This window comes from Clarias gariepinus, chromosome 8 (assembly GCF_024256425.1).
Source record: "Clarias gariepinus isolate MV-2021 ecotype Netherlands chromosome 8, CGAR_prim_01v2, whole genome shotgun sequence".
In the NCBI taxonomy this organism is placed as follows: domain Eukaryota; kingdom Metazoa; phylum Chordata; class Actinopteri; order Siluriformes; family Clariidae; genus Clarias; species Clarias gariepinus.
Window position 1 is genome coordinate 36536593 of NC_071107.1, and position 58643 is coordinate 36595235.

The window sequence follows — 58643 nt, forward strand, 5'->3', positions numbered from 1 at the left end:
CTGCATGCTCTTTGTTTACGAGCCGGACCTGTATAAACACTCTGTGTGTGTGTGTGTGTGTGTGTTAATTACACTCTGTCATAATCCTGCAGTGATGTTTTTGTGTGACTTACTAACACATTCCTGCAGACTACGTCATTTCTCTAAACCCTTCACTGATCTGCAAAGAAAGAAGAAAGAAACGTACAATCTGTATTCTTAAAAAAAAAAAAAACTCTGGTCATGTGACAAGGTTTGAGGGGTCTGGGATTTGAACCCACAACCTTTTGATCACAAAACCTTAAAACAAACACCCTCACATGCTTATAGGGAGTAATGGGATCTGAACCTACACCATTAGTGAAAGAATGTAAAGTCCTTCAGAAAAAAAAAAATCAGTTTTTATTAAAGACCTGATATTTCAGTTTGGGTTACTTTTGAAGTAATGCAGCTAACAAATATAGGTTGTCCTGTTTATTCGAAATCTTTTCTGTAAATTCCAGACCAAGTCTTTATGCATGAAAACAACATGTTTGAGCTCCTAAGTCTTGCTTAAAAGCCATGATAAACTGTATTTTCAGTTTTAGGTATAAACTGCGACCCTATTAACATACACACGCCTTCTGTTTTCTAAACATAACTATAAACGGAATTAAAACTTATCAAACGTATCAGTTCTCGTTTTTGTTTATAAGTTATAGCAACTATAAAGCCTCCGTTTCCTTCCTCTTGAAGTTAGTAAGTCAAAAGAATTCACACTTTTTCATGTTACTGAGATAAACTGCAGCTAAAGACAAAAAAACTCATGTCCTGGAGCCTTTCTGTTGTCAGAAATCAACCATTAGACACTGTTAATGTGGAAACAGTCTTCTCCATGTGAATGAGCTGTTATTTAAGAAACAGAAAGGTTTTCGACAAGCATGTTAATGTTCTTTAGAGCTTTTGTCATAGAAAACTAATCAACACCTACTGTTGGGTCACAAGCATGCATGTGTGTGAGAGAGAGATTTAAACTGTTGTGTCTTTGCAGAAGTCACCCTGCCACCTGCTAGGACAAAGATCTCAGCATGTACGAGTATAAGATGCCAGAGAGCGCGTTGACAGGTGAGCTTTAGTACAGGACATCCTCTGGTCTGATTAATCACACGGTCCTGTTTCATTTCAGCCTGTATTCTTATCGTGCAGATGCGAAGTGGGTCAGCAGCATGCCGAAGCCTGTCCAGCGCTTGCTTCCTTCAGATCTGCTAAACATTACGCCTGGGTAGCATTTAATGCACCGCCCATTCATCCGGAACGATGACATCATCGGTGGAATCGAGGCCGCTTTTATTTCCTCTTTCTTCATCCACGCTAATGTTTTTTTCAGTTATTTATTTTTTGTTAATTCTAGGAGAATGCTAAAATGATAACTTTACCCAAATTTTATCCAGTTATTTGTATATACATAGTCAGGGTCTTAAATACATCATGATGCTCGGTGACCTCATAAGGAAATCATTTTGTTCTATACACATATTACATCACACGGTTATGTAAAAACTTGCACAGGATCTGGAAAACGCACTAATCGCAAAAGCTTTAAGTCGTTGTTTAATACAGAGGCACATCGTCAGGCCCTGTCAGTCTTAGATCACTGGCTTTATTAACGTGAATATTTTCACTGGTTCTGAATGCGTTCACTTCGATTATTCCATTTATGTTCCTTAAAAAAAAAAACAGGCGTGTACTTGGCTTTTTAATCCTGCTGCCCGTGTTGTTAACAAGGTTTATTTGATTTCTGTCTCATCGAAACGTCATCAGAGTCTCAAGGAGTGAGAAGAGTGTGTGTGAAACTAAACAGATTAAACTAAACGTCGCTCAGAATTTCATATTCACTCGAGATTCAGGAGCTCCACTTGTTTTGAAAAGTAAAATAACATAAAATTCTTGAATTATTCATATGTGGAATACTTTCAGACCTCTTTTCATGTAACCATTTACCAAAAGTGATGGCTTTCAGGAATAAATTCAGAAGAAATTATAGGATTTGTTAAAAGTTGCATATAAATTTATTTGAAACTGATCGCGGTTCATTCTGTTCTAAATGAGCTCTCGGTCGGATCATTAACAGGTTATTAGGCTACAAAAGTTCAATTATGTACATTCATTTGCAATGATTACATTAACGTTTTTCAAAGTAGTTGGGAGGTATGTGTGTGCATGCATGTGTGGTGAGGGGGTGGTTCTTCCCGTGTTTGACCTTTTAGCGCTAAAAAAAAAGGTTGAATTATGTAAAAAAAAAAAATCCAGAAGCATTGTAAAACAATGATGGTAGAGCGAGCATCCATTGAATACACTCTTTTTCTCTCTCTCTCTCTCTCTCTCTTTATCTCTCTAGCTGTTTTTCTGTCATGATCTTAACATTTCAGTGCTTTTAGGAAAGCGAATCTGTGCAGTTCGAATGGCCGTGGGATATGTGCATTACAGTTGCCCGTCTTTTATTTTTGTGTGAATGTGTGTGCGCGTGTGTGTGTACACCGTTTTGAGATAAACGTGTATATTGTACAAACAAGTGACGAGTTGTTCGTGCGACAAACAACAAAATCACCAATGTCTTCCATTAAATGATGTATAGTTTCATCCGCTTGTTTCGGTAGCGGGACCTGTCGTGCCAATGTTTTGTGTGGCCGTGCATGAGCGGGCTCGGTGCTTGCAGAGTAGATGTAGTGAAATACAGTAGATTAGCTTTAATGCATAATAGCTAATAGTCGCGCAAGTGACAGTTAGGTGAATTAGCACTGTGTCGCTTTAAAAAAAAAAAGAAAGTCCTTTCTTTCTTTCTATTCTTTGTTTTTGTTGTCTTTTGATTAGTCTAATCTTATAATTTTCTTTAGATCACTTTCCTTCTTTCCAAAAGAAAAAAAAATAGGAAATTGTTACCTACTGTATTTGGTGTCCTAAAAAAGATTATAGTTCGCTTTTGTTCTTATAGTTTTTTTTCTTCAATGTTATATTTTTGATCTTTAAATTAATACACTGGCTTTCAGATGAAATCAGAGCCTAAATCACACCTCGGTGGTTTTTATGATTATTTAATCTTTTTTTTTTTTTTTTTTTTTTTTTTTTTGCTAGCTAGCGTAGAAGGACCTGACTAGCTAACTAGGCTGTCATAGTGCTTATAGTTGCAAGTTGAGAATAAAAAAAAAAGAGAGTCTAGAGATTCTAGAGACCGTAGTCTAGTCTAGAGGTAGACTCTAGACTAGACCTTTAAGGTAGCAATGTGTCTCCTACACGGTTATGGATGCATTAGAGAGTTAGCTTTAACTAGCTTTATCGTAGCACACATTAAAGGTTTGAGTTAACGTTTAGTTTAGTCAGCTAGCGTCTGTAACAGACGATCAAAACACGGTGATGTAGATAGTTATATACCTCAGTGACTGGAATGCAAAGTCTATTTTTTGGATTATGTTGACAGATATGCAAGCCATACTGCGCATTATGTTAAAAATATTTAAACCGCGTGAAGGTCGATCCGTGCCAGTCTCCTCCATGTCATTTAGTTGGCGTGTTTACTCAGCCAGCTTTACAGTGTTGGTCTTGTACGTGTCACCCAGAGCAGAAGCAAGAGGATACGTGAACCCTGTCACCTTAAGTGTCTCTGTGTAATAATCTCGATGAGCTTTGCTTGAATGATTCCTCGGACCGTTAATATTGCATGTGAGGTCTGAAGTTTGTTCACATCAAAGCTAGCACTTCTAAGCACGTTGCAACTAACTGAATATATCGAGCTGAAATTTTCAACAACGCAGACTTAAAACACTTTTGTGTAACGGTTAAATAATTTAGAATTCATTGTTACTATGTTATGGTATTACCAGGGTGATTAGGCAGAACTAGCTTAATTAACCATTGAACTGATTTGTAGCGGACCCTCTGACATTCCCAGTAAAAAAAAGGTTGTGGGCTTTGTTGCATTATTGTTCCACTTGTTATAGCTTACGACATTGAGTCAAATCATGTTATATTTGCATGATAGTCAGTGCATTATGGACAACTGAAATAATGATGAAAAGCAACACCAACCTTAAAATGCTTTTCTTACTTTCGCCCTTAGTACTCGCATGACACCAGGTCGTTCTTACCTGGAGAGAGATGAAGAAAAAAACAGAAGAACAAAAGACTTATTATAGCCTATCTTACCTGCAGGCGGGGGTGGAGTAAAGGTGTGACGAAGCAACACTGATTTCAAGGGTCCTAGGTGACCATGGGCCCTTTAAACTCTATGAGAATTAAGAAGCGCTGGCCCAGTATAGTAGGCTTCCAAGAGGCCCAATCTCTGTCTTTAGCAGCGCCTTGCCTCCTTGTCTGATTTGCACTCCTTCAGCATAGCTAAGCATCGAGTGCTCCTGGAGCATCACCACTGGCACGGATCAACCATCATTATTTAGAAGCAATAATCTTATTATGCATGAACAGAATAGTGCCAGAATGGTGTTTTTTTTTCTTTCTTTCTTTTGTTGAATGACCTGTAGCATATTTCTAGTCGTAGTGTGGGTGTATGTATGTGTGTGTGGGTGGGTGGGTGTTCGTTACTGTTAATGTTTCTTACTCGAGCAAACTGGAAGCTGATTTTCAGCAGAGCTCATGCGTTCATGACAAAACAAATAAACAAAAACTAAGTAAATAAAATCGTCGTACAGGAACGAGAGAGCTAAAAACCTGGCGGAGTTGTTCTTTATGCACACTGCATGATTTGTATCAGTACATCAGCAGAACATGCACAGATCTCCATTATGCAGTCAGAAAGCAGCAATAGAAGCGACAAGTCACAGTGGCGCAAATGCTTTTAAAACACGTGCCAGATGTTCTGCAAATGAGCCTGTCGGTGTTCGTGTATGGGAATGCGGGGGGAGGGGGGATAAATTAGCTACTGCATGGTAAAAGTGGGTATCACGTGTTGTGCTGCATGCAATAATTAAGCTTTTGCTTGGAGAAAATATAATGCAAAAGGAATGTGAAGTCAAGCAAGTGGACTGATTGATGTTTGATTTCTCCCTTAGTTATATATCTATAGTTATATATCTACAGTATACAGTATATAAAGACAGTCATCTTCACTTGCATTATTATAACCCATTCTGTATGAAACTTTACTCATTTTTATTTTTTAAATACATCTTTGTCAAAATTTTCAGTTTTTTTTTTTTTTTTCTGATTGGTTGCCCAGTATATCTTAGCAACTGATCAGTACAAGTTGTTTAAGTGTTTTAGACAGATCACATCAAAAATTGACAGAGGTCGTTGAAGAGGTTAATACATCACTTTTATCTGTATTTTAATCCACTTAATGCCATATCATGGTTTTTAAAGTTTAAAAACCTTATTGTTTTCTATTCCACACTATTTGTGATTTATTTATTTTTATTGTATTTATGTTTGTCACAGGATGGGAACGCTGTACAGTCTGTTTGGTTAAATCTATGCACTACAGATGCGCTAAGCATGCTAAAATAAACCTCTTGATTTTTTTGTACAATTAAAAAAAAATCCTGTATAACAAAATTTAGCAATAAAAACAGCATGGTGCCAATCTTACAGCTGCCCGTTTTATTTTTCTGAACATCAGACGGCGAAAGAGAAAAATCTTCACGTCGTAGTGAAACAACTGTGATGATATAATTCCTCTATGTCCCGGCTTCCAGAAGGACATCACCCCTGACCCCATGCTTGTTCTCTCTTACAGATATCACCTCTTTTAAATTCTAAGTTGTCAATGCTAATTACCAATGGAAGGTTTATGAAGTCTGGTCTCAGTTCTTGGTGTAGTTAAGGAAGGAGACACAATGAAAACGTATCACTCCCTGTTGAACATACAGTATGCTACTTATACAAGTATACAAAAAGTTGACATGTATACAGTCACTCTTTGTTTTTATCTGTCTTCTGCATCTCTTTTTCTGTCACCTTTTTTTTTAGCCTGTATGACCAGATTAATGGGTTGTGCCATGTTTGACATTTTTATCGTTTGTTTAGGTTTGTTATACAGTGGAACACTGACTCAAACTTGTATTACAAGAAACTAGAAAAAGTAAAATGTAATCGTGCATTTAGAGCTACCAAGGCTCACTGATGTGTATGGGGAGCGAAGGTTGGCCTAAAGTTTAGCCTGATCCTATAGAAAAGCCTCAAGGTACTGACAGAGTGAATGCTGGCTCTGATAGAAAGGAGTCAGAACACTTAATGGGTTAGTGGGCTGCATATGGGGCTTGGTAGCTGCAGACCTGCTTCAGGGCCGTGCCCAGGCTGACCGGTGCCCTCAGAAATAAACACGATGTGCCCACATGATGCAATATGTATGTCAACAGCAACGGCAGTGTAAGGTCAACAGACACGTCAAAAACGATGGATATTTGTGCAAAAACGAAGATTTAACTGAAAAAATATGAACTTTATTTAATCCGACAAATGTACAACACAAGCATCTTATTTCCTAAAAACAAGCAGAAAAGCATAGCTACGGGAACTAGATTACGAAGAGCAATAAGAGATGCTAATCAGAGACGGTGGAGGACAGAGGAAGATGGCCGTGTCCCAGTCTGCTCTCGTTCAACATGTCCTTCAGAAGGTTCACCTGCTTCAGCTGAGCTTTCAGGTCCTGCTTCATCTGTGCAGATAATCCGGATTACATGTTTACACGGAGCATAAAGTGTCATGTACATTAGTGCTAAAGCTCATGTTCCTCACCTCATTGATGCTTCTTCCCAGCAGTCTGTGTTCGAAGCTGACTTTAGAAGCATTTACAACGGAGCAGTTATTAAGCATGTAGCTGAAGATGAACAAAAACAATCATTACAGGTTAAAATACCGTTTTCCCTTACAGATTTCAAATTTTAAAACTAATTTTAAAAAATAGGCATGGTTTGTCCTTTATTTAAAGATGACGAGCTATAAAAAAAAAAGTCTATACAGATTTTTAGTTTTTACAGTTTTTCCATCATATTCAGTTAGCACAAAACAAAACTTGTAATCACTTTTTGTAAGTCGCTTTGGATAAGAGCGTCTGCCAAATGCCTAAATGTTAATGTAAATGTACAAAAAGTTAATATTAATGTCAGCTAGATCATGACATTTAAGTTAACAAGCTAGCTAAGATTTAAAAATTTTAAATTGTGATACTCCCACCAATTCACGGCTTCTTTCAGCAAGAGAAAGAGGCCTCTCAGAGAGGACAAGTGCTGCGGCGTGGAGTGGAGCACCAAACCGACGAACCGGCGACATCCGGAACATTCCAGGGCTTTGTAAGTGCTGCGTGACAAGTGAAAATGACAACACGATTAAGTAATTTTCTGAATCTGAATTATCTGAGATTGTGCTATAGTAACAAATATATAGTTTACAATAAACGTATACACAAACGAATGTAAAAGGAGATCCCTAGCTAATGCTAATCATCCTGACTGAGCTACCTGGATCACAAAACAAAGCTGCAACAAATTTACTGTTGTCTGCTTGAGTGTATTTAGGTATTTTAATACTTGATGTTGTGTGTTAGCACCCTGTCCAGGGTGGGTATACGAGAATATGAATATACTATATTTTAAGTATAATCACTATAAAAATATAATTGTGCTATGTTCCATTTAATACGTATAATTCTGATGTTTGATTCTGACTTTGATAACGATGCAAACTAGCTTGCTGTAATGTGACTGTTGCTTAGCAACAGCAGCTTTGTTCAGTCATACAAATTTTAGTTCAGATGACTCTCTCTTGTACACACTCACTTATCGTGTATCTGGAGCAGGTTACACACGCAGATGCTCCATCACATACTTCCAACAATTTGAAAATAGTCTAATCTGCACGGCTTTGGACTGTGGGAGGAAACCCACCAAGCATGGGATGAACATGGATGGATCCTGGAGGTGCGAGGCGACTTTTGCTAACCGTTTATAATTTCTTTTTCATTTCCTTCATTGTTTTTGAAACAATGTTGTTGAATCGATCGGATGGTTAGTGATTTTGTAGTACTGTGTTACTTTACCAGAATTTTAGAGGACCCTCCTTGCTCATCTCAAGCTTTTCTCTCACTCTGACATCTTTACTGATTTCTGCAACAAAAAAAAAAACAAACACATTCATGTTATGATTTACTTTAATTAAGGCACAAACCTAAAACAAAGCGTTTTTAATTCTGCCCTTACTGAGACAAATGATCGCCTTGATCCACTTGATCTCCCCGCAGGCTCCCAGGGAATCCCCCAGCACCAGGTTGCACTTGGAATTGGCACAGTGAAATACAGAGCACGTCTCATACTGCACACACTGCGCCTGCGCGGCCTGCATGTCCCTCAGCTGAGTGGAGATCATGCTGTTCTGGCTGCTGCTGTCACACGGGTCGCATTCACTCAGAAATCCCGACATCTTTCTCTGCGTTCACTCTTCCTCCACACTGAAACTCTTCCTCCACACTGACACACTCCTTCTACAGGCTTCCCGCTCGGAAACACGTAGCGTGCGCTATAGTAAGTGTGCGCGCGCCATCACCTCACAGCCTCCGTAGGTACCCTAGTAGAACGTTTGAGATTCGGGCGACTCTGAAGGATCTCTTAAACACCGCCCATATTTCCACCACGCACCAATCACAGCGCGAGAAACAAAGGTCGGTGTGTGACGCCGAGAGCACGCCAGCCAATCAAATAAGCGCGTGGCGGTTTTTGAAAATATGCAACAATCGGGCGCGTGGAAGGGAATCAGTTAGTTGAGGCGCGCGTGAACAGCTTAAAAAAAGAAAACACGGTTAATATCTGGTTGTGTTTGTTTGTGCTCGGTACAAACCTCTTCAGGATCGGCTGTGAAAATGGATTTAGACTCAATGAAGTATGCGGACTTGCGGCAGCTCGCTAAAAGCGTTGGATTAAAAGGCAACATGAAGGTGAGACGGTTAATAATGAAGTTGTTTAACGGCAAGGAACGTTAACGGATCCTGTTAGCAATTGGTGCTAACGCTAGTTTCAGCTTTGCATTAAAATAATAATCGAGACGTGTGGACGTTTAAATTATGCCGGATATTTCCTATACTGCAAGGGATACGTGTATTGTCTACGTGTATGTGCTATTTTTGCAACAGGTTTTATGATCCAAACATCTCAAATGTTAATCAGAACCAGAATAAGTTGCCTAAACTAACGTTAACTAGCTTCACAACACTGTCACAAAAAATCCAGTGCAATAAATATCACTTGATATTTTAAAATAAAAGGCATTTAATAAAATAAACAACTTGAATATAGATCTTGCCTTTGTGAATTAACGGATTAATTGTTGTGCGCTATAAGAAAACAGTAAGTGCAAGCTTCAATAACTTTAATATTAATCTAATTGCAAAATAATGTTTACTTAGATAGACATTGAGCACTGGTTTGTGCTTCAGTGCTTGGTTTCCATGGAAACGTATGATCTTGGCAGAGGGTGTGGCAAAGCAGGTGACCTCCGCCACCCTTAAAATCATCCTTGCCACCCTAAAAAAAGCGTGGGTTTTTATATTACAGTTTATTATGCATACTCACTGTGATGAAAAAACCTTTTTTTTGCTAGAAAGATGAGTTTTGTGTTTTAAGAAAGTCCAAAATTAAGAAAAAATAATATGCCAATAATTATTCAATATAACAATATTCCATAAACTTTGGAATGCTTTATGTGCTCGAAATTATCAGGATAGCCATTGGAAATAGATTTTACATATGAATAAATACTTTTGTCTTAACATGCACTTCATGTTTTGTTTTGTGTTTGCAACAGCAAATCGTTCTTGTTCAGTGTTTAAACTGAATATTTTGATTCATAATGGTGATAATTAAACATTCACACAGCATATGCTTATCGTGGAAATAATCTGTAATAATCCTGTACTGTGTTTTTTTTTTTTGGTTTGTTTTTCAGGCTGATAAGCTGCTAAAGGCGCTAAAGCAGCATTTCCAGCAGCAAGAAAGCTCAGAGAATGTAAGTAAGGATGCGTGGGATTAAATTATTAAAAGTGTCCGGGAATTATTCAATGTTAACAAGACGATGCTTAGCTTTAAATACTCATTATTTGAATTTAAAAATCACCCCTCTAGGAAAACAGCATCACCTCAGATGAAGTGCAGATCCCACAGGGCGTGGCAGCTGAGCCCAAACCCGCGAACGATGCGCTGGTCACCACACGCCGCGGGAAAAAACAGCAAACCAAGAGAAAGCACTCTGGACATGGAAACAACAATGATCCAAATCCTGAACCTGAGAAGAGCCCAGTTCAGGTGAGGGTGAGAAGATGTGGAGCGTCATTCGTTGCTTGATTTGTGAAGAAGAACGTATAATAACTTTAAAAGTGTATATTTCCAGGATGATGCCAAGGCACCTGCAGAGGAGGAAGTAGAGGACAGCGGTAAAAGGAGCTCTAAGAGGAGGAAGGTGTCCTCGGGTAAGGACACGGGGACTCCAGCTCCAGAATCTGTTGAGATCACAGTCACTAAGGGAAGCAATAAAGGTGTGTTTTAGGTGGACCGATATCTGTGTACATCTGTGTGATTTAAATTGTCAATATTGATTTACAAGTTGAGGGTAAGGTTTTGTTAAGTTTCTCCTTGTTGGAGGATGGGAATTACGAGTTTTTTAGCTATAGTTACAAGCAGCGTGAGCAGATTTTAAAACTCTGTGAGAGAGAAAAATATCACTGGGTCTCCGTCCAATTCGGATCGATAATGAGAGAATTTCTGAAATTATCAATCTTCTTTTAACCTCAATTTAAACAAAGCCTTTCCTTTTCTAACAGATGTGGTGAAGAAGACTGCTGGAAAAATCCCCCGTCACGAGGGTCTGATGAAGAAGAAAGCAGCTCTGAGGCCAACCACGCCAAGTAAAGTCACATAATTTACATTCTTATGTTTTTTTTATGCTGTAAGAGTGCAGTTGCTTGCTGACATCGCACACACATCTGCTGGGAAAAAGTGCTACAGGTAGTGATATTGTTCCTTATTCCGAAATCTGTAGACTTCAAGAAACTCCACGAGGCGCATTTCAGCAAGATGGAGTCCATCGATTCCTACGTGCAGAGAAAGAACAAGCAGATGGAGGTGCTCAGGAACTCAGTGAAGGATCTGAAGGTTTTATTCTTATTCATTTGTGCATACTTCATCACTGATTATTATTCTCTGACAGCACAACATGGAGTCTTTGTGTTACTAAGCGTGCTGCTGTTTTTTCTCAGGCTCAGACAGAAAACAGTACTAAGAAGTCGGCAGACGCTAAGCCTCATGGCGTAAGTTAATTCCTTGCCCTCAGCACACACCCTTTAAATACAAACATTTGGGCCGCAGATCAACACCATCTTAATGTTTGCAGAAGCTGGCGGTTAGCCGAAACTCGCTGTTCAGCCCGGGTGCGTCGGAGAAGAGGGCGGTGACACGCAGGGCCACTCAGGTTCCTACCAGCAAGCCGGTGAAGGACAGCGCCCCCTTTAGACCATCCATTCTTTCAGCCAACAAAATAAACGTCAGGTCAGGAGCATGCCATGAGCTCTGGTGTTACGTGTTAATAATGTGTGCTGACGAGATGAGGCGAGTTAAAGTAACAGTGCCACGGCGTTATTATTTTTATTTAAAGGTTTTCCGAAACGACGCAGGACAACGAGCACAAGCGCTCTCTGTTAAAGACTCCAGCCCGCATGTCTCCCATGTTTCCGCTCACTCCTACTCCGGGCAGGAAGTCTGAAGTGCAGGCGAACAAGAACGCCGTTCCCGTCAACAAAACCCCAGGTCAGAGAGCACACACACACACATACACACACACAATCGCAGTGTAGTGAAACAGCATTTTAGTAAAACATCCGTGCTTTTATCAATTTCTTTCTCAGCATTGACTCCGTTCATGTTCGGAGGCGCCGCTGGTACTCCAGGGACCAACAAGAAGAACGCGTTCGATCTGAAAGCAAGCCTCTCTCGGCCGCTCGGCTACAAGCCGCATAAGGGTGCGTGAGGAATTTATTTTAGGAATTCATTGGCCTCTTTGTAGATCTCTTTGAGATTTGTATTTATTTTGTTTGTCTTTCATCTGTTTAGGGAAGCTGAAGCCTTTCGGAGTGCCGCAGACGCAGGAAAACGCCGCACTGAACAAATCTCAAACGCTTCCATCTCACCAGAAAAACTACAAACAGCACCAAGTGCAGACGCGGTCAGTGAGACTCTGCTACTGAGCAGAATAAAGTCATTAAACACAGAACTAAGTTGTTCATTTACTATTTATTAGGGATGGAAATCAGTACTAAATAAATATTTTGAACAAAAATATGAAGATTGACAATTTGAAAGACAGTTCAATAATTATTTTTTACAATAATTGTAAAAAATACAATTACAGCTAAATGCGAAAGTTTACACACCCGTACAAAGAATGATTTGTCCTGACGAACCTTTTTTACTGGTTTATGTTAAGATAATGGTTTGCCTTTCTCTTCATAAAAGTGATAGAAATGTTCTCTACATTCATTTTCAAACCCAAGGCTGTTTGATTTCATGTTGCTGGAGATTGTTGCCTTGTTGTGCAGAATGGTTGTGTGTTGTGTAGAGATTAACACTCTGATTTCATCCCTCTAACAGAGACGAGCGGCGTGTTAAGCACAACGAGGACAGGAAGCAGAAGAAAGAGAAGATGCTCGGTGCCAGACGTGGACTAGTCATGGCTTAATATTCCTGCTTTTTTTTTTTCTCTCTTTCTCTAAAATAAGATTTTCAAACTGTAGCTACTTGCACCTTTTTTTAGCTTGTGTCTGTTTTTTGTCAATGTTTGATGCTTTTCCCCCTTTTTATGAGAAAAAAAATCTTAACACCCCAATAATTTGTACATATGCCAGAATTTTGTTGCTGAGTGACGTAGACACTTAAGCTCTGTTTTCTTTAACTGTTAAACAAGCATTGTGTTTTATAATTCCTGGGTCCCCGTGTGTTTCTTTCAAAAGTTTGTGCACCCAACACATTCCTATCCAGTCCAGGGTCACAGTTCAACTCCATCTTTGTTAAACTTCCGGGTTCCTCTTGTAGAGTTCATACGCGAACTCCTCTATGTGAGCGCGGTCGTTACACACAGCGATGAAGTCGATCTCTAACTGAAACGGTCCGTCCGCTTTGTCTCCCAGCGTGAAGCCGATAGTGTTCACCTGAAATCCAAAAAACATTAAAGTGAGGAGGACTTACTTTCATTTGTGTGAATTAAAAATTCATAAAAATAAATTATGAGAATTTTCCTGAAACTGAGAATTATCAGACCTTGTCGAGCCAGAGGGCGTGCTGGTCGTCCTGTACTCTCCCACGGCTTGAGAGAAAAAATTTAGAAAAGGGGATCTGTGAAAGTAAGAGAATAAAAAAGGTAAAACCTAACAAACAAATCTCTTATTAGACTTTATGATAAATAACTATTAAATAGGACTGCTACTCTGTTTAGCTGGCATGACCTTTAATTTTTTTATTTTTTTGTGGCACCCGCACCTTGACGTCCTGCCAGTACGGACCCCCTCGAGTGTACATGAAGTAGCTGTACATGTCATCTCTCTGGTGAGAGAAGTAAGTCTCTGCTGAGATGTTCACCATCCACGGCCTCCCGTCTCCACGGATACGCAAATACAGCGTGTTAAAGTTTGACCAATCAAAGTGCTTCTTTCTGTCGAATGAAGACTGCAAAAACACAGTCACGTTAACCAGCCAGAGCAGCATCACATTTTACTCAGTTGATTATATTAGTTTAAGGTCTTATTTAAAAACAAAACCAAAGGCAATCGAAAAACGAAACTCAGGATTGAGAAGCACTAACCCGAGGCTGTTTGGAGCGCAGAGTGCAGTATCCGCTGTAGCGTGTCTCTCCATCCCGTGGTGGAGCCGAGCACAAAGAGCCATACAGCATGCAAGTGGAATTATTCCTTCCCAGTTTTATATAGGCCTCACTGCGGCCACCGATCTCCCTGTCCGAGGTGACCACCCACTGACTGATTGACTCTGGGCCACGGAACTCCCACAGCACACGCGTCTGCTCCAACATATGCACCTCCAGCGGCCGTCCCTCGGGTCCTGACCAGCGCTCCATGAGCTCGTCCTTCAGGAGCCCAAAGTGCTTCTTTACCCCCTCCACACCCTTTGAAAAGTCAAAATTTATCTTCTGCCAGGGCCATCGTGTGTCCGGAGCCTGGCCTGGTCTGCGGTAGTCCCGTTCATACACAGTTCGGATGTTCACTGTGACAGGACAGGTGATGTGCAGTTGAAAGAGATGCCTCCAGGATATCCCAGAGGGTTTCAGTAGCCTCCCTGACAGGGCCATTACCTTTGAGCTCAAAGCACTCTGGATCTTTTCTGGAAAGCAAGAAAGAGAAAGACAACCTGACCATGTTACTGACTCAATTCTTCAAAAAGAAACTTGACAATAGACAAATAGAGTGCAACCAATAATACATCCCCGTGTCTTAATTACGCCAGATTCTTCATGACACACTGCTTTTTATACTGTAGTCTGGCTGTTCTGTAACCACCTAGGAACATGACTTGGTCACCAATCCTAAGCAGTACATGATGGGATTTAATACATTTACTAGTTAATCTAAATTAGGGGTCTTCATCCCTATTTAATCACTTCTTTAACCAGTTGGTCTTAATAAATCTCTAATCAATTATAAAGTGTGGCTGCAACCACACCAGCCCTTCGTAAAAAAGACTGAAAACCGCTGTAATGATAGAACAGGCAAAAATAACAAAACATCACTTACCTACACCCTGAAATAACAGCAACCAAAGAGCAAAAGGCGACACTGTTTCGTAAAATCAATTTACAAGCAGTGACAGAGTGCGAATAATAAAAATAAAAAACTTTAATATAATGCGATATAATATTTCAAATTACAATTAAAGAAGAAATGCTTTTAAGAAATAGACTGACATTCACGTTTCTGTAAGCCGCCATTGTGGTCCGTCGCGTAAAGTGTCCGGAGAGAAAAAAAGCGATGCTGCACACTGGTTCCGGGATCCGCGCGACAAGATTATCGGGGGAAAATGTTTAATATAAGAAAATAAATGGAGATGTACAGTATCTGTTGGACGTGTCAAGTGTTTGTTTATAAAGTGTAACGTTCGTACTGACCTAAAGTTTAATGACTACATGTAATAATGCAGTAAATTTAACTATTAAAACATTACTTATAATTCAACTAATAATAAAAAAAAAACCATCTAAACTTATACGAATACATAATAGCCTCCAAACATTTTATCTTATTATACAGCAACAAATCAGCGAGGAATATACTTTTTTTTCTGATCATTGCAATAAGGTGATCATTGCAATAACTTGAATCAAAACAAAATAGAATACAATGTACATTCATTACAGTAAAGGGAAAACAAATGGCAATAAAATAATAAGTGTCAGAGAATTCTAAAAGTAAATTGTTATTTTATAAAAATCTAATTAGTTTAAGAGAATTAAAAAGTGAGTTAATTTATATTATAAACAGAGAGAACAATAAAATATTTTTATGATGAAGAATTTTGTATTTAAAACAAAACAATGAACTACATGTTCGAGAGGTTTATTTTCAGGATTTTCACACTAAAAATTATGTATTTCATACTAAAGGAGTGAGATACATTGAGGTGTTCGAATTGATTACATTTTAGAAGAGTTAATCTTTTTTGTCTTCTCACGCTCACAAAACACATGCATCAAAGTTTCATGTAGTGTAGGAGCATTTATTTTTTATCCCAAAATATCACAAATAAATCTGACAAAAAAACAGTTTACAGGCTAATATTTTGGAAGATCCTAAAATAAACTTCTTTATTTTTGTTGGAAATGCAGCAGTTATTAGACATTAGCCAGGGTATTAGATCTGACTCAGGAATAATTATTCCTTAAGTTTAAAAATGATATTATTAATATTATTGTTATTGTTATTATTATTATTATATTTCCTATTTGTTATGTCAATACTATCCAAAAGTAATTTAGATCGGATAATCCCGCATGAACTAAAGGCTAGGTGACTCTTTTAAGCTTTTACTGACGTCTAGATGACGTCATTGGCCCCTTGATGGTTGGAAAAAAAACATAAACACGTAACGCGCATGCGCGTTCTAGCGCCGCCGTCTGTGTTCGTGTCCAAAATAAGCACGAGCGCATCCACCGCGGGTAGCTTAGCCTCCAAAGCTAACCATGGTGAACGTAAAGAAGCGGAAAGGTCGGGTCGTCATCGATTCCGACTCGGAAGACAGCGCCAGCGATGACAATTTAGATCAGGTAAAAACGAGATATAATTATTTTTGCTTAAGAATTGGAAGAAGTTGTGTGCTGGTTTTAAAGGGTCTCTTTTGGGTAACATTAGCACCGACGTCCATGCTAGTAGGTAACTGCGCTGCAATTTTTTTAAACATACCTGCATTGCGTCCAGTGTTCTTTGGTGAACCTTTACGTCACAGCACAAGCTTTTCGATGATTGGTCGAGTTACGCAGTTTAATCCAATTGTAGTTTGGAAGGCGGGAAACTGTCAGCCAATAGTAATAAAGGGGGCGGGTTTTGCCTAAAAACAAGTGGGAAATATTTAGAACGCAGGTGCAAAGAGCGCTAGCAAGCTAGTTGCTTAAAGAGCCTGCTTAACAGCAAATAATTATAATCTGGTATATAAAAATAGTCTGCAAACACAATGTTTTTATTTCACAATTAAGCACAATCCATTTCAAAGCATTAAACTCAGTAGTTGTTGTGTATATTAGGTGCTGGCCTGTTAGCTAGCATCCTTGCTAGTTAGCGTGCTAGCGGGTTAGCTAGTCCTGTACGCTTGTAAACATTCGAGTCCAGAGCCAATCCACGAAGTGTTTCTGCAATTCATTTTAGATTTATTTCAAGCTTAATAAGTATTAAAAGGTTAAAGTGTTAAAGAGCGCTAACGTTTTGTGTTTTCAAAAGTAAGTGCACCCTAAGGCTGGAAATCTCTGAAAGTCACTGAGATTTCATCTAATGGTTGATTTTCACGCTTTCTCTTAAATTGTAGAGACAGAGGAACGGATAATTACACTTTTAAAAGGCAAATTTCTGCATTTCTCCATCTTTTGTGCTCAGCTGTATTAGCTTTGCACACACTGGGGCTTATTTCTGCACTGAAACTGAGACATGAAGCTGAGAACTAAAGCCAGAGCAAATCCCCAGGCTGGCCGAGCTAAGTTTATCCTGCATGATGATGATGATGGAGATATAAATGTGTCTTTGGCAGAATTATCCTCCTGGCTATAAACACATCACAAACACACACGACTCGCACTGTAACCATAAATCCTGACACTAACGCCAAAGTCCATAAAGTAAATCAAATCTGACACGCACAGTGTTGTTAGTTTCTCAGCAGTGTGACCTCTCATTTGTTGCTGAATGAAAGTAATGCGTTTTATCATCTGGTTTTAAAGTATAAATCAAAGAGAAACCGGATTAGACAAGCTATATTTATTTATTTATTCCCAGGAAAAACTATTCCCACTTTATAAAGTTAAAGCTCCGGAAGTTTTCTATATGCCCTTTAAACAACATCTTGTCCCAAGCTGTAAATTTCCCCAGCATTCCGTGACCTCGGGATAGTCAGTGGTGAAGTGATGCGGCATGCAAAACAACGGCTTTGAGTGCAGGCATGTTTGCATGCAAGATACAAGCGCTCCGAGTTAAGAGCTCTGAGTCAAGTTTGAAAATTCGGTAATTTTCTTACAGTTTTGTATCTAAGCTTCCCCTAATGAACTGGACTCTATATTAACTTGAGGACATCATCTGTTATATTGAACTTCTAGCAGCCTAACACACAGTATGACTGCAGCTCAATCCCTGCTATCTGATATCACCAAGTGATTCATACACATTTTCTTACATTTCATACACATTTCTGTAATTTTCTTTTGATTCTGTAAAGCTGCTTTGCGACAGTGATGATTGTTAAAATTGATGTACAAATGAAATTGAACTGAATTTAGGCTAGGTGTCACAGTGGCTTAGTGGTGAGCACTGTTGCCTTGCACAACCAGTTCGATTCTCAGCCAGGTTAGGTTAGCCCCCCTAAACACCCCATGTGTGTGCATGGAGTTTAAAAGTGCTCTCTGTGCTTGTTGGGGTTCCTCTGGTTACCCTGGTTTCCTCCACCAGTCCAAAGACATGCAGATTAAGCTAATTAGCGTTCCCAAATTGCCCATAGTATGTGAATGAGTGTGTGTATGTGCATGCCCTGTCTAGGGTGTACCTTGTGCCCAAAGTCTCCTGGAACAGGCTTCTGGCCCCCCCTGACCCTGTATACAGGATTAAGCGATATAGACAATAAGTGAGTAAATGAAAGCTAGACATACAAGGTTATCTGGGCTATAAAAGAGATTTGTCTCTCCCTCTTGTTTCTAGAAATACCTTTTATATATCAAATTATCTGGTACCATTTATATCTAACCCTTACCTGAAACCGATCAGTTTTCAGCTTATGTCTCTGTTATGATTTTACTTTTACTGAAAAGTTATTGTGACTTTACCTCAACTTGGTGATGGAGCCTGTTTTCTTAGCTTTCATATACGGCAGTTGTACAGCAAAGTGACGTGATAAAACGCACACTGACGTATGAATGTCTAATTTACTTTCTTTTTCTTTTTTTTTTTTTCCAGGAGCTGCTGAGTTTGGCCAAGAGGAAGCGCGTGGACTCTGAGGAACCGGAGGAACCCGTCAGCAAACCTGCGGCTTCTACGGACTCCGAGACGTCCGACAGCGATGACGAGGTACTTCACCGCATCCTTATTCCACTGATCCTCCTTTGCAGGTTATGTCCCGAGATGGTTTTGGTGCCGGTTTGCTTTCTCAATTCCATCTGGTTACATTTTCAAGCTGGCTTTGTATTTCTATGCAGTTTAAAATGTGTGTGTATGTAGTGGACTGTCGGAGGCACCAAGGCCAAGAAAAAGGCGAAGCCCGGTAAAGGACCGGATAAAAAGAACCCCACCAAGAAGAAAGTGAGCAAAGCGGCTTCCTCAGGGAGCTCAGATGGAGACAGTTCTGCTGAGAGCTCTGCCCCAGAGGAGGGTGAGTTTAGGAATTGTTGACTTATTTGTTGCTTCTCTGATTGTTAATCCCATGTTGCTGTTTATGTAAGCATGTTCGTTAAAATGACATAAAATATCGCTGATAATCGCGCAGGCGAGGTGTCCGACTCGGAGAGCAACAGCTCCTCCTCTAGCTCGGATTCAGACTCGTCCTCAGAGGACGAAGTGTTCCGGGACGGATACGGAGATGATCTGATGGGAGACGAGGAGGACCGGGCACGGCTGGAGCAGATGACTGAGAAAGAGAGAGAGCAGGAGCTTTTCAACCGTATTGAGAAGAGAGAGGTGCTCAAACGCAGGTGAGGAGAACACACACACACACGAGTAAATGTTTTCTGACTCGAATCTAATTACTGTTTTTGTCAGTAGAAAGTCAAGTACCTCTCAATGCAGAACAGAATGCTCAAGGTTTAGAGTCAGATCTGATTCGAAGATTTAAACGCGGCTGCCTTCAAACCCTCCGCTGTTGAAATTTGACTGCAAGTGTTTGCATCAGTAACGTTTTTTTTAAAAATAACTTAAAAAGTGTAAAAAAAACAAAACATGAGGCTTAGTTTGTTTGCATATTTATTTATTTGTACCAGTTAGTACACCAGCGTGCAGATTTGGACCCAATTGTCTGCTGTAAATGTCTGGCATGCCTTACCTCCGGATAATTTGTCACCCCAAACCTCTCCTGTGTTCCACTTAGGTTCGAAATCAAACAAAAACTAAAGACTGAAAAGAAGAAGGTTAAAGAAGAGAAGAAGAAAAAGAAGCAAGAGGAGGAACAGGAGAAGAAAAAGCAGTCTCAGGTTACAGACACTCAGGTGGTGAGTAGATCAGTGTCTCAGCTTCTCACAGAAATCCAACCACCTGGTCTTTTAAAGAGAGGTTTATTTTTAATAAGTAAAAGTCTGGAGAAGTTGAATAATGAAATAACATCGCTCTACTTGTTTGTCGATCTGCTTTTAGGTGATGTCCCATAATAAAGAGAGGAGGTCAAAGAGAGACGAGAAGCTGGACAAGAAGTCACAGGCCATGGAGGAGCTGAAAGCCGAGCGAGAGAAGAAGAAGAACAGAACAGGTTTGTTTTCTCGTATATTTTTGTCTGAGTTTTATTTAATTTCTCCCACCTCTTATTCAATGCACCAGCCTGTGGTTGGTACACAACATAGATTTTTCACAGTTACTGACCACCACTTTAATATTTAAACTTTTAACCTCGCAGCTGAGCTCCTCACCAAGCGACAGCCTCTAAAGGCCAGCGACGTGTATTCTGACGACGAGGAGGAGGAAGAGGAAGACGACGACAAGTCCTCAGTAAAGAGCGACCGCAGCTCGAGGTTATCGTCCTCTGATGAAGAAGAGGAGTGAGTGTGGCCTTTGATTTCTTTTTATAACCAAAAAGAAAGAATTGGCTTTAAATTGTTTTTCGTTTATACGTAAAGTCGTACTCGTGACACATGTTATGCACAACCTGTGATTGGCTCCTTTTTACCCCCCCCCCCCCACCCCCCCACCCCCCCCACACACACTCAGGAGAGAGGCCACGCCCCCAAAGTCTCAGCCGGTGTCGTTGCCGGAGGAGCTGAACCGCATCCGTCTTTCACGGCACAAACTGGAGCGCTGGTGTCACATGCCCTTTTTCGCTAAAACGGTCACCGGGTGCTTCGTCCGAATTGGCATCGGCAACTGCAGCAGCAAACCTGTCTACAGGGTACGAGCTACTTCCTGTTTAATATCCCGTGATCCTTTGCGTCAGCCAGGCTAGAGGGAAATAGCACTGAGGCAATTTTTAAAGAGATCAGATATTTAATTAAATTTATAAAATTATTTCTTATGCCTTCTCAATCATAAAACATGCAAACTCATCTGTCTCAAGTGAGTTTTAAATTAAAGATAAAATAGCTAGTTGATTAAATTATGATTCTAGCTAGTTTTTCTGAATTTTATAAAATAAACATTTTGATCAAAATAAAATATTATATAAAAATAAAATAAGGTATTTCATAAATATGCAAGATCTATAATGTACATTAGATAACTATAAATTATAAATATAATACAGGTAATTGCATCATACATCTTTTTTTATTAGCTATACTTAGCTATATTATAAGCTATACTTAGCGGTACTTCATTTCAAGAATAGTCACTAATAGTCACTTTTTAATCAGAATTTTATGGTTTTTAAATAATACAGTAGGGGCAGTATTATCCTTTAGTGTTTTTTTTTTTTTTAGGTAGATATTTAAAATTATTGTTAAATTGCTAGCTTTATTTAGTTATTAGTTAATATAATTGTTGAAAATTAATTTAAAACAGCCTTGTTCAATTTGTATATTAAAATTGACTATAAAGTATTTAGTAAATCCCCCTGTCATAACCCCTATTTAGACTGTCCGCATGTTTTTCTTGTCGCACATCCCCAGGTGGCTGAGATCGTAGATGTGGTGGAAACGGGCAAAGTCTACCAGCTCGGCTCGACGCGAACTAACAAGGGTCTGCAGTTACGGTAAGCTGTCCGTCAGACCCGTCTCAATAACACGTTACACTACATGACAATATCTGCAGATGTCTACTGTCATTATAGCTGAATTAATATAATTTATATTTGTGTGCATGTGAAGACACGGCAACGATACCCGGGTGTTTCGGCTCGAGTTTGTGTCCAATCAGGAGTTCACAGAGAGCGAGTTCATGAAGTGGAAAGAAGCGGTAAGTGTGCTAAAAAAAACATACAAATGTGTAGTTTATTAGGGGTGCTCGGATCAGGGTTTTTGGGTCGATCTTCCATCCCATACATCAGAAGCAGCCGATCTCCGATCACTCTTGATTTAAAAATTATTTTTTTTTTTATTGTGAAGTATTGATTATTTGTGTACTGTTTGTAGCTGTAATAATGACTATTCTAAACAGCAGTGCACAAATTTTGTTAATATCTGGAAAAGTATCATGAATGTAAAACTTTTATTTGTTGCAGGGCAAACTGTGAGTTGTATTCCATTCTCTTATTATTTAATGTAGAAACTAAAACCAATAGAACAACCTACGCATGACTATAGAGTGAAATTTTCCTTTTCTAAACTAGCATAAATGGACTCTCTCGCACTGAAATGCGACTGTCTGGTTATACTCACTCATTATAACGTGCAGCGCATGGAACAAGGCATCGAAACTCTGCGCCAAACGTTTCGAAATAAACGCAGACCTGAGTCACTTTGTACTGGTCGAGCAAATAGTTAGGCAGCGAGGGCAGGCATTTCTTTGTAAATAGCAAAATTTCCAGACTTTTAAGACACAAGTCTATTCTTCTTATTCAGAATGTGTGCCTCTGTGCTGAATAGTCACTCAGAGTCAGCTCGCATGCATGAAGCAGTAAGGTAACCCCGGGCTGCCTCGGACACAGTTGGGAACCGCTCTTTATTTCTCTTTGCGGTATTATTCCTGTGATAATGGTTTTAGGCTTTATTTTCTGCAGTGTAGGGCTCAAGCTTTTTGAGCACTGCTGCTACAGGTGGCTAAGTGAGGGTCGATTTACAAGATTTAGCTTCTGGCTTTGCAGATAACTCTTCATACTCAAATTTGTTGTTCTTAAGTGACGAATAAGGTTAGCTGTATTTAAGCCTTTGGCAGACGTTCCCTCATGTGGAAAATTTTTGGATATTGCAAATTTACCATCTTTTAAAGAGACCTGGTGATATTCCCAGACTGGTGACGGCATGGTGCTGTGACTGTCGACTCGATTTTCCTTCATCACAATAATATCGGTGTGTGTGCAAAACTGTCAGATTCTGCAGCCGATCGATTGGAGCCCTGTTGTTTATAAATTAGTAATCCGTTTAAGAAAACCTCCATGTGCTTATCATGAGGTGATTGTTGTACTTATTTCTTTAAACTGCACTTTGGTGCCCTCACTTCTGTCTGCCTGGTCTAGTTTTGGTCCTGTTTGTGTTGCTGTAGTCACACTGTCTGATACTAACTGTGTACTTATCTGACATTAACCAGGCAATCTGATTTGCCTGTATCTGTATTTATACTAAGTGCTGACACTATGAGATGAAGTTAATTATATCACAATCAACAAATCTAATTGTACTAATGTTGGTAAATAAACATGATTGCAGTCCAGGTTAGATAAACCCCAACTTATTTCAGAACGCACTTCTTCATGGCCGTACTTTGGTAAATGATTAAGAAGCCTCGCTGTCATTAATTCCTGATTTATTACTCATAACTATCTCATAACTCGGAGCAGCAGACAGAATATCTGTAAAATGTGGTGTATGTGACGGCTCTAGCGAAAGCTTTTATAACGGTAATGTGTTAGCCGAATGTCTGTTAATCTCGGTGTGAACTGTTTCAGATGCACGGTGCAGGAATGCAGATTCCCACCCTGGACGAAATCACTAAAAAGGAGCAGTCTATCAAAGAAGCCGTCAACTATAAATTCAACGACAAAGACATTGAGGATGTGAGTCCCCTTCTCCCCCTTCTTGTCTTACAGTTACCCTTCCTCCACTCTTTTCACACACGCGTGCACACAACATAAACATGGTTTTAAGAAATCTCTCTAATGGCACTCGATTGAACGACAGACTAACGGAATCACTGCTGTGAAGTAGAAAAACAAAACAAATGAACCTGCACTTTACCTTTGAAAAGAATTGCGCCAGAGCAGTGTTTCTGTGTAGAGCAGAGAAAGTGTGTGTCTGTGAAGCCGAAAAATAGTGTGTGTGTGTGTGTGTGTGGCGGGGCACGGTGTCCAATGACTCACATACACACAGATACTATGATACAGAGCAACCTTGAGCAGAGAGAAAGTGGATTTTTAACCTCTCTAATGACACTGGCTTTTGCTTTATTCATCATGCGCGCTGTACACACACGCATACAGACACAAAATAGAAGATGTTTTACGGATGTTGATTCTCTTAATATTTAATGTAGAAACTAAAACCAATACAACAACCTACGCATGACTATAGAGTAAAATTTTCCTTTTCTAAACTAGCATGAACGGACTCTCTCACACTGAAATGCGATTGTCCGGCTATACTCACACACCTTCGAACAAGGCATCGAACTTGTAAGAGAAATTCACTAAGACCCAGCGGGGGAAACGATTACTCACAATTCTGCAGCGCAAGAGAAAAAAAAACCTTTGGCTCAGTTGTAATCATGTGAAAACAAGAAGCGCATGCATGATACTCAGTACTCGTAAACCAAGACTTGTTCGTTTTTCAAGTCAAAATTGATTAAAAATCTAACGTTACTTGCAATTCAAGGTTCCACTGTAGTCTTTTTTTGTCTGTAATAAACAGTTAAATTATCCATTAAGCTATTTTTTCAATAATAAAGCATGCAGAGCAAAACGTGCACACTCTTTCTTGAGAATGTATTTAAGTAAAACTTTGTATACACGATATAATAATATATATATTTTTTGCACAACAGATCGTAAAGGAGAAGGACAGATTCCGGAAAGCACCTCCGAACTACGCCATGAAGAAGACGCAGCTTTTCAAAGAAAAGGTAACACTCCATAATAATCAACACTTTATAACGCGTTAAACGTGTTCTAAGTTATGTTCTTTATAGCGCATTAGACGGTGTAGTATAAACTTGTGTGTGTGATAGGCAATGGCGGAGGAGAGTGGTGATGGTGATAAGGTGAAGATGTTGCAGGATCAGCTGAATGAGCTGGAAGAGAGAGCTGAAGCATTAGACAGACAGAGAACTAAAAACATTTCTGCCATCAGGTAAACAAACACACACATACACACACACTTTTGTGTGTTTGACCACCTGTGAGTCTGGGTGTGCTTCTGTAACATCCCTTTTCACGCTTCTCAGCTACATCAACCAGAGGAACCGGAGCTGGAACATCGTGGAGTCTGAGAAAGCCTTAGTGGTATGTAGAGGTGCCACAGTGACGCGCTGCGTGCTGTCTGTGTGTGTTCTTACTGAACTTCTGGAAACCTCACTGTCTCTCTCTTTTTTTTTTTTTTTTTTTTTTTTACATTTCCTCAGGCTGAAGGTCAGAACTCCAAAAACCAGCAAATGGACCCGTTCACCAGGCGGCAGTGCAAACCTACCATGGTGTCCAATGTAAGCCCTGAGCTCTACTTTTTAACGCAATCTACCGTTTTTAGGATGTTACCAGAGACCTAGGCGTGCCCTGTGCCTTCTGTTAGAGAAAAGAAATCAACAGTAGGATTGAATACATAAAGCAGATAATTAAGCAGAGTTACTTGTGGTTTTCTTGTAACAGGACATCCTTGAGTGTTCTATTCCTTTTATACAAACAAACACGACTTCAGTGACGTATTTTGTTAAAGAACAAGTCATACTTTCTGTTTGTAGTTACGTTTCCTGTTGAGGATTGTTCATGGAAGCACTTACTTCCTGTCCTCACTTAAATTATAGCAGCTATAATCACACTTTTCCAGCCTGTCTCTGTTTGCGCTAGACTCCTTCCATAAATATACATTAAACCAAACATTTTATTTACATCATCAATGACTTCAGGCTTCAGATACGAGGCCCTGTGAATGAGTTATTGCCCTAGAAACGATAATGTATAAATTAATATAAACTTGTGTTTAATTTAACATCTCCTGACCAATCAGAGTCCAAAATAGAACTACTTAAGTTGATCAGTGTGTTGTGAGCGTGTCTTCTCTGCTGATTACTAAATCGATATAATATATATAATTCCTCTCTCCTATTTCCAGGCCAGAGACCCATCAGTCCACGCTGCTATTCTTGCCCATCTTAATCAGAAATACGGTTCAGGTTCCGGCCAAGACAACTCGCAGCAGGTCAACAAACAGGTGAGCCGAGAAGGAGGTCCATCTGAGCACCACTTCATGTTTAGTTTAATTACTTAATGGTGGTGTTAATTGTCTTCTTATAGCACGTCAGTGTGCTTCTGATTCCCGAGAGCATGATCTACACCATTACCTGACTTGTGTGTGTTTTAAGCAGGGTCCGGCAAATCTGAGGGATAAAGATGTCACAAAAACCACCAGCGACCTCTCAGAGGACCTGTTCAAAGTACATGACTTCGATGTCAAAATCGACTTGCAGGTCCCCAGTGCTGGTGAGTGTGTGTGTCCTTGTTTGTGTCATGTTCCTTACTTTTTCGATTCATGCACTGACACTGTGCCTTCACTTTGTTGCACAAAATTGACTCTCTTGAGGTATGTTCATCTTATTGAGTTGTAATTTTATCTAACGTTGAAGTAAAGATGCACAAATATAATTGTTAATATTGAAAAACATGTATGTATGTGTATATATAGATGGATAGATGGGTATATATCTGGGTTGTTGCAATTTATTGCTAGTAGGTCAGATCAGTAACATTCTCACCTGGCCTCGATTATGATTTTATCGTCTTGTAGATTTTATAAAGTATAAATCCTTATACTTTCTAAGTAGTTTAATGTGTGCGTGTTGCAGAGACAAAGTCCCTGTCTGTGAGCTCCAACTCCCTGCCGGTGAAGGACGGGGCTCCTCGCCGCTCACTCAACCTGGAGGACTACAAGAAGAGACGAGGCCTCATCTGACGCTCCCGTCTTCCTGCCTTCCCTCCATTTAACCCCTGCATGTGTTAGTGAACTGCACCAGGGAGCCCAAGGCTGTCTGTCTCTCTCTTTCTCTCTTACTTAAATGTCCCTTCTGAGTGTATGTCAAAGAGAGAGAGAGATTGTACACATGTAAACCTTTGTAAGTTTGTGTGAGTGTGTGTGTGTGTGTGTGTGTGTGTGTGTGCGTGTGAGAGAGGAAGAGAGAGAATGAGCGAGTATCCAAGACTGTAGTGCGAGACATCCATTCGATGAAACTTCTTGTGCAGTTTGTGTGCACAAGTCATCTGAAAATAAAACAAAATACGAAAATCCCATGACATGTGGCAGCTTTTTGTTTCACCCCCCCCACCCCTTTTTTCCTTTTTTTCTTCCCTCATAGCCATACTTATTGGAGAGAAATCGTCCACTGGTTAATTTATACACGAGCACCTGACATTCTGCGTGCTGTGTGTACTGTCATGTTCTTTTTTTTTTTTTTTTTTTGATGTTCATCCAAATCCTGACCGTGATATTTAAATTTAAAAAATAAATACTTGGGGGATTTTTATGAAACATTTTTCTTTCTCCTGAAGCTTTTTAATGTGTGTGTGTGTGTGTGTGGGTGTTTTGAAAGAAGTTTCAATCTTGGTGTCTTATTAAGAACACCGTAAGAGACTATTAAATGACGTCACTCCTGTAATGGGCAGAATCTCTTTATTGTATGAAAACTTTTACTTGGTGGAATTTCTTTTCTTTGTTTTTTTTCCCCCCCTTGTACTTTGGCGGTCATCGTTCCATCCAGAGCTGATTGCTATGTGATTCTTATTAGTTATTAATGATGTCTTCTGCTCAGTTCTCTCTCGTATTCATGTGGCATGCTTTGTAAATAAGATTTGGCCATTTGGGATGAGTGCGACACCAATAAAGAAGCACTGTTTCGTACCAGTTGTGGACGTGTGTTCATTTTTGTTTAAAAATAAAATATACCTGAATAAAAACTCATTCTCTAGTGTATGATTTAGGAGTTTTATTAATGATTGTCTTCTTGGTGTTTACTGGCGGGTGGCATCCACTGTCTTGCACTACCGCCCCCTGCTGGTCACAATCTACCTCATCTTTCTTTCTGTTTTCCTATTGCTCTATATTTATATTCTAAAATACTTTTTCGCGGTGTATTTGATCTTAGCAAATTCACATCGGGTGTACTTTCAATGAGTGTGTATATCTTATTTTATTTTATTTCATTTGTAATTAATAAAAATGATTCTGCGTATTTCAACAGCGACTATTTCCATTCAGGCATCTCCAAGAACACCCCCCTCCTGGTCCTTGCTCTGTTTTTTTTTTTTTTTTTCCCCTTACATTTATTTATTACTCAGGCATATCAAAGGGAGGTCTGTTGTGGGGTCCTTTAAGTTCCTGGTCCACGTCAAGCAGTATTTGCGATTATGCTGATAGCAAGGGAAAAAAACTAGTTTTATCACTGGAATTATTTTCCCTTTAGACCATGTCTGCGGAGATTTCGCTGTCTGCACTTTGATACAGGGGTGATAACCCGGGTAAGGTAGCTGAAAATTGTTATATTTTTTACGTCCAAACATTGGTGCTAAGCTCGGGGTATTTTTCCCCCAGCCGTATTCGGGTAAATCCCGCCCCCGCGGTTATGATTCGATAGTGATGTTCTTAAGACTCGCTATGATTGGCTAGTTTTGTTGTCTAGTCACTGTAGTGGGCGTTAATACGAAATATGATTCAATAACAGAGCAGGGGGTGTGGTTTCTCAATACGGATGGGGAAAAAAGTGACACAGGCTAAACGTTGTTATCCGAATTCTTACTGTCTTGTTGTAGAAGTTTATTTTTATTTCTCTTCACTAATTTGAGACGTAAACCTTCCTTGTATAAAGTGTAGGACGTTGTCAAAAGGAAATTGGACATCAAAAGTCACCAGCTCGCTCCTTTTAGCTTACCTTGTATAGGCAACTCATAACAGGAGTGTTGTCACTGTTAAGGTGTATAGAATAAATATTACACACAGCAGTAGTTTTTGCTTTAAACTTTGCATTAGCTAAAAAGAAATAGGACTGTTGAGCATTCTGACACGTTTTATGCTAAAATTATTACTAATTTCATGTTGTGAATTTGGACTGTAAAAGGGTGCCAATATTTTTGTACATGTAAAAAATTTTCTTTCAGATCCCAAGATGTCTTGGTTGGTCGATTTAGCCGGCCGGGCCGAGGATTTCCTGAACAAAGTGGACCAGGGTGCTGCCACCGCTCTGACCAAACACTCGAGTCACAGTTCCTCCTCGGGAGCGTTCGATCCTCCGGAGCCGGATGTAACTCGGTACAGCGGTACAGAATCCCATCACAGCTACACTGGCCCCGAGACACGCGGCTTCATCTCTGCTGCTGCAGAGAATGTTAAGAAATCCAAAGCCACAGTGTTAGCAGGCACAGCCAGTGTGTCCAGCACAACGCCTCTGGGTTCAGCTGTTAGCAGCAGCAGTGCGGTCAAAGCTTCGTCCAACTTCGTGAGGCCTAGACGATCTGAAGTGGACGATGATCTGCTGTTCGATTTCCTGAACAGCTCGGATCCAAAGCCGAAGAGCGACAGGAATGAGGTGAGGAGAGAGACAGTGGGCCGGACGATGGGCGTGACCGAAGGAGCGGTTCAGGGGCAAGTGATGGTTCCTTCCGCCCCAGCTACTCCCCCTTCTGCACGGGATCTGTCCCGAACCTCCAGCCTCGCCTCCCTCACTGCAAGTACACACAGCGCCAAGACTGAGAATGACTCGACTCGAGACGGAAGCCAAGGTACCTACTAGTAAATTAAGGCACAGGGATGCCTTATGTTTAATCAAAATTGTCCTTATGGTGAATGAATGTTTTAAATGAATGTTTCAAAGCTTCTATAGTTCTATAGTTCTATAGTTTGATTTGATAGTTCGTCTCTAATATTTTCAGTCATAATATTTTATGTTGACATTACTGTTCTGCTCGCAGTTCCTTCAACATTATTTCTCTCTGTCTCTCTCTCTCTAGGTGACGCCCAGGAGAGCTTAGATTTGGGCCTGGCAGCAGCAGCACCGGATGTTCAGGTCATGGTGGAGTCCAGCTCGGCTCAGGAGGAGCAGCTCAGTCAGGTGGTGTCTGGTCTGCGTTTGGAGAACCAGCTTCTACGCAACGAAGTGTCGTCACTCAACCAGGAGATGGCGTCGCTAGTTCAGAGAGCCAAGGACACACAGGAAGGTGCGAGGCCTTACACTTATCCCCAATACGATTATAAAAATGCCACAAAAAAAAACAAAAAACAATAGTGACAATTAAAGGAAGGATGGCCTCCGTCACTGTCTTCATAAAGGAGGGGTGACCATCTGATTCAGACCTCATAAAAGAGGCGTGGCCTAAGTCCATCCCTAGAAGGTGGTGTGGTCTTTAGAAGGTGGTATGTTTGTTCAATGTGTTTGCTGAGTGAAAGAGGCGTGGCCTGTGTATTTGTACAGTAGTGTGTGTGTGTGTAATACTGTATATAGATAGATAGGGTGTTTAATAATCGGGTCATAGGTTACACGATAAAATCTCTCCTTTTGAGGTTATTAATATGTATTAAAAAAAATAAAAGCAGAAGCTTGCTTTGCGAGATCAGCTAGAAAATGAATTGTTTATTGTAACACCTTTTTTTTTATGTGTTTTTGTGGTATGCTCATGTTTAGTGTGTTTTATTGTTTTACCTTCGCTGCCTCTCTCCAGAGCTGAACCAGTCCCGATCTCGTGCTGAGAAGTGGAATACAGACCAGAGTCGCTCAGACCGCACAGTCCGAGAGCTGAGGGCTCAGGTTGATGACCTCACACAGGCTTTGACAGCCAAGGACGCTCAGCTGGCCGTGCTCAGGGTACGACTGGAGGAGGCGGATCAGTTGGTGAAGGCCAGAGGCTCGGCTCTGGAGGAGGCTCAAAGCGAGAAAAGCAGGTATCTCACAGTCAGATAGAATAACTACTCCCCGTTGTTGATATTTTTGTAGAATTGATTCAGGTTGTCATTTGATGTCCCTGACATATTTCTGTGACCTTTGTGCATGTGAATAAGGATACTGTTGTGCTGTTTGTGACGACAGGATCCTGCAGGACCACAGTGAGGGGAACAGTCTGCACTCTCAGGCTGTACAGACGCTGCAGGAGCGACTCCGGGAGGCCGATGCGACCCTAAACAGAGAGCAGGATAGTTACAGACAGATGCAGGTGAGTAACACAGGCTTTATACATGTTAAATTTCATCATAGTGTTCTAGTAATTCTGTTTTTGTCAAGTATAATGTGGACAAGCACTCATTTCAGTGATTTACTTTAAGTAAAGTAAAGAGCTTTAGTCTCAGTTTGCTGTCTTCGCATTAGAACGAGTTTGCAGTACGGCTGGCGAGGATAGAGGCGGAGCGACAGACGTTGGCCGAGTCGTTGACGGGAGCCGAGCGCAGAGCGACAGAGGAGAGACAGAGAGCCGATGAGCTCCAGCAGCAGGCTAAAACCGCTCGAGCTGCAGCCGATTACGCCAAACAGGAGCTAAATGACTACAAAAACAAAGCCTCGCGCATCCTCCAGGTCTCACGTCTCCACCACTGATCTGGCACCACATGGCATTTTAGGGTTATAGTGAATTATATTAATCACCACATCGCAGGACTGTCAAACTCTGAAGTAAATCTGAAACTTTACAAAAAATTTTTTTCACACTACTGGTCCCTCGCTTTAACCTGTCATACACTCTGTCAGTTAATGGGAAACAGCTTGTTCTTGTCCTTGTGTACTTCATTTAAAAAAAAATCTGACCTTTTTCCTTTTATTTTGTTCCCAGTCCAAAGAGAAGCTGATCAGCAGCCTGAAGGAGGGTTCGGCTTTGGAGGCGCTGGACGCCGGAGGAACAGCCGAAGTGGAGCTGGAGGAGTTACGGCACGAGAAGGAGCTCCAGAAGGAGGAGATGCAGAAACTCCAGGCTCACATACAGACCCTCCGTTCAGAAATCCAGGTCCATAAAGTGCTAAAAAGTCGGCACGGATACTTTTTGCACATTTCTGAGTTATTCAGGAAACAAGTTGATGAACATTTTTGTATTCTATATTATGAATTGCCAGAAGTCAGTCAAATGTAGGTATTTAACTTGGACAGCATTTCAACAGACAAGCCTGCTGTGTCAGATTCGCTTGTTTAAAAATGCTACTAACAAGAAGAAAAGTTGTTTTTATACTTTATCCTTCACACTTCCTGTTTAAGGAACACCACCAGATGTTACCATGGTTACATTAACTATCTAACCCAAGCATTTTTAGTATTACATTCAGCTACCTAAAAACACATACACACAGGTTTATACGTTGACCTTCGTTTGGTAGGAAAAGAAGCTTGTTTGCCACAAGAGAGTATAAAATGCTAGTTAGGTGTAATAGCTTAATGAAATAGTATATTGAATATACAGTAAGTATTAGTGTTGGTTTTGATAAATAAGTGATCATGGAAATACGTATTAGAACATGAGGCATTTGATACGATCAACTCCCAATACACACATTTAGGAATGCATAGTTCTCCTAAATCTATCATGCTTTCTGAATATGTAGAAGTTAAACAGAAAATTAATTCCATTTCATTACACATGCCTGTCAGACACTGATTTTATCATTATATCATCATGTTTTTTGTTTGTTTTGTGTTTTTTCACACACAGGAGCTGGAGAACCAGGCAGTAGTGGAGGCCGAGAGCTGGAGAGAGCAGCAGCTGGAGCTACAGGAGCAAAACACACAGCAGGGCCGACAGAAACAAGAGGTGGAGGCTGAACTGGAGCGCTGCAAACAGGTATGCAGAGTGTGTGTGTGTGAGGAAGAGAAAGACCATGTGCCACATCTGCTCTGAGTTTGTACTCATTTCGTTTCCAGCCATGTTATTGGAACGGTACATTTTTGTTTTCATGATTATGCAATGAAACACGAGAGGGTGTGACACCATGAAATCATCACGACTCAGGGTTTGTTTATGTACATCTACACGGTTGTGATGTCTGCTCTTCATAACACAATTTACAACTTTTATAAGAAAAAGGTCAAACCCCAGTTTGTTTCAAATATAAATGTATAAAATATTTAACATCTATGCAACAATATCATAAAATAATCTTCATCATCTTCAGCATAAACAGATTGTAAACTGTAATTATCACATCTATTACTAAACGGCAGACTAAGAAGACATCCTTCGATAAGTCCACCTTAATGTGATGCAGATTTCCTCACTCTATCGAGCACAGTGATGAGTTGTCGTTCTAAATACATGTATTAAATTAATACCACACAAGGGTCAAACATCTGCTGCAAATCATTACTTGTCACAATAACACAATTCTGGTGACCGAAATGTGTTGCAGTCATTGCTGTGATCTTTGCTGTTGCTAAGCAAGCCAATGAAGAGGAAAGTGATGGAGGTTAAAGTAAGCAGGATGTGATGTCATTGGAGAAACAACACAAGATTGTGTTTCAACCAATGAGTTTGTGTAATTAGAACTAACTCATGTGTTGATTATTTTAAAGATCTGTCTTTGTGTGTGTAACAGGAGCTACATTATGTGGAGGAGGAACACCATCGCACTAAAAGCACCCTGCAGAGTCGCATCAAAGACAGAGAGGATGAGATTCAGAAACTTAGGAACCAGGTGGGATGTGACACACACCATTACATCACATACATAACCTACACAAGGATGTTTTGATCAAGTCCGGAGTGTGAAACTTTATTACATTAATTTGTCATCATTTGGGACATAATTATTTATTAAAAACTCCATTTTGTTACTCATTGTTGGAGTTTGGAGATGTCAGCACAATCCTCTCTCTCTTTCCAGCTAACCAACAAGGCTCTGAGCAGCAGCCAGGCAGAGCTCGAAGGCCGTCTGCATCAGCTCACCGAGACTCTGATCCAAAAACAGACCATGTTGGAGGCTCTGGGCACGGAGAAGAGTTCCCTCGTCTTCCAGCTGGAGCGGCTCGAGCAGCAGCTGAAGAGCGTGCAGGGAGGCCAGAGCGGCGGCTCTCACATCAACATGGCCGCCGTGGACGGGGCAGGTCCGTGCATCCCTGGCATGGGTTAAATATCTTTCAGATCTGTTCATGTCATTTTTATTAGTTCGTATCAATCCATTCTGACCAAACACAACAGACAAGACCTGGGTTTTCTTTTAAACGTCAAGACGCGTCAGAAAAGGTTTTATTTATGTACAGTAATACCTGATATTGTGTTTATTTATGTTATTCACTGTATGAAGGTGCGAGGCAGAGAAACACACCGGTGCTGTTCGGCGATCAGGATGGCTCCGAGACGGGCATGTACGGGAAAGTGCGCAAAGCAGCCACCACCATAGATCGCTTTAGGTAACGGCACATACACTGCCGCTCATTAGTTTCTTATAATTAAAGGTGCACAAATTAATATTCATACAGCAGCTTGTGTGATCCAACATGCACAAATCAACCTGTGCATGATCATTATTACACGGGTGAATCAATTAGTGAAGCAGTTTGTGTGAATCGAGTGGTGTGAATCAGTTTGTGAGACATGACTTTATTATTTTAAGAAATTTCCCAGCTGCGGGACGAATAAAGGTATTATCTTATCTTATCTTACTTCTGTCAGTGCACTTGTGTTAGTCCTGGTGTGTGAATCGAATTTACTTAATTTAAATGAATAAATTTGCATGACCCAGTGTGAATCAGTTTGACTTGCATGAACCAAATTGCATTAATCTGTCATGACTCAGTCTGTGTTGCTTACGTTTTGTGATCCTTGTCTGCAGTATCCGGTTAGGGATCTTCCTCAGACGTTACCCTATGGCCAGAGTCTTTGTAATCATTTATATGGTGAGAAAAGCTAAAAAAACTTTCTGCATCTTTGTCCATTTCAGATCTGTGTGATGTTAACTCGTCTCTGTGTGTTTGTAGGCCCTGCTGCACCTCTGGGTGATGATCGTCCTGTTGACGTACACCCCTGAGATGCATCCACAGTCTCATCCTGATGGCAGATAGAAGACTATTATGTACATGAAATCTTTATCAGATGCTCTACATGTATAGAAATGAAGCTATATTATGTGTCAAGAGCTGAGCGACAGTACACATGCGTTTTCTTTCCCATTCCTTCACTTTCCCTCCATTTTTCTCCATCTCTTTCCCATCATTTTTTTTCCCTTTTATTTTGAAATGAATCATCTGCAGTGAGGAACGGAAATTGAATGATATATTTAAAGACAGGCTTCTATTTAATTTCCTTCATGGAAAATTTGCATACGGTTTTTATTCATGGATACTTTTGGTAAAACTTGATTGTAATTCTTCACTTTGATTTCTTTTAACAGAAATTAAAACACTAAAACGGTCAAAGCTATCAATTTCATTTTAAGTGTATTAAGATTTTATTGAAAAGAAGTATGATTTTTTTTAATAGATATATCAAAGACTTGTATCATTAATTTTTTCCAAATTAGTTAGAAATACAGTCAGGTAAGTAGTTGGACAGTGTCAAAATTTTAGTATTTTGTCACATCTGTATATCACAGCATGAGGCAATTAGAATGGGAATCAAGTGCAGACTTTCAGCTTTAATTCAGATGGTTTAAATAAAAAAATATTGTACTAACCATTTAGGAATTGCACACATTTTTTTACACAGTCTCCATATCCATTTGCTTAAAAGTAATGGAACAATGGCTAGATAACAGACAAGACCAGTTGTGGCCTGTTTCAAATTATAACACTAAAAGGTCTGGAACTGATTAAAAGTGTTGAATTAGCATTTGGTAGCTGCTCATGGGATTTCTCAATATGTACTCAAAGAGGTGCTGATGTAAGTGACGATGGCCACCATTAGGCTGAACAATCAGAGAGCAGAAACTTTTGGGCCAAGTCAAGAACACTAGAGAAGGTAAGTGTATTATTGTCAAAGTCTACAATCAAGATATGCCTTCATAAATGTGAATAGAAGAGAGGGTACCTTAAGATGCAACCACTAAGAAGACTCAAGAACAGAAGGGCCAGATAAGACTATTCCAAATAAATAAAATAAGAAAAATTAAAGACTATTTAAGACGATATTACATTGTACCAGAATTATCGGAAGAAAAAAATATGGAGAAGCTAAATAAGGTCTTATGTTCCAAACCATTCCAAATTATCATTAAACAAGGTGGAGGCAGTGTTATATATTGGGCATTTATGGTTGCCAGCGAAACTGTCTCACTAATGTTTATTAATGTTGTGATTGTTGTAAAATGTGTAGAGCTATATTTCTGCTCAGATTTAGTCAAATGCTGATACTGTAATGCTTCACAGTACAGATTGACAATGACCTCTGTGGATGGAGGTTGGCAGCCAGTAAGTTGCATCAACACCACCACCTTGTCATGATCTCCCTCATCTTCCTTTTAGTTTAAATCCCCATTCATGCAACACTTTCAACCTGGTTCTCTTTTTCGTGAGAATGTAAAGAAGTGGAATGTTCTTCAAGGTCTGAGTCAGTCACCTGACCACAACTCAGCTGAGCTGCTTTACACTTAATGAAGACAAAAATTAAGGTATATACAGTTGTGTTCAAAATAATGACAGTGTGTTTAAAAAAGTGAGTAAAGCTCCATATCCATATAATAACTTTTCATTTAAATCATACAAATGCATTGGACACCCTGCACGTTCTATTCTGAATCACAACATGAAGAAAAATGTGCTAAATGTATTATTAGTTTACAGAAAGTAAAGAAAAACAAATATTAGACTGTTCAAAAAAAGAGCAGTGTCATCATTCATCTTTGCAAAGTGATGAATTAACCGTTTAAACAAAAATGCTTGAAGTTTGATCTTTCTTGTGAAGAATCTTACTTATTTCTGAACTAATATTTAGTTGTATGCTCTCTGAGAACTGCTTCACATCTGTGCTGCATGGAGTCAACCAACTTCTGGCACCTTTGAACAGGTATTCCAGCCCAAAAACACTGCATTTTTTTTGGTCTCAGAAACAGCATTTTTAATGTCAGGCCACAAGTTTTCTATTGGATTAGGGTCTGGGGATTGGGCTGGCCACTCCATTAGTTAATCTTGTTGGTCTGGAACCAAGATGCTGCTTGCTTACTGGTGTGTTCGGGGTCGTTGTCTTGTTGAAACACCCATTTCAAGGGCATTTCCTCTTCAGCATAACGCAGCGTGACCTCTTTAGGTATTCTGATGTACTCAAATTGATCCGTGATCCCCGAAATGTGATAAATAGGCCCAACACCATAGTACGAGAAGCCATATCTTTTTTTTTGTCCATATCATGATGCTTCTGCCTCCATGCTTCATTGTCTTTACAGTGTACTGTAGCTTGAATTCAGTGTTTGAGTGTCGCCTGACAAACTGTCTGCGGCCTCTAGACCCAAAAAGGACAATCTTGCTTTTATCAGTCCACAAAACATTGCGCCAATTCTCTTTAGGCCAGTCGATGTGTTCTTTGGCGAACTGTAACCTCTGCGGCACATGTCTTTTTTTAACAATAGGACTTTGCAAGGGCTTCTTGCTAATAGCTTTCTGGTTTTTATCTCCATTTTAAAGCATTTGATAACATTTTAGCAGAGCAGCCTATCATTTTCTGCACTTCTTTGTATGTTTTCCCATCTCTAATCAACTTTTGAATTGAAGTAAGCTGTTCTCCTGAACAATGTCTGGAATGACCCATTTTTTTAGAGAAAAATGCACAAGACAACCTTTTCTGCATTTATCCTTGAATTCTGTTTATCCTTGAATTAGTTTACCTCTCTAATTGAACCTCACACTGCTAATATTTTGAACACGACCCTTTTCAATTAATGGTTCAGTTACACAGAATCAGGTGCATGCAAGTCATGACTGTTGGGTCTGTTGTTTTCTATTACTCCACCACACCTACTGTACAAGTAAAATATTTACCATGAAGAAATATAATTTCTCCCAAAAACAACGATCTGCTTACTGATGTTGGACTGCTATTATTTTGAACACTACTGTAAAGGAAGACCTATGAACAAACAGCAACTGAATGTGGCTGCAGTACAGGCCTGACAAAGCAGCTTAAGGAAGGAAACGTAGCATTTTGGTGATGATGTCTTCCACAGTATTGCATCCAAGTACTGAAAAATATGAGGTCTTACATCTCCATGCTCTGGGTTCGAGTTCTGTGTGTGTATGTATATATATATATATATATATATATATATATGTGTGTGTGTGTGTATATATATATATATATACAGTATATATAAATATATACTGTATATATATATTCACACACAGTATATAAGGTCACTGTCCAAATACTTATGGCCAGGATAGCAGTTATTTACTGTAAGAATTTTAATTTTGTTTCAAATTCAAATTTTATTTGTCACATACACAGTCATACACAGTACGATATGCAGTGAAATGCTTATACGACCACCGGTGACCTTAAAAAGAAAATAAAAAAACTATATATAAGTAATAAATATTAATAAAAGAAATAACATAAAATACAATACAAATACAAATATAAAAAATACTTCTAATTGGGAAACAACCACATATTAATGTAGTGATTTCACAGGGGTGCACAAACTAGTGGTACGGTTTTATATCTAAAAAATAAAAAGAAAATGATGCATGTGTTTGTTTTTTTGATGTATCTGTACATTATCTCAGTATCTGAGATCTTTTTGTTGACGTTGTGAGGGGAAAAAAAAGTAAGAATATTTACTTCCGGCATCGGCCTTGACGTCACGCCCCCCGAGCCGTTCTATTGGTCGGGGATTTTCCCATGATGCTGTGCGCGTGTCCACGTCCCCTCTGACGAGCGTGTCCGGTGATGGCTGCAGTCGAGCTGGCAGTTCTCGGCACAGCGAACCAAAACAAAGCGGAATTCTCTCTCTCTGGAGGCCGGGACAGGGTGCTCACTGAGCCGCGGGGATTTCTGCGGACTTCCTGTGGATTAATGCCTCTTAGTCCGGCACTCTGAGTGGATGGTTTGAGATAAATACAGCGTTTTTGTAAGAGCCTCCGTTCTCCACAAGGCTGATAAGAACGAGCTCTGAACACACGCGCGCGCGCACACACACTGAGGGTGGCTCGGATTCCTCCTGTCCATGTCAACCGTCACACAGAGGCAGTGAGATAGAGAGAGAGAGAGAGAGTGTGTGTGTGTGTGTGAGAGTGTGCCATGGCGTCCTGGTTGGGGGGTCTGGGTTCGGGCCTCGGTCAGTCCCTCGGTCAGGTCGGAGGAAGTTTATCATCTTTCACCGGACAAATCTCCAATTTCACTAAAGACATTCTGCTGGAAGGCGCGGAGGAAGTCGGAGGTGAGTCCAGCACCTGAGCCGCCATGTTGGAAAGATGTTTTATTCAGCTTACTAGCCCCAATAGCTCGTGCTTCTGACGTGTGGTTTAGCCACGCCCCCTGATCAGGGCTGGGCGGTATCACCGCATCCTGCTGTCAGTATCGTAAAACAGTCATATCGCGGTATTGTATTCATACATAAAATTGATTTATTTTCCCATAACGTTACTCATTTTAGTCCTCCTATTAACAATCATTTGTTTGTTTTTATATAATGAACGTTAGTCTGTTTGTTTATAAATATATCTGAACATCTGTCTTTATCTGTCATTCATATTGCAAACATTAAAACCTGTGATGAACAATGAAAACTTTTCAGTAACCTTAAAGCTACAGCATTATAAAGCCCCGACACTGGAGGCTCCTTCCATAAACCAGTTAAGCAGTTGTCTCTTTACAGAAGACAATCGAAGTTATACTGCTAACTTGAGTTCTTAGTCAGCTGCGCCCAGATCAGTGATAAAGATTAAATTAATACACCTATTGTTGTAGGCTGCAATAATATCGTAACCTGTGATAAAATATTAATTAAGCAGAGAATTTGAAAATATCAGAACTTTCCTGCTGTACTTTAGTGCTGATATTTATTTGTGTCATGTAGTGGTCTGAGCTGTGATTTTGAGCAACATGTTAAAAAAAATGTGTGTGATGGTTGAAGCCTTGTGTCCAGCACTGAGTGAGACCTTTGATCTAGAGCTTCCAGCAGAGCAAAAACACACACACACACACGCACACACACGGATATTGTGATTTCATGTTCTGCTTTGTTGATTAATACACACACACACACACACACACTTCAGGTTCATATAATTGTGCTATGGCTCAGTTAATGAATTTCTTCTAAGTAGTCAGGGTTCAGGAAGCAGTGTGTGATCACAACATATGAAGGTCATCACAGGGAGATAAAGATTCTGTTCTGGAGCTGAACTGTTTTTTTTTCCCGTTGTAAACCATATAAATAGAAGAAGGTTTTTGTCTGTAAATTTGGTCAGAACTCACTTATCAGTGATATTTTTACATCTCATACATTGGACGACCAGAAACCAGTCTTAGAAAATATTTTGTTTCTCTGTAGGAAACTTTAATGAAACTTTGCCCACCCTGAGGTATTTGCCGGCACCATTAGTGAATTAAAAATGTTGAGTAAAAGTGTTGATATTATGAACATGTGTAGATATTAATAATTTACTTAAATATAAGATACTAATGCGCTACTTGATTAACGTAAACAAACACCTGCACCAAATAGATTTTAATTAGAAAAGATAAACTGAATATTTTAACTAGGATTAGTTCATATTTTCACTTTGGCTAAAATAACATTGCTGAAGTGCTATAAGTGATTTTTAACACGCTGGAGTGGTTTAAAGACAAAACTTCATCTTTATCCTTTTATCTACTTTTTCCATTTCTCATCTGTGATTCACTCTCCGATTACCGAACAGGGAGTGTATTTGTCTGACCACTAAAGAAGGACAACTTAGTTGTAAACAAGGCGTAAGATACTCAACCATACAGAATGTGATTTCTTTCTATTAATTAATTAAGACACACAGACATGTAAATAGGCTTCAACCTCAAATAATAATAATAATATCACTGATTACATTAAAGATCAGCAAATTATTTTCAGATTAAACATTTGAACTATTTCTACAAACTCTTTAACCGTCAATAAGTACTTCCGCTAGTAATAATAACATAATCGTTAGTAGCAGCAGCAGCAGCAGCAGTAGTAGTAGTATTTAATGTTATTAATAATTATTAAGTTTAATTAACTATTAAGTGAAAATTTGTTCTGTAATAAATCATCTATCTATCTATCTATCTATCTATCTATCTATCTATCTATCTATCTATCTCTGTCTGTCTGTCTATGTATCTATTTAACTTACTCATATAACTGGTGCAATACCTTTTCTCTTTTCACTCACATGCAATATCTGTATATAGAATTATGTTTGTTGTGCAACTAAAGATTTCGTTTTTTTTTTTGTTTTGTTTTTTTTGTCTATTATATCACTCTTTCCCTTTCCTCCTGGAAAATGACTGTCAGCAACTGTAACCAAGCAGTTTCCCTCTGGGATTAATAAAGTTACATTTACATTTAGGCATTTGGCAGACGCTCTTATCCAGGGCGACTTACAAAAAGTGCTTTAATGTTTACAACATTGGATACATACTTACACTGGGTTAACTAGGTTAATAACTAAGTACCATTAGTCCAACACATCTGAGTTTTTTTTTTTTTTTTTTTTTTTTTTATTCAAAAGTTATTTGAATATTGAATCTATCACCTATCTATCCATCACTCTTTTATTCTGCCATAAATGTTGCTGGTTAAAAGACTATTATTCTGACATTAGACATGTTCTTGTAAACATGCGAGATCTTCAGTTGGATTAAACCGTGTATATGTGTAAAATCAGTTTGGTAAAGTGGAAATGATGTTGTTGACACTGTGTTGAACTTAAACTTCAGCCGTCTGTGTGATTTATGAGTCTGAATTTTAGTGTTTGAGAATATCTTTATCACTGAGGTTGCGGTCAGATCCTGGCCATTTTCATTGTGCAGTGTTTCAGATGAGTGTGTGTGTGTGTGTGTGTGTGTGTGTGTGTGTGTGTTTTGTGTGAAAGTCACGTGCATGAGAAGCAATTCTTTCTCTAACAGGGTCAAACGTTTAACCTGATAATAGAAATTCCATACATAAAAAAAAAAAAAATGATTTCAAAATGTGACTCTGGATAAAGAAGAGTTTGAGGATTTTTCACCAGGAATTTTAGAGAGCACTTCATCTCACGTCTGTGATATTTTCAGAATGCTTTTCTACTTGCTTTTCAAATCACATATGAAAGCCAATCTTACTTGCACAAGCGCAGAGATGACGACAGAATTTTTATTTTGCAAACAGGAAGCACATATGTGTAAGAAACAACTTCCAGCCAGAAAATTTTTGCTTTTCTGCAGGTTTGCTGACTCAGACCAGGATCATTACTTCTTGTTTGTTCTCAGGACTAGACCAATCAGCAGCTCGGCCTCTCTCAGTCAGGGGATTAAATTTACATGCTGTTAGTTTTAAATTTAAAGTTGTTTAGTGGGCAAATAGGATTAACGAGAAGAAAAGAAACCTACTTGATCAGTTTTTATTTGAGATGCAGCGATGATGCGGAGACGAAGGTTCACAGCCCATGTTGAGAACGCAAACAGTACAAAACATTGTTGGAGGTGAAAAACAAACTTGTAGTCAATTGTTTTGCTTGATATTCACACGTATGGGGCTGCTCCTGAAAAGTAGAAGTCTGTGAGCGTGCTAAGGGCGTTTTCAATTTAAGGCTCCAGAATCGTTTCCGAGAACACTTGACCTTAAAGCCTGGATCATTTTAATCAGTGAGAACACAAGCATTACATGCTTAGATACCATACCTGAGTCCTCTGGAAAAGGTGGTCTCCAGAACGATCCAGTGTACTTGGGCACGGATCAAACCTGACAATTTTTTCCTGAAATATTAACAACACTAGGCATGACGAGAAGGTTAACTTAACTTATCTTAACTTGTTCTCTTCTTCTTATGTTTAATTGCAGCGCGCAAACCAAGTAGGTGCATACTGACACCTGCTGTATCGGAGAGTGTATACAGCATATGCAAGTGTACTCGAGGAGAGAGTACAAAAACAATGTGAATGCTGGCCCGCGGGGGAGGGTGTAGCAGCCGTTCCTGGGCATGTTACAAATCTATCGTGCGTAAATTTGAAATCGCCCACAAACGCGTGGGCTCGTGTGAATTTAGCTTTGTCGTCCGCTCTGATAAGATTGGTGGTGTTATATAAAGCCCAGTATGTTTTGTGAGTGTGTGTAACAGCTGAAAACGGTCAAGTGTGAAGGTCAGATTATTTATATGAAAAAATAAAATTGTCATTTTCAAAGTGACACTTATGGCTTTCATAAAATGACTATAAAAACACAGATCTTTTGATCTTTTCTACCTGTCTTGTTTTCCTTGGTATGGCACATAGTCACTCTCTGAAGCATTCCTGAAGCTTTTACAAAATGATCCAATTACCAAGATTGTAATCATCTGTTGTTGATCAGACTATTTTCCTTCTATTGATTGACCTGTATCCTCACTGTGTCACAGATGCTGCCACTGAGCTGCACGTGTCCAACTCGAGACTGCTGGAGCTGGAGACGGCTCTGTCTGCACAGAAATCCGAGGTGAGTTTATTGTGGTTCCCGCGTCCCATCCACCTACTTGCAGGCTGCAAATGGGTGCTCCAGCTCATCCTGTTAGACTTCTAATCAGTCAGTGGGTTTAGACAGACTTTAACTTTTTTCAATTTATAGTTTTTAATATATAGCAATTCATATTAGTCATTCAGTATAATGATGAATTGCATGTATGATAGGGTTAGGAAATAATGTGAGGTATATGAACTGTTTTCTCTTTCTGTTTTAGTACGAGCGCTTGAGGAGAATAAATGCTGAGCTGGAGGAGAAGCTGGAGGCGGCGGAGATCCAGGTCAAGCAGCAGTCAGTGGAGTACAGGACTATACTGCAGCAGAAAGAGGTGATGTTCTCATTCTCTATCACTTAGCCTCTGCCTCCCAATGCAAGATGCTGCTCTTTACGGTATTTAGCCGATTCATTCATTTGTATGTGTGTGTGCGCTTCCAGGTAGACATCAGCCACCTAAAAGCCAGACAAAACAGTTTACAGGAAGAAGTCGAGAAGCTTCGACTCTCCGCCCAGGACGTCTCGTCTTCCGCTTCCGATCTCGCCGTGCTTCCCGTGACGACCGTCGCCACCACCACAAGCTCCTCCTCCTTTCTGTCCCGTCCCTCGGCTGGCCATCACGGTTTCCACGGCGACGAGGTGGACCTGAGTGACGTCCTGTGGTCACAGCAGGAAATCAACCGGCTGTCTCATGAGGTGCAGCGCCTGGAGGCGGACGTCACTCACTGGAGGAGGGTGGCTCAGGTAGCTTTACTGGCCGAGTGTAACATGGGTTGGCCAGCAGTTTGGGGGGTTTGTTCTGCAAGCTTAATTGGCTGACTAACTTAGATACTGAAGTATGCGTATAATGACGTTTTTTATTTTTTATATGTGTATTTTTATATAACAGGCATCTAAAGTGTCAGGAGCAGAAAAGGGCGACCATGGGGAAATCCTGAAGCTGCAGAGAACCATCAAAGTGAGCTCTTCCAAATATTCTGCCTTCTTAGGCTTCTCTCTGGGCTGAATCTTATGTCGGATCGATAAGGAATAAAGCACCGTCTGTCATGCTGTAATAGTAAACTTAGCAAGATTATGGCGCGACGAAGCAAAGTTACTGTTACCTTCCTTTACGTTACCTCATTTTTATGCAAATGACTTTTGACCTGACTAGGAGCTGAGAGAGGAAATGGGGCGCGAAGTTGACGAGCATCAGCACGAGCTGGCAGCGCTGCAAGATGCTCATAGGCAAAAATTGGCGGACATGGCGAAGCGGCACAGGGACGAACTGGCAGAGTACGAAGAGAGGATCGAAGAGCTGGAGGAGCAGATTCAGAATGGTGAGCACACATTTTTAATTTAATTGCACACTCATAAGTGTGTTTTTAAAAATGTACATCTGTTAAAATTTTGTCATGAACTAAGATTTTTACGTGGTAACATAAGGGGCGCGGAATGAAGCTGAGAGATCGCGTTTATTAAGTAGATTACAGTTGCACACTCATGTACAGCGCCATCTGTTGAATTTTACGATGAACTAATAATGAAATATGAGAAAATATTGATACATTATTCTCTGTATATCTTCAGGAACTGCTGCCTCATTCTCTGCTCCAGCAGCAGCATCACCAGATTCGTCCAAACTCGAAGAGCTGGATACAATTCGTTTCCTGCATGAGGAGGCGGAGCTTCAGAAAGCAAAGTGCAGCGAGCTAGCGGCGAGTCTCGACGAGGCCCGGCGACAAGGGGCGGAGCTTCAGCGAGAGAAGGATGAGGCGATGGCGGAAAACGCAGAACTTCTGCAGAACTACACTCGACTCCAGAGTTCTGTTAGTGAGCTTCAGGCCAGGGTTCAGGAGCAGGAGAGTAAAGCCATGGTCAAAGCACAGCACGACGCCGAGATACATGGCCTGCGGAAAGCGATAGCAGGTAAATTGCTTTGTTCTGCTTTACTGTTAATGATGCATTAATTTCTAATTTTTCCAGTCAGATCTAGGTATTATTTAAAATCATGGTGTAATCTTTAATATAGTTTATTTACTGATATAATTTCAGATTTGATTTATACTATATAATGAATTCTGTTCTGTAGATGCTGAAAAAGAGATATCCAGGTTGAAATCTCTCACTGAAGTACGTCTGTTCTGATTTATTTATTTATTCATAATTTTAAATCATCAGCATCCTAAGCAGTTCATATTTCTGCATATAAAGTATTTTTTATATGGTCACTCATTAATGTGTGTTTTATTTTCAGATAAATCAGAGTGCTGAGGTTGAACATGCGGATATCCTGGAGCTTAACACAATCATCAGTGCGCTCAGGACAGAGAAGGAGGAATTAGAGAAAGAGAGGGTTAATTATTCTAACTTTTAAAGTTTTTTTTTTCCTTTTATTAAAGTTTAACTATTACATAACGATTTACGATAACATAAATGAATGGTGCATTTTTTTGTGTGTGTTTTGGTATTAATATGCTGCTGTGTTCTGTCACACTGAGCAGTTAGCTTTAGTGGAGAAACTCCGGCTAGCTGAGAACCAGTTCACGTCGAGTGAGGCTGAAAGCACAGAGGAACTGCACCTTGAAATTACAGACTTAAAGAACCAGTTGGAGCAGAGAGAGGTTGCTTTAAAGCAAGCAAATGTCAGCATGGACACACTAACAGCAGAACTAGAGGAACTCGACCGGCAGAACCAGGAGGCCACACAGGTTTGTCTGTTAATGCACTTGAGGGCAGATCTGATGTGCGTTCTAGAGCAACATCTAGGGTCTAAATTTTGTATACATTCTATATTACATTACATTCTACCATTTTAACCATAGCTGTATTTTAAATTCTAGAGCTGCATTAGTCTATTATGTTGTACAACCACAATAGGCATTAGTTTTCAAATACTGAAATTGGCAGTTTTTGTTGACACAATAATCTAGACCTATTTTCTTAAGTTTGTACTCAGTTTGTATTTTTACCACATTCAGCATCTCATCACTATGAAAGACCAACTCGCTGCACAGAAGTCTCAGGCTGAAGCTGAAGGTACTCGTCTAAAATCAGAGCTTACAATGTTGCTCAGTCAAAAAGAGGCACTTCATCTGGAGATGGAGTCTCAGAAGGAGAAGCTCAGCCAAAGTGCCTTCACCCTCAATGATCTACATATGGGCAAACAGCAGCTGGAGGCCACAATAAGAGAGCTAAGGGACAAATTAAAAAAGTCCCAGGAGCTCGGCAAAGAAACACGCATAGAGGTCTCTGACCTGAAGAAGCTGCTGCAGGAAAAAGAAACTCAGCTGGAAGGTCTCCGTGATAAGCTGAGTCAAGTAGGGGAGCAGGGGAATGAGGTACAGGGTCAAATAAAGGTCCTGGAAGAGAAGGAGAAAGAAATCGTCGATTTAACACGGGAGCTCACGGAATTGAAGGTCTTGTATGAGAAAGTGTCTTCTGAAGACTTTGAATTAAAGATGGAGAAAAGGAAGTTGAAAGAAGACAGCGCTCAGGCTCTTGAGAAAGTAGAGATGTTGGCTCAGCAGTTACAGGATAGCCAGGACTCTCTAAGCAGAGTAGTCTTGGAGAAAGACACTCGCATCGAGGCCTTGAAGCTCGAGAAGAACCAGCTACAAGCTGAACTGAGTCAAGCAGAGAACCGGATTTTGGATCAGACCAAGCAGTACCAGCAGACCATTGAGGAGCTCACTAGAGCACGATCATTGGATGCCTCTGCGTTGCAGATGGAACACGAACGTACTGTGAAGCTAAACCAGGAAAAGGACCTGACGATCGCCGAGCTAAAGCGCGAGAGGGAGCAGCTGGTGGCTGACCACAAAGACACCAGTGAGATGTTGGACATCACTGTAGCTGGACAGAAGCAGCTCACTGAGCTTTTACAGGAGAAGGATGCTTTTGCAGCATCATTAAAAGCTCAAGCTGATGAGGCACAGAAGGATTTGAAGGCCAGAATTTTGCAGATCAGGCAAGAAAGTGACGCACTTAGAAAAGTGGTAGAGGAGAAGGACAAGCAGCTAGGGGCCATGAAAGAGAAGAACAGTCACCTGAAGGAGGAAATCGAACGTCTGAAGGATCAACAGAGTCGACCGCAACTGATGTCAGAACCAAGGACGCTGGACGTAATCACTGAACTGGAAACTGAAGTTGCACAGCTCAAAGCTGCTAGGGACAGATATGAGGAAGAAGCAAAGACTTTAAGGGCAACGTCAGAGCAACAGCGGGAATCACTTATCCAATTGCAGCATACACTTCAGGTGCATCAAAGTGAACTGGAGCAGGCTCGGTCGAGACACGAGCAAAGCACCCTGAACTATGAAAAACTGATTGGTGCCAAGGATGAGGAAATGACGAGGCTGCAGGGAGAAATGGAAAGACTACAAAATGAACAAAGTCAAACGCAGACTCTGGAAATTCTTCAAGAGGACAAGTCTCGTTCTCTCAGTGGCGAGAATGGCAATGAGAAGCATGACCTGTCAAAGGTGGAGATTGAAAAACTTGTGAAGGGCATCAAGGAGAAAGAGACTGAGATTATTCAGCTAAACGAGAAGAACCTCTCTTTGACCAAACAGCTTGATCAGCTTGTGGTTTCTCGTGATGAACTTGGCAAACTTTCTCAAATAGTGCTTCAGAAGGATCTAGAAATCCAAGCGCTTCACGCTCGTGTTTCAGGTGGATATAGTCAGGACGTGCTGTTGCTCCAGCAACAGCTGCAGGCTTATGCAGTCGAACGAGAACAGGTGCTCGCTGTACTGAATGAAAAGGCACGTGAGAATAGCCATCTGCGTTCAGAATATCATCGCATCATGGAAATTATTGCAGCCAAGGAATCAGCCTTGCTTAAGCTTCAACAGGAAAACCAGAGGCTGTCCACCATGAGTGATCCTTCAGGAAGTCAGGAGATGTTCCGGGAGACCATTCAGAACTTGTCCCGTATCATCCGTGAGAAGGACATTGAAATTGATGCCCTTACACAGAAATGCCAAACGTTGGTCACTGTTCTTCAGGCATCTGGTGGTGACTCTGGAAGTGGTGGTTCAGGTGGAGTAAGCAGCAATCAGTTTGAGGAACTCCTGCATGAGAGAGACAACCTCAAGCAACAGGTCAAAAAAATGGACGAGTGGAAGCAACAGGTGATCACGACTGTCAAGAACATGCAGCATGAATCTGCCCAGCTTCAGGAGGAGCTTCTTAAGCTGCAAGGACAGGTGTCTGCTGACAGCGACTGCAGCTCCAAACTTTCAGTCGACTACTCTAGACTCATCCAAAGCTATGAGCAGAAGGAGAAAAGGCTGGGCAGTTTGAGTCAGGAACTTGCTCAGGTACAGCAGACCATCAGCCAGCTTAGTACCACCAAAGATGTCCTGCTCGTAAAGCTTGACAGCGTTGCTCAGGTCCCAGATATTTCCACCCAATCTGTCCAAGCTGTAGCACATCAGGTCACACAGGACGCACCACCAAAACTACCAGTCGTTCAAGACGAGAGTTCACAGCAAGACCTGGAATCGTTAAAAAAGTTGTTAGCCGAGAAGGAGAGTATGTTGAGAACGCTTCAGGAGAACAACCACCGTTTGTCAAATTCAGCTTCTTTGTCAGAAAGTGAGCACAGGGGCCACGCTGAGGAACTCAGGCAAGCTCGGGAGAGGATTGAGACCCTGCAGCGTTCCCTCAGAGAAAAGGATCTTCTTATCAAGACCAAAGGAGACCAACTGAACCAAGTGAGTTTAGCAGACAGAGATACTTAGACCTAGCATCCTAAACTTAACACTCGAAAAAATGTCCAGAATCTCTTTCTACTAAGAGTTTGTAGCAGGCAAAGCATTCGTTCAAACATTTTCTGCCCCAAAATATTCAAACTAGTTTCCATTTTTTAACTTTACTTTTTTTTTTTTGGAATAACCAGCTAAATGCCTGAGGTCATGTCCACATGGGTATTTTTGAAGACTGGGATTTTTCTAATTAGTTTTTTTTTTTAATTCTGCCCACGCCCTGCACTTTCAAAATATCTTCATCCTCATAAAAACGCAAATGTTCTGTTAAGTGCTGTTAGTAGCATCTCTTATCAACAGGGGGCCAATCAGAAGTCTAGTCCAGTAAGCAACATTAACAGTTACTAGTTTACTGTACGGAAGTCAACTATTGCACAATTATCCCCATAAATGAAGCTGACATTAAATCAAGGAGATAAGAACACAGATATTTACATCATACAAGGTGGCGTTACATGGGCCAAAATTCCCCTGTCGACACAACACCACTGAAAACAGTTTTGGAAAATCTTAAAAGATAAATAAGCACAGACCGATTAAAAATTAGAAAAATACTTGTGGACATTGTCTGAAACAACACAATAGTTTGTAACGCTATTTCATGTGATAGCCACCAGGGGGTTCACAAACATCTCTAACTAGCATACTGTACGTTATTATCTAACTTTAAAGTCACAATTGTTTCTGGATAAACCCAGTGTTGGATAAACCCCTCTCCAACACATGAATTGCCAATTTTTAATTTTCTTGCACATTCTACAGGTGAGTGAAACGTTGCGCAACCGTGAAAACGATAACGAGGTCCTGAAGCAAGCCGTGACAAACTTGAAGGAGCGCGCGCTGATCTTTGAGCTGGACGTCAAGAAGCTGAAGGAGGAAAACGAAGCCGTGACGGTAAAATCACGAGAGAAAGAGACCGAGTTTCGAGCTCTGCAGGAAACCAACATGCAGGTGTCGCTGATGCTGCGGGAGCGAGAGTTCGAGTGTAGCAGCATCACAGAGAAGGCTGCGGCCATGGAGAAGCTGCTCAAAGACAAAGAGCAGGTAATTGAGGACGTCCAGGCAAGTACTCTCCCTTTTTTTTTTGGCACATCAGCACATTATAACACGGTTTATTTTCAGGGTAAAACCGGCGAGCTGAATCAGCTGCTGAATGAAGTGAGGTCCATGCAGGAGAAGGCGCTGACGTTCCAGCAGGAGCGAGACCAGGTCATGCTGGCTCTTAAACAGAAGCAGATGGAGACTTCTGCCCTGCAGAGTGAGGTAGGACTCCCTCTAATTAACACTAGCAAGTAAATGTCGCTTGTAGATTTATTTTACTTGCTCTATACACACCTTTTGTTGTCACATTACTATAACTTCAATGTTGCTTGCTCTTCTTCTTGCTTGTATTCTTTTCTCACTCTTTAGCTGCAGCACACTCGCGATAAAGAGCAGAGACTGAAGCTGGAGCTGGAGCGTCTCCGCAATCACCTGCTGGAGATCGAGGACTCTTACACTCGGGAAGCGCTCGGAGCAGAGGACCGGGAGACCGAACTCAGACGCAGGGTAGCGATGCTCGAGGAGAAGCTGGTGTCGTCCTCCAGTGCCGTGGAGAGCGCCAGGTGTGCAGGAGCTTGTGGCGTCATGCCAATATTTGCTTACTTTTGCTTTTGTTTTCATTATTTTTTTATGTAAACTTTTATTATTTAAATATTCAACCTAAGAAAATAACTTATAAATATCATTTTGTGTGTGTGCGCAGTCAGCAGGCCAGTCTGCAGGTGGAGTCTCTTCAGGAGCAGCTGAACGTCTTGGCCAGGCAAAGGGACGAGGCTTTGCTTCAGCTCCATGCTGCTCAGGAACAAGTAAACCAGTATGCAGTGTCTCTGTCCAACCTGCAGATGGTGTTAGAGCAGTTCCAGCAAGGCAAGGCCTTCTTATCCTCATTATTTTCATCATAAATATACTGAAGAGAAATTAGTTTTTTATGTTTAATGATTTCTTATTTCATAGTGCAGTGTTGTAGTTTTGTGTTGTTTGGATCAGTTTACAATTTCTACTCCAGAGATGACAAACAAGTGCTGGTACAGAATTTAATCATGTCTTTTCTGGCTGTGCTGATGCATTAGAGGAGAAAGCCATGTACTCAGCAGAACTGGAGAAACACAAGAAAGAGAAGGAGGAGTGGAGGAGGAAAGCAGAAACGCTGGAGGACAAAGCGTCTGCCTTACAGGTAACGTCAGTCTGACAAAGGCTTGCTCTATAAACCCAGTGTAGGTGAACCTTAGGCGAGGTTGTTTGTCCTTGTTGCAGCTTTGGGGTCAAAAAAATCAAGAGTATTTGAGTTGTTGTTGTTATTATTATTATTATCATTATTATTATGGAATTACAGTAGTAAAAAGCGCAGATAAATGTCACCTTTCTCGCTTCATAACAAGTAAGTGATGAGTACCGTCACTCTTTTTTTTTTTCTCACTTGTTCCCCACGTGCCGCCTGATTGGACACGGGGCGAAAGAGGAAAAAAGAATCCTTTGTGTCAGTCTTGCTTCTGACTTTTTTCAGCCTGGGCAGCTGCACAGTGTAAAAATGCTAGTGGCAGTATTTTTTTAACAACCATTCTGTGCATAAAGCTACAAGTCAAACCAGGACGTGGAAGGCGTAAAAGCAATTGATATTTACCAAAGACTTCAAGCACAGTATAATGATGAGGTCTTGTGTAATTAAAATCACGTTATAAAAGAAGTCCATGAATATTCCACGGGTGAGAATTCTTCTATATTGTTCTATACTGACTACCATCTCGTTATAGAACAGAGGTCACCCCTAACTGCGAGCGATATCAGTTATTCGTCACTTGTCCTTGTGCTGCGTTGTGTTGTTGTGTAACTCTCTGTGGGTTTCCGTGCATGCAGCTGAATCTAGATGAGGCGAACACCGCGCTAGAGTCAGCATCCCGCCTCACTGACCAGCTCGACCTGAAGGAGGAGCAGATCGAGGAGCTGAAGAAACAGGGTGAGGACTGATTTACAGCAAGATCTTACAGTCTAATCAGCTATAAAATAATGTGTCCATTCTTTTTATTATTGTTACTTATTTGTAGATTTTAATTTTAAAGGCCATGATGTAAAGCTTAATAATGGTTGATATTCTTGAATGTAAGATGTATAGTTATAGACGTAATTGCAAAGTCTGGCACATGTCCTGTAGATATACCCGGCATTAAAGAGGAATTTTTCTTTCAGATTTATGACCTGAGGAAAGAATATTTGTCCTCTCCTATTCCAGATGTTAAATATGAACAGTAATAGGAACACATAATCCACGGCCATGATGAACAGCTATAAATATACTGAGTTATTTAGTTAGACATCCCATGATTGTGCTCGTTGCTGCTACGCTCTTTGACAAGAGGACATTATAGAATCAAATAAGATACAGAAATAATTTTTTTTTTGCCTGAAAGCCTCAAATGAAGACAGACAGACACATTTTAATATAAAATATACAATCTCCTGACTTGTGCCTGTGCACAGTTTTATTTGACAGTGCTTTGCCGCTCATAGTTGATTGTTTGCTTTCAATTGCACTACCAGGGACTAACTACATGCTGAGATAATTAAAATGACCACAGCTGATCACAGTTGAACGTCAAATAACTTTGTGTGCCATTGAAACTGAGATTGGCTTCACCTGTTAAAAGCTGCACTGACTAAATACATCTGGATAAAAAAAAAAAACTGTGTCTGCATTACATCATTAATCCAGAACTGCTCACATCATTACCAGTGTTTTTATAACAAATATTAACACACACACACACACACACACCAACACTTGCGCGCGCACACACACAACCTTGTGGTAACCATCCAGACTGTGGACATGTATATTTATGATATTACACACAAGCAGACATTATGAGAGCTCCAGACATTTCTTAGGTAATCGTTTTCTTTATAAATAACCTACTGAAAGGCTGTAGTTTAGGGCACTTATGAAAGTGATGACACATTTTGCCCAAAAGCGGGCAACTCAGGATTGTGTGTGGATTGTGTGCATGTTGCAGTGGAAGTGAGGCAGGAGATGCTAGATGACGCCCAGGCCAAAATGACTGATCTTCTTAACAGCACTGAAGGCAAAGTGGACAAGTAAGCAAGCATTTATAATAAATAAATTAATTAATTAAATAAATAAGACATATAAAAAATTAAAAAAACCTTGCATGAATCAAATCCTGTTTGTAAATCACTAAGGGTGATGTTTTTGTGGGTCTCTTTTCCTCTTGCTGTTTCAGAGTGTTAATGAGAAATCTGTTTCTTGGATATTTCCACACGCCGAGAAACAAACGCGCAGAAGTGCTAAGGCTCATGGGTAATGTGGTTGGATTGGAACGGGACGATGTGGACAAGGTGAGTGCACGTCCCCTTCTCTTCTTGCTCTCCATTCTTTCATTCCCATCTGCTCTTCGCCCTGCAATACTTTCTTTAGTCTGTTTTTTGTTCTTTTTCAAACCTGCTTATTTTCTTCTCCATTTATCTTATTTATTTATTTATTTTGATAATAAAAAAGTCTGCTTTTTGGATTTTAAGGCTTATTTTGCTCAGTTCTAAAAATGTGAGGGGGAAATGTCAAATTCCAGATTCTGATTGGTTGGAGAGTGTTGCATTACATACATGAGCTGGAATCTTCATATAATTGGCAAAAATGTTGATATGGAGAGTCACAGACGGAGTCACTCAGCAGCGGTGTTGCGTCTGACTGGGTGTTACACCCACTTTTCACAAGCCAATCAAATTCCTGTAGTCTTTCCTTGCCAAATATTCTCCGCTTTAAGATGTTTCATGTGTTGTTCCTCTGCAAACCCACATTCTTCTGCGCTCTGTTAATTTCTCTTCCACCAGTCACAATTCATGTTCTCATCCATCTCCCGGTCTCTTTAGAGATATTTGGCTTTGCTGTGACGCAAAGCATTTCTCTGGCGTTTCTCCATCCCTCCACAATACACTAGGTCCATGGGGATTACAGAGGTTATTAAGAAGGGTGTAGCTGCTTAAAGACAGACCTTATCACTTTCCTGCCCTGTGTGCTTTCCTTGGCCCCCTCGTGTCTTCTTTCACTCTTGAAATAAATCACTCTGTCAGAGTGTGCATTTTGAAGGAAGCCAAAAGCCTGAAATTCTCACGGTTGTGATAAACGTTCTGGAGTGCAGGTGGCTCTGTTAGCTACAGGCAAGGGAGTTATGGGGTGACCTCTAACAAACTGTTTAGAGATGAATGACGTGTATGTGAGGGACCTACAGAGCTCATTGTCCTGCTGCTTGCACTGTTCTGACGAACGCCTTCCTGTAGAAACATTTAATATGTGCAAAAAAAAAAGTGCCCACGCTTTTGGAGCAACGTGACTACTTGAAAAGAGGTAGAGACCAACATCAGGAAGAGAGGGGAGGGGTGAAGGAAGGAGAGGAAGATGTTCATCAGATGCTCAGCAAAATCCTGGGCAGCATCCAGCTCTGCAGCTGTATCAGCCAGCTGTGATCACACACTCGCGGTCACATTCTTCTGAACAGACTTTTTTTCTCTCTCAAATATAGCACTTTTCAGATCCTTTTAGTTTATCCCTATATTTCTGTTTCCCATTCCCTCTCTTTCCTATCTTATCTCCTGCCCCATATCTGAAATATTCCACTCTAAATGTCTGTGTTTTGGTTTGGACAAACTTTCCTCCTCACTCATCCAGCTGGGTGACATGCAGGATTAGAAGAATGTAGTCCCCTTCCCTACACCTTATTTAACAAAATTAATAAAAAACCACAGTGATGATTGATAATGATAATGATGAGTTCATGTGGTGATACACAGCAGTAAAAGGTCTCATGAGACAGATCATAAAACTGTAAACACAACCACATGCAGTGATGGTTCCTATATGAGACTGTGGATTATTTTGACCTGCCCATGATCTTCTCTCTTTTTCTTTAGATGTTGGAGGAGGAGGGGAGGAAGGGAATGACAGGTTGGGTATCAGGGTGGTTAGGAGGCAGCAGAGCAGTCCAGAGTGTTCCAACCACACCCCAAAGACCCACACATGCCCAAAACCTCAATGGGGTGAGTGTTTAACACAGACACACGGTCACAGAAGGGAAGGTAAACGTCTATCACATAGTATAACCAGGGGAAAAGGTAGTGTGCAGATTTCTGTACAAAAAACACAAGTGTTATGTGAAGCATGGGGGCGGTGGCATGATGCTGTAAGTCGCACTTGATGTCTGTATACATCTCGGCGTGTTGGGAAGTGTGTGAGTGAAATACCACAAACTCTGGACATGAATATACACATTCTAAACTGGAGATTTACACATGCTCGCATGCTTCTGTGTTTTTCACAGTCTTTCTCCGAGCTCTTTGTGAAGTTCTTGGAAGTAGAGTCAACTCCAGCTGCTCCTGCGCCCAAACTCCCTGTTTACGACATTAAGCCTCTGAGTGCGCCCCCTGTCGGCAGGAACACTACCGGTTCAACTGCAGCAGGTACAATACAATAATACACATCATGCGGACGCTATGAGAATTCTGTGCATTAACGCATGTTCTTTCTAAAATATGTGCGTGAAGCATCTTTGCTGCTGACCTCACATTACCTTAGCTTGTAGCCTAGCCTCACTAAATGTATTAACTTGAACAGGTTATTTTGGACAGTTTCTGCTGGTTTTGCAAATTGCAAATTTTTATGTTAATTGTTTTTTCAATGACCACACAACACTATCTTCCTAACACAGAGTGCTTTGTGTGTTCTTTCTCTTTGTGTAACCATCCAGGCTCATCAGGTAGCGGGAAGCGCAGCACGGACTCAAACTTGTTCCTGGCTCCTCGCTCTGCTGCTGTGCCGTTACTAACAACAGGTGGAGGCGGAGCCTCAGGTGGACACCTTCTCATGAAGCCCATCTCAGACGCTCTCCCTACGTTCACGCCCATGCCAGTGACAGCTGACGCCAGCGCAGGGGCGGTACTTAAAGACCTGCTCAAACAGTGATCGGCCTGACAATGCTATTTATCGAAGCACTTTAGGAGACATCTCGAGACGGAGCACTAGAGCTGTGCAAGGAAAAAACAGAAGTATGGACAGACGTAAAATTTCAGGTCAGCCTGCAGTGGTGAAACGCTTATTCAAGGTGTTTCCTGAAGCATTTGCAGTTTTATTCTATCCGTCTGCACTCAGTAATCACAAGTGTCACTTGGGGATTTGTAGTGAACCGCAGTGCTTCTGCTTTTGCTTTTTAATGTGGAGATAATCATGGGCCTGATGAAAGATGTCCTGTTGGCTTAGATGTGCCTGCAGGATTTATTAAGATCTTTTCCCCGTCTGTGAAATCCATATGAATAGCGCTTTTTTTTTTTTCTTTCTTACTTTTTTTTCCTAACACTAAATGCTTGTTTTTTTTCTCCCCTTCGTCTCGGTTACAATAATGACTCTAACTGCCGATTGTGGTTCAACAACTGGATACTCTGATATTAGGACACTTCTGCTATGTAGATTTGTAGTTTTATAAATATGTACTTAAAGTGTAAATCTAAAGCAGTGCTGGAAAAGTTCACAAATCACAGAGTCAAAAATATCAATGTGTACATACCAGTTTCTTAATATGAGAAAAGGCTCTTGTGTAAATTTAGCTGTATATCATTAATGGGCAGTAGTAAAACATTTTGGAAAGGTGTGTATTTTGATCACAAAAGGAAAGGACTGCCTGTTGTTTTGCCCCATTAAAAACAATCCTATTTAATTGAACATCTGGCTCAGCAGTACTTATGTGGTTTATTAATGTATTGAAGTTTATTTGGGAGAGTGTTGTTATTAATTTAAAGGATGATCAGGTTTATTGTTTTCTTTTTTTGGGTAAAGTTTGGGCTTCAAATCATACTTACAATGTTTGTAATATAATGCAGAAATAAAGATATCTGCACATGCAAATGTGTCAAGTGTCTCAGTTACTTAAGAATGATTTCATTCCAATTATTTGTTTATTTTTAATGGGATCTTTTTGCTTAAATGAAGTTTGTGCAATCCGGACCATCACATTCACATGTACCTATGAAACATCTCGTTCCCTTTTCCTGTCGCAATGCGCTCCACACTTATCTTTTGTCTTCCAATTTTGATTCATCCATTCAGCTTCCCTTTTTTTTTTTTATTATTTCCCATGGGCGTGGTCATGCTGGATAAGAGTTTGGGCCTCTTTGTTCCAGTGCACAGGAACCATATATGCAGACATTCAATAGTTCTAACTCTGGGACGACAGTTTCAATGTTTCATGTTACAGTTAGGAGGACTTTTGGCCATCTTGTTATGATTTCTAGAATAGCAGCTCCTTCACACCGGTTTGTACAACAGATGCTCAGCGAGTTAAACTTTGTCAGTAGTTCAATGAAGAATTTTCCAGTGTTGGCGCTTTGTAGCAGTCACACATCACTTGTCATTGATTAATTAACTAAAAAAGCCTTAGCCAGAGTGTTTTATTCCTTTCTTACCACGCCTTTACTTGCGTTCCAACTTTACCTGAATACTATACGTTCACATTTTTATCTTTTACACTCATTAACTTAATCTCCGGAAAAGCAGGTGCAATATATATATATATATATTTTTTTTTTTTTTAATTGAGCTGATACCTTAAAAGCACCCAACAAAGAATCTGATTAAGTGATCTTTTTCTCAACACCACCAAAACGATTCTGTTGCCTTTTCAGGTCAAGATAAAATCTTAATCCTAATAAATGCTGAACATGTGTGATCTTTAAATCCTCACCATGCTTAATCCTCACATTAACATTCCTTTTCTGTTAAATATTCTCACTCTTTATCTTCAGAAAAAGTCTGTGATGGTGATGAGAGAACAGCACTGAGACATCTGAGACTTTCTCTCTGGCTTCGAAAAGAACTCTTCCACCTGTCTCTTTCTCTTTCAGCACTGACAGACCTCCGAGACAAACGTTTAGATTTAATACAGAGTGTTTTTACTGGATTTAAGCGTGCATCTGGTCTGCTTGGCTGCCAGGTCCCATTCAGCGCTGCATGAGTCAGTACTGCTGAGAAAACGGACCATGGCAGGTGGAAGTTTTGCATATCGCTGCATGAAAATTGTACAGATATGGACTTTTTTAAGGAGAATTTTTTTTTAACTTTGTTCTGATTGGTTCCTTGTTTTAGCTCAAAAATGGTGAAAGATAAAATAAGAGGGCATGAACATCTACTATGACACAAAACATCTTGATCAAAATTTAAAGCAGTATTTCAGCTATTTAGTGAGTCAGATCATTTGACTCAGAGAAAGAGTTGTCTCTTTAATCAAACATAATTTTGTATCTATGTATTTTTTTTTATATATAATAAATCTTTTGTGAATCTAAAATTTAAGAGCTTAAGTAGCCTTAAGGGGAAAAGGTATGTAATTAAAAGTTAAATATTAAGATGATATTAAACTGATTAGAAGCGGCACGGTGATGTAGTGGTTAACACTGTCGCCTTGCACCTCCAGGGTCCAGGTTCGATTCCTGTCTTTGTGTGCTTGGTGGGTTTTCATCCCACAATCCAAAGACATGTAGATTAGGCTTATTGGTGCCTGTAGTGTACGAGCATGT

At 40.3% G+C, this 58643-nt stretch overlaps 6 protein-coding genes and 1 long non-coding RNA gene across 11 annotated transcripts in view; 5 read left to right on the forward strand and 2 right to left on the reverse strand.

Annotated features, from left to right (window-relative positions):
* LOC128529351 (uncharacterized) overlaps positions 1-1886 on the forward strand; it is a 2069-nt gene extending 183 nt beyond the window's left edge. The window contains exons 2-3 of the long non-coding RNA XR_008361050.1: positions 1010-1083; positions 1165-1886. This is a non-coding gene — a long non-coding RNA (uncharacterized LOC128529351). The remainder of the gene's footprint in view (positions 1-1009; positions 1084-1164) is intronic.
* A 4579-nt stretch (positions 1887-6465) lies between these two features.
* On the reverse strand, positions 6466-8562 carry oip5 (opa interacting protein 5). The gene is made up of 5 exons (XM_053503028.1): positions 8163-8562; positions 8003-8069; positions 7141-7263; positions 6703-6784; positions 6466-6622 (listed from the first exon to the last, which is right to left on the reverse strand). The coding sequence occupies exons 1-5, from the start codon at positions 8380-8382 to the stop codon at positions 6509-6511; spliced, it is 606 nt and encodes a 201-aa protein (XP_053359003.1). The 5' UTR covers positions 8383-8562; the 3' UTR covers positions 6466-6508.
* Positions 8563-8686: 124 nt separating this feature from the next.
* nusap1 (nucleolar and spindle associated protein 1) lies at positions 8687-12921 on the forward strand. 2 transcript variants are annotated; one of them, XM_053503024.1, is made up of 12 exons: positions 8687-8893; positions 9901-9960; positions 10077-10256; positions 10342-10420; positions 10772-10855; positions 10990-11102; positions 11207-11257; positions 11341-11495; positions 11602-11753; positions 11852-11965; positions 12057-12168; positions 12594-12921. In XM_053503024.1, the coding sequence occupies exons 1-12, from the start codon at positions 8819-8821 to the stop codon at positions 12679-12681; spliced, it is 1263 nt and encodes a 420-aa protein (XP_053358999.1). In that variant the 5' UTR covers positions 8687-8818; the 3' UTR covers positions 12682-12921. The 2 variants fall into 2 exon arrangements, with proteins under 2 accessions (XP_053358999.1, XP_053358998.1); XM_053503023.1 differs by having other exon boundaries at positions 8688-8893; positions 10342-10486.
* ndufaf1 (NADH:ubiquinone oxidoreductase complex assembly factor 1) lies at positions 12888-14970 on the reverse strand. 3 transcript variants are annotated; one of them, XM_053503027.1, is made up of 5 exons: positions 14914-14970; positions 13801-14333; positions 13479-13664; positions 13260-13334; positions 12888-13150 (listed from the first exon to the last, which is right to left on the reverse strand). In XM_053503027.1, the coding sequence occupies exons 2-5, from the start codon at positions 14299-14301 to the stop codon at positions 13010-13012; spliced, it is 903 nt and encodes a 300-aa protein (XP_053359002.1). In that variant the 5' UTR covers positions 14302-14333; positions 14914-14970; the 3' UTR covers positions 12888-13009. The 3 variants fall into 3 exon arrangements, with proteins under 3 accessions (XP_053359002.1, XP_053359000.1, XP_053359001.1); XM_053503025.1 differs by having other exon boundaries at positions 14744-14945; XM_053503026.1 differs by having other exon boundaries at positions 13801-14360; positions 14744-14945.
* A 1135-nt stretch (positions 14971-16105) lies between these two features.
* On the forward strand, positions 16106-27582 carry rtf1 (RTF1 homolog, Paf1/RNA polymerase II complex component). Of its 2 annotated transcripts, none has more exons than XM_053503021.1 (18): positions 16106-16269; positions 18653-18763; positions 18914-19064; positions 19179-19383; positions 19776-19896; positions 20039-20150; positions 20295-20436; positions 20606-20783; positions 21499-21581; positions 21697-21784; positions 23433-23540; positions 24524-24601; positions 24707-24828; positions 24923-24980; positions 25100-25177; positions 25804-25902; positions 26054-26171; positions 26534-27582. In XM_053503021.1, the coding sequence occupies exons 1-18, from the start codon at positions 16186-16188 to the stop codon at positions 26638-26640; spliced, it is 2043 nt and encodes a 680-aa protein (XP_053358996.1). In that variant the 5' UTR covers positions 16106-16185; the 3' UTR covers positions 26641-27582. The 2 variants fall into 2 exon arrangements, with proteins under 2 accessions (XP_053358996.1, XP_053358997.1); XM_053503022.1 differs by having other exon boundaries at positions 16107-16269; positions 26057-26171.
* A 462-nt stretch (positions 27583-28044) lies between these two features.
* On the forward strand, positions 28045-35284 carry golga5 (golgin A5). Its single transcript, XM_053502869.1, has 13 exons — positions 28045-28199; positions 28836-29456; positions 29685-29891; positions 30393-30612; positions 30758-30881; positions 31034-31237; positions 31491-31661; positions 32358-32486; positions 33238-33336; positions 33526-33745; positions 33946-34051; positions 34474-34537; positions 34619-35284. Exons 2-13 carry the CDS (start codon positions 28844-28846, stop codon positions 34700-34702), a joined length of 2241 nt encoding a protein of 746 aa, XP_053358844.1. The 5' UTR covers positions 28045-28199; positions 28836-28843; the 3' UTR covers positions 34703-35284.
* Positions 35285-38444: 3160 nt separating this feature from the next.
* trip11 (thyroid hormone receptor interactor 11) lies at positions 38445-56976 on the forward strand. Its single transcript, XM_053501880.1, has 22 exons — positions 38445-39009; positions 43187-43263; positions 43505-43615; positions 43723-44025; positions 44171-44239; positions 44435-44600; positions 44851-45189; positions 45353-45393; positions 45518-45616; positions 45765-45971; positions 46242-48980; positions 49794-50075; positions 50154-50294; positions 50442-50635; positions 50776-50939; positions 51143-51246; positions 51927-52026; positions 53081-53162; positions 53309-53423; positions 54993-55118; positions 55400-55538; positions 55826-56976. The coding sequence occupies exons 1-22, from the start codon at positions 38871-38873 to the stop codon at positions 56038-56040; spliced, it is 5952 nt and encodes a 1983-aa protein (XP_053357855.1). The 5' UTR covers positions 38445-38870; the 3' UTR covers positions 56041-56976.
* The last annotated feature ends 1667 nt before the right edge of the window (positions 56977-58643 follow it).

Coding starts and splice junctions, on each gene's coding strand:
- oip5 (XM_053503028.1), bottom strand. CDS start 8,382: ATGTCGGGATTTCTGAGTGAATGCGACCCGTGTGACAGCAGCAGCCAG. Junction 8,070..8,162: donor CAAGGCGATCATTTGTCTCA/GTAAGGGCAGAA, acceptor TTTTTGTTGCAG/AAATCAGTAAAGATGTCAGA. Junction 7,264..8,002: donor GAGGGTCCTCTAAAATTCTG/GTAAAGTAACAC, acceptor CTTGTCACGCAG/CACTTACAAAGCCCTGGAAT.
- nusap1 (XM_053503023.1), top strand. CDS start 8,819: ATGGATTTAGACTCAATGAAGTATGCGGACTTGCGGCAGCTCGCTAAA. Junction 9,961..10,076: donor AGCAAGAAAGCTCAGAGAAT/GTAAGTAAGGAT, acceptor TCACCCCTCTAG/GAAAACAGCATCACCTCAGA. Junction 12,169..12,593: donor CAGCACCAAGTGCAGACGCG/GTCAGTGAGACT, acceptor TCCCTCTAACAG/AGACGAGCGGCGTGTTAAGC.
- ndufaf1 (XM_053503027.1), bottom strand. CDS start 14,301: ATGGCCCTGTCAGGGAGGCTACTGAAACCCTCTGGGATATCCTGGAGG. Junction 13,665..13,800: donor TGCGCTCCAAACAGCCTCGG/GTTAGTGCTTCT, acceptor GTGTTTTTGCAG/TCTTCATTCGACAGAAAGAA. Junction 13,335..13,478: donor CGTACTGGCAGGACGTCAAG/GTGCGGGTGCCA, acceptor TTACTTTCACAG/ATCCCCTTTTCTAAATTTTT.
- rtf1 (XM_053503021.1), top strand. CDS start 16,186: ATGGTGAACGTAAAGAAGCGGAAAGGTCGGGTCGTCATCGATTCCGAC. Junction 20,437..20,605: donor TCCTCTGATGAAGAAGAGGA/GTGAGTGTGGCC, acceptor ACACACACTCAG/GAGAGAGGCCACGCCCCCAA. Junction 20,784..21,498: donor GCAGCAAACCTGTCTACAGG/GTACGAGCTACT, acceptor GCACATCCCCAG/GTGGCTGAGATCGTAGATGT.
- golga5 (XM_053502869.1), top strand. CDS start 28,844: ATGTCTTGGTTGGTCGATTTAGCCGGCCGGGCCGAGGATTTCCTGAAC. Junction 30,882..31,033: donor ATAGTTACAGACAGATGCAG/GTGAGTAACACA, acceptor TCTTCGCATTAG/AACGAGTTTGCAGTACGGCT. Junction 34,538..34,618: donor TCTTTGTAATCATTTATATG/GTGAGAAAAGCT, acceptor GTGTGTTTGTAG/GCCCTGCTGCACCTCTGGGT.
- trip11 (XM_053501880.1), top strand. CDS start 38,871: ATGGCGTCCTGGTTGGGGGGTCTGGGTTCGGGCCTCGGTCAGTCCCTC. Junction 44,026..44,170: donor ACTGGAGGAGGGTGGCTCAG/GTAGCTTTACTG, acceptor TTTATATAACAG/GCATCTAAAGTGTCAGGAGC. Junction 44,240..44,434: donor AGCTGCAGAGAACCATCAAA/GTGAGCTCTTCC, acceptor TGACCTGACTAG/GAGCTGAGAGAGGAAATGGG.